Consider the following 72089-nt stretch of genomic DNA (forward strand, 5'->3'; position numbering starts at 1 on the left):
TGCGGCAGTAGTTAAACAGCCCCCTAGAGCAGTCAGTAAGACTGTTGTTTTTTCAGATCAGATTGGGTTAGGAATGGGCCCATTATTAAGCTACCAGTTAGAGCAACAAGTGACAAATTACTGTTATCAAAACATTACTTTGTCTCATTTATGTGACCTTATTTCAAAGGGATGTTATGATAGCAGTACTACATTAGTAATTTTATTAGGAAATAGTCTTAATGTAGATAAGCTTAGCATAGATAAATTGATGTCCACACTAAATGTTATTGAAAAATCTGGTGTGGGGAAAATTATATTATGTGCACTACCTTATGCAGAAAATGTATCATATGACTATAATTGTAAGATAGCTTACTATAATTCTTTAATGTACCATGCCATAGCTGTTAATAAAAAGTACCATTTCTTTGACTTAAATAAATTCATTGAGCGCTTCATGCTAGCTCCACGGAAGGTATTTTTGCCAAAGAAATTATTTGTATATTTAGTGGAGTTATTGGCCTTCAATATTGAGCCAAATAGATGTAATAGTGTTATATATAAGTCTCAGTCAGCTGACAAAGCCAAGGACCCCATGCCTCATTTAAACTAGATTGTAAGACAGCGGAAAAACACCTGAATATGAACGTTGTTCACCAGAATATTCAGGGTTTTTCCAGCAAAGAATTAGAAGTAGGATTATTTTTAGATAGTAATAATGTTGAAGTTATGTGTATTACTGAACATTGGTTGAAACAAGAACAGTTGATATTTGATTATGTTAATTTTAAATTAGCTAGTTTTTTTGCCAGAAAATCTGCTGCTCATGGTGGCTCCCTTATTATTGTTAAAAATTGTATGAAGTGTAAAGAGCGCAAAGATGTTGTAAAATATTCCATAGAAAGAACTATAGAAATTTCATGTGTTGAATTAGACAGATATATTATTGTATGTGTTTATAGACCACCATCAGCTGACTTCAGCATATTTGAATCTACAATGGAAAATGTTCTGAATTTAGTATGCAAGGGCCAAAAACATGTTATTGTATGTGGAGATTTTAATGTTAACTTGCTCGAGTCATCTAGTAATACTGTTAAAATGTTCTGTTTGTTTAAATCATTTAATTTATTTAATTTATTTCTTGAACCTACCCGGGTAGGTGTGACTAGTGCAACATGCCTAGATAATATTTTTTGTAACTGTGAATGTATAGATAAGAAATTATTTAACTGTTTTCATTCCGATCACAGCGGCCAAAGGGCAGCTTTCTTAAACGTTATTCATGATACTCCACAAACAATAACATATAGACCCATTACTGGATCTCGCTTGGAATCATTCAAAAATGAAATTCTACATAGTTTGTCTATAATACCATTTTCGCATTATGACTGTAATCATTTGTATCAAGATGTTTTCAATGTAATTCTTAATCAATTTAATAACAATTTCAAAGTGAAATCTATTAGTGGGTCAAAAGTTAAAACAAAGTTTAGTGAATGGGCTACTGTAGGTATTCACAAAAGTAGAAAAAGACTTTATGAACTTTATGGTGAGAGAGAGCTGAACAAGAATTCAGAATTCCTGGACTATGTAAGAAACTACTCAAGAATCTTCAAGAAAGTGTGTTTAACTGCCAAGAAAAACTTTATTAGTTCTAAATTGAAAGTGTCGGACAACAAAGTGAAAACAACTTGGAGTATTATAAATAAAGAAGCTGGTAAATGTAAATCACGCGATTGTCAAGTCAACATTGTATCAGATAATCAACAAATAGTGTCGAACAGCGATGTTGCCTCGGCATTCGAAGATTATTTCTCAAATATAGCCGTTAACACCACAAAATGTTTACATTCTTCTGCGGCTCAAGCCCATTCATTACTTTGTGCTAATGTTAAGAAATGTAATAATTCATTTGAATTTAGTCAAGTAGACTCTGTAAATATTGTTAAAACATTCAAGTCACTCAATTTAAAGAAAACGGAAGACTTATGGGGAACATCAGTTAAAGTAATTAGTCATGTCATAGATATAATAGCACCTTACTTGGCCGTAATATATAATATTTCAATTTCACAAGGCACCTTTCCAGATCTTATGAAATGTAGCAAAGTCATACCGCTTTTTAAATCGGGTGATTCGAGTGATATAACCAATTTCCGTCCCATATCAATACTTCCTGTACTAAGTAAAGTCTTTGAGAAGCTAATGTTAAATGATCTACTGGGACACTTCAACAGACATAGATTACTTACAAGCAAACAGTTCGGTTTCACAAGGGGCCGTTCCACGACCGATGCTGCTTCGGTACTCATTAAACATATATATAATTTTTGGGAAAATTCTTGTGATGCAATTGGCATATTTTGTGATCTTTCAAAAGCCTTTGATTGTGTGGATCATGGAACGCTCATTTTGAAATTAGAACACTATGGTTTGTCTATAAATGCCCTAAACTTTATGTCTTCTTACCTTAGCAATAGAACACAAACAGTAGTTGTTAACAAAACTCGCTCTAGCGGGACTGTAGTCCAATTAGGAGTGCCACAAGGCTCAATTTTAGGTCCATTCCTGTTTTTGGTTTATATAAATGATTTGCCATGTATAGTGAAAAACTTTTGTGAAATAGTACTTTTTGCTGATGATACATCACTGCTTTTTAATGTTGACCGAAAATCTACGGATTACAATGTAATTAATAGCACGTTAGCTGATGTACTGCAGTGGTTTACTGTCAACAATTTACTTCTTAATTCTAAGAAAACCAAATGTATTCGATTTTCTCTGCCGAATGTTAAACCAATCGATACAAAAATACTTTTGAATGATGAATGCTTAGAGATGGTAGATACAACACTGTTTCTTGGTTTAACATTGGACAAAAATCTACAATGGAGTCCTCATATAAAGAAACTAGCAAGCAAATTAAGTTCAGCCGCATACGCCGTTAGGAGAATCAGGCAACTGACTAATGTTGAGACAGCTCGCCTAGTGTATCATAGTTATTTTCACAGTGTAATGTCATACGGTATTCTGGTTTGGGGCAAAGCAGCTGACATACAGACTATCTTTGTATTACAAAAGAGAGCCATTCGTTCTATTTACAACTTAGGAACACGTGAATCAGTAAGAGAACTCTTCAAAGAAATTAATATCTTAACTGTAGCTTCCCAATACATTTATGATAGTATAATTTATGTTGTTAAGAATTTAGACTGTTTCACTAAGAATTCTGATATCCATAATTATAACACTAGAAACAAAAATAAGCTTGCCATAAAGAAGTTTCGTGTCCGTAAAGTACAGAAGTCATTTGTTGGGCAATGCATTCATTTTTATAATAAGTTACCTGACACTGCTTTGAGATTACCCCTCCCAGCTCTTAAGAACTACTTAAAAAAATCATTGATGTTAAAGGCTTATTACAGAGTCGAGGACTATTTGACAGACAAACATGCATGGCCCGAACCAGAAACTACAAAAAACGAATAGCAATTAAAATAATTGTATTATGTATAGAGGACACAGTTCAGATAAGAAAGCACATCAAATATTTTATGTTGTGTAGGTAAATTACATATTTAATGATATTGAGATTCATATTATCTTTTTCTTCTATGACAATTTGATATGTTTTCTCTGAAGAAGAACGACGTATTATTAAGCAATAATATAATTTATTGAAATTGATTTCCATAGAGTCCTAGTCTGTTCATATTCTTTGATGAATACTTTTGCATGTTAAATTGTATGTTGTTATTTAATGCATGTTAATTATAAGATGTAATGTTTTGAAAAGAAGTTGCCCGCCGAGTTTCTTGCCGGTCCCATAGTGGATACCCCCCTCCCAACTGAGGGGGGACTGAAATCTTCTCGAGGCTGAGGCGTAGGGTTAGAGCCGGCGTAGCTTTATTTGACGTTCATATGCGCATTGTAATATGCCTACTTGAAAAATAAATATTTCATTTTCATTTTCATTTTTCATATCATACAGACACGTGACAGGGATCGGAACAGGGCTCACCGATATTCATATCAAGTGTTTATTTTGGGTCTCCCAAAATGCGCGCGTGTTGAATCAAAGTTTTAAACTTTTATGTTATGTTAGATAGGTCGACATTTTGCGCGTCCCGCCCGTGTTGTCTTGGCTATAGAGACAACAAAGCGGCCCTGTCTCGAGGCGGACGTGGACAGCGACGGCGGCGACTAATGACCGAACTATCCGCGGACGAGGGTCGCGGTCGCGGTCGCGGGCGGCCGCTGTCGCGCCGCACTCACGCTTCTTTCATCTAATTATAATGTGAAAGGTTTACGGCAGGTCGGGATGGAGCCCTCATTTATTAGTAACGGCCGGAGGCCGGCTAGGGTTTCTGTTCGAGAGTCTCAAACTCGAGACTTCTCGAGAATTTCGGCTTCATTCGAGACGAGAAAAAAATGACAGGTACTCGAGACGTCTCGAGTCCCGAATGTAAAGTACGACCTGAAGTGAAATGCAACTTTTTACCTTCTGCCCGGTCTCATCGCGAGGCGGTGGAGACGGTGTCGAACGGCGGCCATAAATTATAACGAGATAAAGCGATCTCACCTCTCATTCCAACGTAAGCTGGCAGCAACTTTGGCTAGTTTTGACAGCCTCGTGTTATATAAAATCAATTCGTCATTACGAAAAAGTCAGCGCGTTTGTGTATCTTGGGTCATTGATAACCTGTGAAGAGTGCTATGGCTAACTTCGACAAAATTTGGAAGAACAGAGGAATCCGACGTCAAAATAAAGTGCGATTATTTCGATCTCTTGTCTTCTCGATAATCTCGATATTTATGTATGGTGCCGAAACTTGGACCCTGAAAAGTTTTGATGTGGCTAAGATTGACGCTATTGAGATGTGGTGCTGGCGAAGACTGCTACGAGTATAACTTGAAAAGCTAGAAGAACTAACAAACATCTCTATTTTGCAAGAACTGAATATCACCATACGCGCGGCTCTCCAAAATATGCCAAGAGCGACCCTCAGATTTTTCGGACACATTATGAGAGCACCAATGGCACCAATGAATAATATGGCGAATTAATGGTAAACATTCTTGGGGTGGGGCTCGTAAGAGATGGTCTGACTGTGTGAAGAAATCGTGTGGCGACAGCGTATACTGTGCAGTCCACATGGCTTATGACCGCGTTCAATGGAGACACGCTACTTGTGGTCGCGATCCTCGGCAATGAGGAAACGAGGAAGAAGAAGAAGAAGTTATTTTAAACGTTTAATTTCAATGACATTATGATTTAATACATGACATTTTAATTTACTTAACCCGTGCACAGGCGGGGAAGTTAAAGGATTAGGTATTCTTTTCAAGACTATAATTGTAGTTTTCTTGTTAAAATTTGATTTATGTTTATTTCAAAGAAGATTTTTATTGCTCTTACGCTTTTTTATAATAGTGTGGTGCAATAAAAACTACTAATCATATTGTTGTTTATTATTTTATCAAAATTTTACCATTTATAAAAAAAGACTCGAGACTCGAGAAGACTCGAGACTTTGGGCTCGAGATTTCTCGAAACTCGAGACTTCTAATAGGTCGAGAAATCAGAAACCCTAGGCCGGACACATGGCAGGAGACGGAGGTCGCAGGCGCTGCCGCCGGCCGCCCGGGCCGCCCGGGGCGTCCGGTAACAGCGCAAACCTACTCCTTTTCACTTATCGAACATAAGAAGTGTCCATTGCAAACAGTGAAATAGATTCTGTCAAATAAACCAGGTTGTTTTTAGGGTTCCGTAGTCAACTAGGAACCCTTATAGTTTCGCCATGTCCGTCCGTCCGTCCGCTGATAATCTCAGTGACCGTTAGCATTAGAAAGCTGAAATATGGTATCAATATGTATATCAATTACGCCGAAGAAGTGCAAAAATAAAAAGTGGAAAAAATGTTTTGTTAGGGGGAGTCCCCTACATGTAAAGTGGGGACTGATTTTTTTTTTCATTCCAACGTGTGATATATTTTTGCATATATATTTAAAAATTAATAAAGGTTTACTAAAATCGTTTTTTGATAATATTAATATTTTCGGAAATAATCGCTCCTAAAGGAAAAATAAGTGTGTCCCCCCCTCTAACTTTTGAACCATATGGCTTAAAAAATACAAAAAAATGGGTACGTAACCATCGATATATTTTTAGTCGTAATAACGATCATTTGATATAATTATTGAGTCATATAACAACAAATAATATACTAACTAATTGTATAATTCTTATTTAATATAATGATAAATTTTTTCGAATAACATGTATTATAACATACTTTGAGTATAATGCTTATTTCCGATAATAAATAGATTGTATAATACTAATTCCCTCTAAAGCAAAAGTGAGAATTAAATAAAAGTTACAATAAATTAGATCCATCATTTACCAGAGAAGTAGATTAGGTTATAACTGTGACCCCTACACACAACGAGCTGCTACCAGAAAAATTGGTTAGGTTAGGTTAGAACTGTTATCCCTTAAAAAAGAATTAAATTAATGCATGAAATGTTTTATACTGTTTGCTAGTTATATTATACTAGTAGTAACGTAGCGTAGTAAACATTTTAGTACCTACATATGCATTTGCACAGAAAGTGCGAGCATTGTTTCACCACAGTAACTTTTCATGCTTTTAACAAAAAAGATTTTTTAATACGGGCTGTTATACGTTTGACGTGTCTGTCTGTCTATTTGTGTTGTCACACACACATCGTAGACCCCGAACGGATGAACCGATTAAGATTTAGTTTTTTGTTTGAAAGCTGAATTAGTTTAGTTTTTTTCTAGGAAAATTATTTTGAACTTGATAGGTTCAGTAGTTTTTGAGAAAAATACGGAAAACTACGGAACCCTACACTGAGCGTGGCCCGACACGCTCTTGGCCGGTTTTTAATAGTGAAGGAGGTGTGCAAATGTTTCAGAATAATGTAATCACTCACTTGCATACACTTGCATGTCGACAAAAACAAACAATAAAATTGATTCACAGTGATGGACGGTGTTTGAAAAAGTGTAAAAGAAAAGGCACGCGGCCGTTGTTGCGTATGAAGTAAAGTTTGTCGATATTTCAGCCGGAGAGCCGATGACGGGTTGATCCCGCCGCACCGCGCTCATCCCGCCCATAAATAACGCGATAATATTAGCCAAGAAGGCTTTCTTCACCCCCCCCCCCCCTCATCATCCTGCAGCCGCCCGCGTTTTTCGTCCACAGAATTAGCCCCCTTCTCCGACTATCAAATTATTATTATATTAAATATAAATCCACTTTGCGCCATTATTAAGACAATAAAAAAGTAGTTTTCGTTGAACATAATTGGAACGTTTCGTGCAATGCGGAGTGCGGGGTGCGGGACGAACGCCAGCGGCAAAAGGAATGAAAAATTCCGAATACACGAACTACAATCTGTACAGAATAAATCTAATTACTACGTTTGTTACGAATACTGTCATAAAACTTCAAGGCATTTTATAGTTTTATATGCCTACAATTTGGATGTGAAAGATGTTCTGTTGAAATGGTGTCCCCGGCGGCGGCGGCGGCGGCGGCGGCGGCGGCGGCGGCGGCGGCGGCGGCGGCGGTGGCGGTGGCAGCACGAACCTATACTGACCTCGGCTCAGCTCGCTGCGCTTGCGCGGCCGTGCACTATTTCACGCGATACTACGCCGCGCCGCCACATTCCCATATTCCGCTACCTGCACTCTGCAGCGCTTTAATATTCCCCGGAATATCGGAAACTGTGTTTTCAACGACACTTATGCAAATTGGCGTTTACACAAGAACTCCATCCTCTCGCCGGAGAACTTTAATTGAATAAGTAATTGTAATCGAATGACAATAAACAAAATCGTTTACTTTTCCTCATAAGCTTTGTAAAATAAATCACACTTCTACCTATGTATTGTATATCGGAGGTATTCAATTAAAAATAAATTATATTCTCTTGCGATTATAAGAAATTAAACATCTAATATTCCTTCTATACAAACATGGCTATAGAAATACGTCCAGGTTTTTAAATAGCGATAAACAGATTTTAGTTAAGCCACTTCAGCATTGCATAGTAGCGCTTTGATCTCATGAAGCTTTTCGGCATTTTAAATAACTAAGGTAAGGTACTCCATAATATTAGGCCATAAAAAAATAAGATGAACCAAATCATCTGAAAATATTTTTCACAAAAAGCATTTTGTTTGTTTAGATATTTTATTTATGTACAGTACAGTCGACTACAAAAGCCTAGAGATGTATCGTTTTTCACCTTATTACAATGCAATAAGGTGAAAAAGTGGATACATCTCTTTGTAGTCGACTGTACCACAAGATTACCATCATTGGCCACAGCATCTATTGTAAACGAGATATAATTATGTCCAAACTCAAGTTAGCTGGGGGGTTACCATGAAGTGCTAAAGCCGTTCAGTTTAGGTTGAGAGAAAGGGACGAAGCTATAGCAGTTCCATAGCTCCGTCCCTCTCTCTCAACCTAAACTGAACGGCTTTAGCACTTCATGGTAGCCCCCCTGTTCTCTGCAGCTGTTCGACGATGCTCACAGGCGTTGTGTTGTTTGTCTTTGTTCTTGATTGTACTCTATGTCTATAACAAATACATATGGAAGCAATAAAGAATTGAATTGAATTGAATTGAATTGAATATTTTCCGCAATTTCAAGCTGCCTGAGAACTGAATTTCCTCGAAGCACAAATCGAAAACTTCTTCACAGCATTCGACTTGTGCGCTTCCACTCTGCATAACTGAGTACAGCCTCCGATACTTGGACAGTTCCACGATCGATCAGAAGTAAGGCTAAGTGAAGGTGGGCCGGTGTCCGACAGGCGGCTGCGGGCTGCGGGCGGAGTCGCCGCCGGTTGTTGCGGAACTGTTGTCGTGTAATTGAGGCGCCGCCGAAGTTGGCCCGCGGGGACCGGCGGCCGCGGGGCGGACCCCGGGGCTCCTCACATTGCCGATGCTGTCTCTAAATGATAATCTAACAATAATCAACATAACAATAGTGCAATAAGCAACGTGTAAAATCGTCGTCCTGTTTGGCTAATAGTTAGATAGAATACATAGTCTTGCTGTCACGTAAACCATTTAAATCTTCAGTTCCTTTGTCGATTTTTATATTCAACTAACTGCTATTCCAACATCATCATTTGCGTTTGTTTGCTAGCGCTTTAAAAGCAACCCGTCGTATTAGTAGCTATACATACCTGTTAGCCGTGTTAGCGTGTGAGAAGTTTATTACGAGCAAATGTTTGGGAAATATAATATAAGTAGGCACTAGTGGCTTAACTAGCAGTTCCCCAGCACACGGTGCCGCAGGTCCTCGCTCGTTTACGGCGGGTGGTGGAGGACTCCCTTTGTCGCCGCCGCCGCCGCCGCCGCTCGGGCGGTGAAGTGGTTACGACTGCGTCGCCACCTCGCGAGGGCGCCACATATCGCACAGCGAGCTCACGTTTCCTTTAATACTCGCACTTTGAGTCGTCTACAGACGAAAACGTTTTTATACACATATAAGAGGTTCTTGAGAGTATTTTTGTAAAAACCACAAATACATATTTAATAACCTAACCACAAAATTAAAATTTTGAAAAAACCCCCGACCGCGACATAGTGGACCGATTTTCATGAAACATGGCTGAGAACACTCCCGACTAACTCAGCTTTCAGACAAAAAAAAATGTTTTTGATACTTATTAATTTTGTTTTTACTCGTAGCAAGTGCAATTCCAACTGAGGACAGATGGGGGAACGATGTCAAAGGAAGTGAGATGTAGCGGTTAATAATTTGTTAAATTTTGATGCGGCGTACGGGTCGCAGCCGATATGATCGAGGAGAAAAGTTTCATTACCCCTTTTTGCCCGAGCGCCGACGCGCGGCGGGTCATTCCGAATTGACTTTGTTGCGCTTGCACAAAAAGCGGCAACATAACATTTTGGAGTGTTCTATACGTCGCAGTAAAGTTTTTGGGTAATTCTCAAAATAGTGGCATCGTACCCTGCCATCACGTTTTTGAATAGAAAGTATGCGAAATATATAATTTTCACATATAATTAAAATTTTCATAAGTAGGCATTAACGTGACACATCGAGGCCAACACATATTTTTTCTATAAATATAATACTTTTGTAAAAAAAAAATAAAGAAGACCGTTTTCTACTGTACCCTGCCTTGTCACAACGCGACACTGCTCAAGTTTTCGCTCTATACATTATTAAATTGCAGTTTTATGATAATAAAATATCGTTTTTTGTAGAGAATAGACTACTATATTCTTAAATATACGTTGCACGGGATGTTTCGATTACTTTTGAACACTAATTTTCACCTTCAAAGTTTGTCCAGCGATATTTTCTCCATATCCTGTGCGTCCGCGGTATTGCACCTCACTCACACACAGAAAGTCTTATTGAGGCCCTAATATACGTAAAACACGTAGCCAGTATGGTTCTAGCCGCCGGTGTAAAGGTTTGTGTGTGAGGTGCTGCGGTCTTGTGGTTAGAAGTTTTCAAAGTGTGACGTTCGGAGTTTGTAACAGGTATGTCCACTTTATTCTGGCATGATTATTTTAAAATATTAATACGGCAGTTTTTTTACCAATAACATTTTAATGTTGTATTGAAGTATAACTATGTATATTAAAATTATGACAGTTGTATTATCAACAGTTTCGGAGATAATATCTAGTTAATCGGATTTTCACTACACCCTGTGTAACTTTATCCTGCCATCACTCTGCAGGGTAAAGTGACTGTTGACAGGATAAAGAAACACAAGTAAAAAAAGCTATTTTGACATGGTTTTTACTAACTTGCAATGTATGTATGTATGTATGTTTGTATGTATGTTGAGGTCAAATCTTGCAACCCAATTTGAAGCAGAAATATTCAACCGACTGAGCTGAAATTTTGTATACACGCTGCGGATGACGTTCGCATATAAGCGCCGATATGGGGCATTGGGTCCTTCGATATTGGGCAATAGTCTGCTCAGCGCCGAAGCAGTCCCGACGAGGCTAGGAACCAATTTGATAAAATGTTCCTCGGAGTACCAATTTTGGTTTAAATTTAAGCCCAAGTACTTAATTTGGGGCGTAAGAGGGACCGCCTCACCACCAATAGGTAAGGCAACATCCCTATCGCTCTTGCATATAGGCATTACAGAACCAGATTGTATTTCGATCGGCGTATAGCGTCAACGATTATCATTTTGGCTAGGTCGGCAGCAATCACTTTCTTCGGGCAGAAGCCAATCTTTCCTTCGAAAACCACGTCATCGGTCGTGGCAAGTAACACCGCAAGCCCAAACAAATTAATGCGCCTATAACTGTGAGCTCAGTTGCCACTGTGGCTCTCCTTATTATCCTGGTACTTTCTTCCCCTCACGGCTACTATTGTGTCATCGGCATAACAAATGGTGATCATGCGGAGAAGTTGGACTACTCTGATAGCCAAGTCAAAGCCAATGCTCCAGAGCAGACGCCCAGTACCGACCCCTGTGGAAAACTGTGGGTAGGTTATGATTATTATGAATATGCATGTGGGTAAGAAGAAGAATAAAGAAGTCAGTCTTGATTTGAGCACGTAGTCTCATTGACCTGTCCCTATACGTTTATATGGCGCAGCCGGTAGGAAAACCACACTCCATTCGTCTTTCTAGGCATCTTCCTCCTGATTCATTTAGCAGTACTCTATCTGCAAGGTAATGCCCTATGGTGAATGATGATCTTCAAATAGAAAGGCGCATCGTGGAAGCAATGCGCCTATTTTATTACCACATAAGGAAGAAAGCCGAAGTAATTGGCAATGTCAAGAGATACTGCGATAGCTCCCTGCCTTTTCTCTGCTACCGGACCGCTGTATTTATGCATCAATTGCGTCTATCGCTCCTCCCAGAACCCGATCTCTGATGTTTGGGCACGTGTCTTTCAAAATGCGTGCACAGCAGTAGATGAGACTTACGATGATGCGCTCAACATCGTGCCAGTTTCATCTAGGAGGGCAATGGGACGGTATCCTAAGGGACAGTCAGCTGGACTACCCTTTTTTCGAAAGGCACAGTCTGCCCACCTTCCAACGAGAATTTATACCCTCTCGGAGGCAGTCGTCAATGTGGCCACGTAATCTACTTCCAAGATGCTTAAAGAGCCAAGGCACACCGTCCGGCCCTAGAGTGGCCCTCATTTTAAATACTGACCTCATTATCTCGACATCTGTTACCAAGGAGACATCAAGGAGACGAACCAACTCTTCCACTGGGGCAGCCATTGCAGGCATTACATGCACAAGTACAACTCACATTGTGAATCATGATATGTGCTTTGTTGTTTTACAAGACTGTGATTGTAGGTACTTATTTATTTATTCTTTATTGCACATAAAAAAGTACAAAATGGTGTACATAATGCCTTAAGGCATTCTCTACCAGTCAAACACTGCAGGCATCGTGACTGAAAATAATAATCAGATATCACTTACTGTACTTCAACTGTTTTGAATAAAAAATAATGGATATTGTTTAAAAAAATACTTTTTTTTGCTTTTGTTTCTACTTAAAGAAAAAAAAATTGAATCATAACGAAATCATAATAGTCGATATACGTTGAATTATTAGTGGTAAACTTGTTTTTTTATTCAAACTCTCTTTATCCTGCCACGTTTTCCCTGCTACCCTGTCTATTCACTTTCTCCTGTATGTCTAAAATTTCAACTCGCTATAAGTTCTACGTTTTTACGACTATTTCGTTCCCTCCTGCAAATTCCGTATCATTGATGCACTCAAAAACATATTTAAATCCGAAAAGGAACAAAAAACCATTTTCATTTTTTTTCATTCACTTTACCCTGACGGTGCCACTTTTTTGAGAACGAACCTTTTACGGTCCGCGCCGCACCCGTGTCCCGCGCCGCGTTCCGTTCGCACCGAGTCCTCGCTGTTTAAGTAAACCCTTCAGAGGAGAGTTTCCGGTAACGAGGGGGGGCGAGAGGGGGAAGGAACTCGATTGTAGTGAAAGTTGAACAGCTGGCAGGCGACATGAAAGCCGACGTTAATTGCGGGGGGGAGGAGAGCGGAGGGGTGACCTTCGGGCGCCCGAGCCGCCAGCAACGATGGGGTCATGCAGTCTGCGGCGCTTCGCGGAGTGATTGTGCGTGAGGGCAAAATACTAGAATATGGCGAACTTAACATAGAGTATAATTATGTACAGTAAGTTTTTATATTTTTTGACAAAATTTATTAAAATCTATTTCCGAAAAGGCACCATCTTTTGTAAAGTAGCAGTGGGTCGGGCTGAGTGGTGTGCGCCCGCGGCCGCGGTCGCTGCGCCATTCCGGCCGTGGTCGCCGCCGCGCGCCGCCACACTATTATTGTTTCCCATTTATTTCCAAACATACAATCATTGTATTTGACGTCCGCTCTACAGATACTACGGCGCCGCTCGGCTCGCCACTAAATCGAATCCCACGTAACAGCGAGTGTATCTCCCCGCTGATATATCGCCCGTCGCGCGCTTGATTACATAATTCCAGCTTGATTACAGTCACTACGCGAATCGGTGTTGTTTGATGAGCGTTAAACTATAAACGAGCGGAAGCCGAGTCGATGAGCGCTTAATGGGGTCGTTAATAGTTTAGAGGAGTCGACAAGTATGCGCGGCGTCTCCGCGGCGGCGCGCGACTAATGAACGCGAGCACTGCGCCCGGCGAGTTCTAATGTGTACGCGTACTCATTTGACGAAATCCCCGGCGAGTTCGTGAAAGCCGTAATTTAATTAGTTTACTAACTTGTTCGGGTTAGCTGCAGCAGGCCGCCGAAAACTTCCAATTAAAACTTAATAAGTATGAGCGGCGGTTAAAGCGCGCGGCGCTGCGGCGTTTAAGCGGCGCTCCATGCCGCCGCTGCCCGTGAATATTGTATGGAGCGGCGCGGCAAGGCGCGGCATGAACGACGTATTTTGAATGAATTTGGCCGTTAGCGTAACCGCCGCCATTAATCCCTACATAAATAATGCCGGCAGCGCCGCGACGCTAGCGCCGCATGAGGAGGAGGATTACTTGTAGGAATATCGCGGCGAATGATAACTGCAGACAAGAAACACGCCCTCAGATGAAAGCATCATTTTGATACTTATTGTTTAAAAATACATTCCTTTGCAGTCATATCTACTGTAGTATCCATGCAAAATTAGTAATGTCTTACGAAATGTTTTTTTTTTCAAAAGCTTGTAGGTTTCGAATCACTATATAGTCATTGTGTGTGTGAAGAAAATTATAATATGTACATATAGTATTTATGTACATATGTGATATTATATCACAATAAAAAAGGCTAACACAATAGAAAAAAAACTAAGATTTTCAAAGGCCGCCACTCCAGTGGGACATGGCTCAGCTAGTCACGCACGAGAGCTTACAATAAATATATATGTAACATTATGCCGTGAATTTCAGATGCAGATTAACTGAAGCTAGAAATGAGTCGCAACAAAATACGAAATAAAAACGTTAAGAAGAGATGAGGTAGAATATTTAACAAGAAACAGATCATGGAAGCAAAACCCCAGGTATTTTATGTATGTTTGAAGTACTTAAGCCGGATTGGAACGCTATAGTTCAACAGACGGCATGATTTCCCCTTTGACGCTGCATGTGGCAACTCTTTGTCCTTTTATAAGTATGAAATCCCGTTCCGAGTCCACACGCGCTAATGAAATAGCCAGATGAGTGAGTGGCTCGCGACGGCCGCCGCCCGAGTACGCATGCATATTCATGCGCATGAAAACTCTGTTACTTCGCATTCCCTGTATAGGTCCAATTTGATTTGTGCGATTCGCAGATAATACTCAATTAGTTTTGGCATTGGTTGGTCAAACGTAATCCCACGAACTAGAGATCGATCACCCCGGCGCGGCCGCGCAGGTCTATATCCACCGGCTTTAGGTTCAGTTCAAATTATAATCGTGCACGTATTTATGTATAAATTAGCATTCATTGAATTAATCACGTCGATATTTTTAGGAAAGAACTGTAAAGATACACGGCTTTACAAGAATAAACGAAGTGTTAACGTTTACTTATGTTTCATTGGGAAACATTACATGGCGCAGTCGGTAGGATTTATTGGGGTACGTAGGGTTGATGAAATTCATTTCCCCAAAATATGACCTATCTAGAATTAGGTTTACGAAAAGTTACCTACATGACCTTTTTACTGAATGCTTCCTGAAATACTCCTTTTATTTCACTGTCACGTCCAATTCAAGGCATACCTATTCGTTCGTTATATTTAATCACATAATTTGTAAGACTTGCCTTAATTTCGGCCATGACAATACATCTTGTTTAAAAGCGCATTAGTCCGACTGGGTACTTGGCATGTTGTCAGCCTCTAATGTCTTCCGATTCCTTTTGAGCCGGAGCTCGCGTCGCCAAACTCCGTCGGTTTACGCGGATTTAACAAATTTTCCTCATATTGTTGTTTCACGTTCATTCTTATTCCGCAAGCGTGGGTGGCGTTCGTTGTTGTAAGAGGCTCAATTTTCCCGATTGTCTTTTAATCTCATTATGAGATATTTGAAATCAAACCAACAGAGCGTACGGTTTGCGCTGGAAATGTGGTGCAAAGAAAATTATAGGTACATTTACATAGTATTTTATATAATCGTGATATAATACAAAGCTTTTCAGTCGAGTACCATGTTTAGTTTAATAGTACGGTACGAGAGTGAAAAGCTTAATTATGTCACTATTGTATACAATACTTTTTCTATGAGTCTGTCGGAAATAGGCAGGAAGTCATCGACCGTGAGGTATCTGATCCAGGATCAGGGATCAGTGATCCTGGATCGGCCTTCCTCGCCATCTAGCGTTGGATAGTTGTAATCTCGTAGTCCGTCATGGGCTTACGTGGATTAAAGTTGCCATTTTAGAAAAATAGAAGTAAAATAGTCATCGGTCTTTTCCTTTCCCTTTTATTCGTAATCAGACTCAATTATGGGTGTTTTTTTCATGTTCCGCGTTACCCGCGAAGTGATTTGTTTAAATTTCCTTTGTTGGCTCCATTTTCGTTGAACGTCCGGCATGTGCTGTTCGCGGACGAGCCAATTTAGGCTTGGCGACACTTGCCCTGTCGAAAATGGCGAAAGAGGTCTAAATTCTTGTTGGTTTGCTCCCGAAAGAATTGTCGTGGGATCTTTAGCCCAAGTCAAAATCGGGTGCAATCGCCCGTTTGACCCCAGAATGGGACTCTAAAAAAACATGTTTTGGTTGTGATGGGCGACGCCGAGCGTGCCCGAGTGTTCGGAGTGTTGAAATGGGTGCCAAATTATTCCCCGCACGCCCTTTGTCCACTAACGGGTTCCCGCGGTGTCGCCTAAAGCTCGCGCCTAAAGCTGACGCTGTCGCCATCCACACGACGCCCCATCCCTGAGGCGGCTGACGTGGCAGTCGTGGTGATTCCCGTTTGAGGTTAGATCTTTCCAATTTCCCTTATCTACATCATCGAACCGGCAGTCGGTTCTGGTGCCCTTCGTGTTACTGTACCTTTTATTTTAATATCCGCCGTACACCGTTTCTACCCGTAGTTTTAAATCAGAGTTCGCTGATCCACGTTTGTTCCCTTAAATAATTTAAAACCTAAGTCTCAAGTGTAGCTAGCCCTCGGCTCTGTAAACTTAGTCAATAATTTAGAGAGTAATTTCATAATATAAAGGCAAGGCTCAGTGGAGTCCTTTTGTAGTAGCATTAATTAATAGTCGAATAAATACCTTTTGTTGTGAGAAGTTGTTTCAATTTTAAATCTTGTTTGCTAGCCTAATAACCCCCCAATTAAAAATAACGTAACAAGTTTAAAGACTAGGTGGTGCGGGCTGCACCTGCACGGGCACTAGTGCGGCACGTGCAGTCGTGCGCCCCCGCTGCACCTGCACCGGCACTAGTGCGGCACGTGCAGTCGTGCGCCCCCGCTGCACGTGCACCTGCACCGGCGCTAGTGCGGCACGTGCAGTCGTGCGGCCCCGCTGCACCTGCACGGGCACTAGTGCGGCACGTGCAGTCGTGCGCCCCCGCTGCACCTGCACGGGCACTAGTGCGGCACGTACAGTCGTGCGCCCCCGCTTCACTTGCACCGGCGCTAGTGCGGCACGTGCAGTCGTGCGCCCCCGCTGCACCTGCACGGGCACTAGTGCGGCACGTGCAGTCGTGCGGCCCCGCTGCACCTGCACCGGCGCTAGTGCGGCACGTGCAGTCGTGCGCCCCCGCTGCACCTGCACGGGCACTAGTGCGGCACGTGCAGTCGTGCGGCCCCGCTGCACCTGCACCGGCGCTAGTGCGGCACGTGCAGTCGTGCGCCCCCGCTTCACCTGAAATGAAATGAAATGAAATGAAATGAAATGAAATGATTTATTGTCAGACCACAGGTAAAAAATATAAAAGATGTCAAAAATAATAATAATCGTATCTTTTCCGCAGTCTACCATTTCTGGTGAACAATATTTTGGGGCATGCAAAGCATGCAATAAAAACTATTTACAATATTTACACAGTCACAAAAAGCTAAGCAAACAATATGAAAAATAGGTACCTACTTCAGAATATGTCAAAGTTATTGTTATTATTATGTCAAATCGTAAATGTGCAATAATTACTTAAATATTTATTTATAATTGTCCATTATTATTTAAAAAGTCAAGTGGGGAATAGAACATTTTATCCAAAAGCCATTCGTGAAGCACTTTCTTAAATTTTGTATTGTCATGGTCCTTAAATACGTCTGGAATATTATTATAAATTTTGATTGACATGGAGAAAATGCTATTTTTGTAAAAACTTGACTTGGTTTGATGTGTATTTACCAATTTGTACACATTTCTCAAATTACGATGGAATCTATCATTCCTTTGATATAGGTTAAGGTTCTTTTTTACAAACATAGCCACTTCTTTAATGTACAAACAAGGCATCGGCAAAATCTTAAATTTGGTAAAAAGTGTTGGAAAAATCAGCATGCTTTGTAAACCAAAGAAAATGTTAGGTAACCACATAAACGCACTTAGAACATAATTTAAATGTTTGAATAAAAAGTCAGATGAATGTTCTGGTGCGTTGGGAATTCATTCTTGTTTCGATCCTACTACTATTAACATCCTAAATTGTATCAGTGTCTTCCGTTCTCCTTCATGTAATAAACCATCTTCATAACCAAGTCATCGTTTCCTTCCATCAGGTCATGGGCCTGCGCTCTTCCAGTAAAAATCAAGTTTTGAGCGATAAAAAGTGAATATAGTTAATACGGTTGCCGACGGCAATGGCGTCGTCCAGTATAAGTTCCTCAGCTCCACTCGTAATGGAAAAACTAAAGGGAATTGAAAACTATAGTTCTTGGAAATTTATGATGAAAATGGTGTTGATTCACGAAGATCTATGGAATTTGTGGAAAAAGAGGTTGACGAGAAAAAATCCGAAGATGTGAAGAAAAGCCAGAAAGCGCTCGCACGCATTGCATTATCCGTGCAATCGACGGCCTTCGTGCACATAAGGAACGTGACCTCGGCACACAAAGCATGGAAGAATCTTCAGAATGCTTATGAAGATAAGGGATTATGTCGGAGACTAGGCCTGTTGCGAACTTTGTTTAGCACAAAGTTGACGGAATGTCAAAGTATGGAAAAATATGTCAACAGAATCACGAACGTCGCACAACAATTACAAGATATCGATGCAAAGTTGGATGATGACTTTGTTGCGGTAATCATGCTGAGCGGACTTCCTGAGGACTACGACCCGCTGATCATGGCAATTGAGAACTCAGACCTCAAGTTGACTAGCGAAGTTGTATCGGCGAAGTTGCTGCAGGAGACGTTGCGACGTGAGGACAGCAAACGCGACGGAGATGGAGTTACAGCTCTGGCGGCTGCGAGGAAGCCTCCCAGGTGTTTTGCTTGTAAAAAGATGGGACATATCAAGAAAGATTGTCCGACGTTGAACAAAAAGAAAAGTAGCAAGGTGATGTCATCGTCAAAGGTTCTGCTCACGGCGCTGTCGGTGAACGTTGAAAGTGATCTTTGGTACGTGGACAGTGGGTCGGCGAGTCATCTTTGTCGAGATGTGAACATGATGAGTGACATGAAGTCAGATAAATCGTTGCAAGTGACTGTGGCTAACGGAGATAAACTATTTACGGCTGGTAGAGGCAATGTTAACGTGGAACAACGTGATGGCAATGTAAAGACTATAAGTGACGTGTATTATGTACCTAACTTAGCAGCTAACTTATTGTCAGTAAGCGCCATGGCTAAAAAAGGCTATAAGATAGTATTCGACTCCGATGGTTGTGAAATTTTAGATAATGGGGTTATTGCCGCGACGGCTACTTTGAAAAATGACGTGTATATCCTTGACACTGTTGAGGCTTGTTCGAAGGTTCCTTTACAGAATAAACAGGTGGCCAACGCAGCAGTGGAGGAGGAGCGTGCGGTTTCTAGCGACGAAACTGTCTCTGCAGCTTCAGAGAAAGTTTGGCATCGTCGTCTTTCGCATCTCAACAGGAGAAGCATGGAACTTTTAAGAAAAGGTATGGCTTCTGGTATATCGTATGATAGTGGAGATTTTGAAACGTGTATAGCGTGTGTCCAAGGCAAAGCGAGTAAGGTACCGTTTCCGAAGAAATCTCACAACAGGGCTAAAGAGGTCCTGGGTTTAGTGCATACAGACGTCTGTGGACCGCTACCATCGGCCTCATTCAGCGGTGCTAGATATTTCTTGCTCTTCATAGATGATTATTCTAGGAAGACGTTTGTGTACTTTTTAAATAAAAAAGGTGAAGTATTTGATAGGTTCAAAGAGTTTAAGGCTTTAGTGGAGAACCAGACAGGTAAAAAGATAAAATCGCTACGCAGCGACAACGGAGGGGAATACACCAGTTCTCCTTTTCAGGCATACCTCAGGAGCAATGGCATCGTGCATCAAACAACAGTTCCTGGCTGCGCTGCCCAGAACGGGGTCGCGGAGCGCGCGAACAGGACAGTGATGCAGGCGGCAAGGTGCATGCTACAAGATGCAGGCCTGAGCAACGAATTTTGGGCGGAAGCTGTCAACACGGCAGTCTACGTTAAGAACCGTTGTCCTACGAAAGCTGTACTGGGGAGCACTCCTGAAGAAAAGTGGAGTGGCAAGAAGGTATCACTGAGTCATTTACGTATCTTTGGTTCTGTGGCTTATGCTATGACTTCAAAGCGTTCAAAATTAGATCCGAAATGCAAAAAGTACATTTTTGTTGGGTATTGTGAGCATACAAAGGGTTACAGGCTCGTAGACCCGGAACAACCAACAAAATGCATCAAAGCCCAAGATGTAACCTTTTTAGAAAATACGTTCATTGAAAAAGCATCAAATGATGACATTGACAATGTCATTGTGTCAACTGAAATATTTACACAAACTAAAAGTGCAGATGTAAATAAAAATGTTGAGTTCAAATTGTCTGACCCATCTTCTGTACAAACAGAAACGTCTGTAGTGAGTGGTACGTCTGATGTTGCTAATTTGATAACAAATTCTCAAAGTACAAGCGATCGAACGAGTACGATCACAATTCATGATTCGTCTAGCTCTAGTGAATGTGATGATCCGGCCGATAAAACTTATATTCCAGAGGAGGAGAGTACGGAAACTTCGGAATATGACAGTTCATCGGGTTCGATACTTTCCGGATTATTGGCGGGTACGTGCGATCCAGATGCTCCACGAACTGTACGAGAGGCACTGAGTGGTTCAGATGCAGACAATTGGAAAGAAGCTATGTCTTGTGAGTACAACTCATTTATTAAGAATAAATGTTGGACATTGACAGATCGACGAGAGTCACAAAAACCTGTCAAATGCAAATGGGTGTTCAAAGTGAAACGTGGATTGAACGGTGAACTCCTAAAATATAGGGCACGCCTGGTAGCTAAAGGCTTCACTCAACAATATGGCATAGACTATGAGGAGACGTTTTCACCAGTTGTCAGATACTCCACAATACGTATTCTGCTAGCTTTAGCTGCTGAGTATGGTATGAAGATTGAACATCTTGACGTAAAAACAGCATTTCTCAACGGTGATTTGAAGGAGACTGTGTTCATGGAACAACCGGAAGGCTTTGTAGTTAAAGGTCAAGAAAGTAAGGTCTACAAATTAAATAAAGCTATTTACGGGTTGAAACAAGCTTTAAAGGCATGGTACGAGAAGATTGATCATGTTCTCTGTAATAAGTTGAAGTTCAAGAAGTCGTCATCTGAGCCTTGTGTCTACTTTCAGCGCCAGATGGGGTCGTTTATAATCATTGCTCTTTACGTTGACGACATCATATTGTTTTCAACAGGTAATGAACGTGATAAGCTAGATGTCAAAGTCAAGTTAATGAAAGAATTTGACATGACAGATCTAGGGCCAGCTCATCAAGTATTAGGTATGAGATTGTGTCGGGAAGAAAACCAAATTACTCTTGATCAATCGAACTATATCGGGATGGTGCTAAAGAAATATAAAATGGAAGAATGTAAGTGTTCGCCTACTCCTATGGAAACCGGACTTAAATTACCTAAGGGAAACCAAAGAGATGATTACCTATGATTATAGAGGTTTAGTAGGTTCACTAATGTATATTGCTATCTGTACCCGACCAGACATTGCGTACGCAGTCAGCTACTTAAGTCAATTTAATGAATCATTTACAGAGACCCACTGGAAAGCGGCGAAAAGAGTCCTGCGCTACTTGAAAGGTACCATGGATCTCCGTTTGACTTTTAAGAAAGGCAAGCAGCTGGACATCACTGGATTCGCAGATGCAGACTGGGGTGGAGACACCGTGGACAGGCGGTCGTACACGGGATATGTCTTCAAAGTAGGTGAGTCAATTGTTACTTGGGCAAGTTGTAAACAAAAAAACAGTTAGCCTTAGCTCAACCGAAGCCGAATACTATTCTTTGTCGAACTCCTGTAAAGAGGGTTTGTTTATTCGTACATTTCTAAAAGAAATTATTAACGAAGAAATTGTGCCGACAATTTTCAATGACAATCAGTCAGCACAGAAATTGTGTAGGAACTCTTTACATCATGCTAGGAGTAAGCATATAGATATTCGCCACCACTTTATTTGGCAACTTGTGAATAGTAATACGATTACTATTGAGTATCTTAATACAAATGATATGTTGGCAGATATACTGACAAAGGCGTTGTGTAAAGTTAAACACTATAAGTTTGTGAGACAGCTCATGTTACTTTCATGTAAGTAAATGCGTTAAAACTCTGTATTTATTTGATAGTTAAGAATGTGTTCTTAATGTAATTACCATCATGGTTATTTCAGTTACTTGTTAGTTTGCTTATACATGATAGTGATTACATGATATTTAAATGATTGCATATCAATATAATTACAATTCATAATGTGAATAACTGAACTTGGTTGATGCATTGTAGCGAAAGTTCAGTGCATATGTTTTTGTTAATTGATTTATTGTTACTGTGAAGTGTAGGTCACTTCTTTAGTTATGAATTTGTTTGTGTGTTGAAACAAGACTGTTTTTGGTTTAAGGGCCAGTGTTGGAAAAATCAGCATGCTTTGTAAACCAAAGAAAATGTTAGGTAACCACATAAACGCACTTAGAACATAGGTAATTTAAATGTTTGAATAAAAAGTCAGATGAATGTTCTGGTGCGTTGGGAATTCATTCTTGTTTCGATCCTACTACTATTAACATCCTAAATTGTATCAGTGTCTTCCGTTCTCCGTTCATATAATAAACCATCTTCATAACCAAGTCATCGTTTCCTTCCATCAGGCCTACAGGAATCTCTCTGGGATGCACCACAGAGCGCTCTTATACAACGTTTCTGCATCTTAAAAACTTTTAGCCAGTCCGTAGAATTTCCCCAGAATATTATACCGTATGTGAGGGTAGACTGAACATAACCAAAATACGACATTAGCCCCGCTTTTTCCGATGCATTATTTATCAATCTACGTATCGGGAACACAAACTTGGATAATTTCGTGCATAATTCGTCAATGTGAAATTGCCAATTACAATTGCTGTCGAGTATAAGACCCAAAAACTTTGTTGTCTCTGACTCCGTGATTGAGTCTGCTTTATGCGATATGTTGATTACCAATCCTGGTCTACGACTTGTATGAAATTGGACAAAGTGAGTTTTAGTTAGATTAATGCTTAATGAATTGTCGGTCATCCAAGTAATAATGTCATCGAGAGTATTATTAACTTCTCGTTCATATTCTTTTGTTGTGCCTGTACACCTTATCAAAGCACTACTATCGTCTGCAAATAATACTACTTGATTGTTCGTCTGTTGTGGGAGATCGTTTATATAAAACAGGAATAAGAGGGGGCCAAGAATACTTCCCTGAGGCACGCCTCTTGGATTAGGTCTGTACGAAGATCTTCTAGTCTCAATAGTATTACTTTTGGAACAATAATAATTAATTTCAGTACATTGGAATCTGTTTGAGAGATAACTTTTAATCCATTCGAGAGCTAGCCCCCGAATACCGTAATGATCTAGTTTATTAAGCAAATTTTCGTGATTAACACAGTTGAATGCTTTAGACATATCGGTGAATACAGATACCGGCGCTAGTGCGGCACGTGCAGTCGTGCGGCCCCGCTGCACCTGCACCGGCACTAGTGCGGCACGTGCAGTCGTGCGCCCCCGCTGCACCTGCACCGGCGCTAGTGCGGCACGTGCAGTCGTGCGGCCCCGCTTCACCTGCACGGGCGCTAGTGCGGCACGTGCAGTCGTGCGCCCCCGCTGCACCTGCACCGGCGCTAGTGCGGCACGTGCAGTCGTGCGCCCCCGCTGCACCTGCACCGGCGCTAGTGCGGCACGTGCAGTCGTGCGCCCCCGCTGCACCTGCACCGGCGCTAGTGCGGCACGTGCAGTCGTGCGCCCCCGCTGCACCTGCACCGGCACTAGTGCGGCACGTGCAGTCGTGCGCCCCCGCTGCACCTGCACCGGCGCTAGTGCGGCACGTGCAGTCGTGCGCCCCCGCTGCACCTGCACCGGCGCTAGTGCGGCACGTGCAGTCGTGCGCCCCCGCTGCACCTGCACCGGCGCTAGTGCGGCACGTGCAGTCGTGCGCCCCCGCTGCACCTGCACCGGCACTAGTGCGGCACGTGCAGTCGTGCGCCCCCGCTGCACCTGCACCGGCGCTAGTGCGGCACGTGCAGTCGTGCGCCCCCGCTGCACCTGCACCGGCGCTAGTGCGGCACGTGCAGTCGTGCGGCCCCGCTTCACCTGCACGGGCGCTAGTGCGGCACGTGCAGTCGTGCGCCCCCGCTGCACCTCTGTCTGTGCGGGCTGCGGGCTCTCAACTACCCTGTGACGAGTCACTGACTCCCAGTTCCGCATACCACAGGGCTGCCAGCTGCTACAATCACACGCTTAGCTCAAATCTTTTGTAACAGATTGAAATACTAAGAGTTTTGAATGATTCACGGTTATTTTCATTAGACTTATATTGACCGGGATATAGACCGTGATTACCTTTTTGATTTTTGTCGAGCTCCCGATATTTCGACGCAGTTTGAAATACTGTTCTGAAATTTGATAATAATAAATCCGTTTATTACAGACAACATAAGGTCCAAACAGTACAATAAAAATAAATAAATCAACGTTCAAAAATACATAATTTAACAGCAATTTCAAAAATTAAAATTATATTCGCGACAATACTCTCCTGTTTCTATCATATAGGATTCGTCCCCCTAAAGTGTCTCCCAAGATTCTTCTTCAGCGCAGTTTTGGTCGGATGAATGTTGAAAGGCTACGTGAAGATGCAGATTCAGTTAATTGGGATTCGATATTCGCGGCGGATACCGTAGATAATAAAGTGTCTCTTTTTAACTCTCTTCTTACTCACATCTACGATATACACGCGCCGATACGCCCGATTAAAATCAAACATGTTCCCGCTCCTTGGCTGACTGAAGATATTAAGTCACTCATAGTCAAGAAAAATCTGGCCAAAGCGAAATACAAAGGAAACCCGTCTGATAAAAACAAATGCAGGTATCATACATTGCGTAACAGGTGCAGTACTGTGTGCCGCGATGCCCAGAGGCGCCACATACACAGGGCTGTTGAGAATGGTGATCCTGCTAAAGTTTGGAGATTTCTTAGATCGATAGGAGTTGGCAAATCTGCACAAGATTCCAACAGCACCAATATTGATGTTGATCGCTTGAATCAGCACTTTTCTAATTCTACTACTTTTTCTGGACCAGCTAAATCAAACACTCTCAATTTTCTTTCTAACATTTCACTTCCAGATTATCCTTCTTTCTCTTTAACTCAATTCACAGAAAGCGATGTTAAAAAGAATATTCTAACTATTTCCTCCAATGCAGTTGGGGTTGACAACGTTAGCCGTAACATGATTCTTCCTCTTCTTGATCTCCTTTTACCTATTATAACTCACATCTTAAACTTCTCAATTCTTCATAATGTTTTCCCTGCACTATGGAAGGACGCTGATATCATTCCCCTTCCTAAGAAGTCTAATCCTTCCTCTTTCTGTGACTATCGCCCTATTTCTATCCTCCCTTTCCTTTCAAAAGTCCTTGAGCGCCTTGTACATCAACAATTAACGTCTTTCTTGAACAGGCACGAGCTCTTGAATCCTTTTCAGTCCGGTTTTCGTAAGGGTCATGGTACGGCTACCGCTCTGGTAAAAATTACGGACGATATCCGAGCCGGAATGGATAGCAGGAAAGTCACCGTGTTGACACTGTTAGACTTTAGCAACGCTTTTAACACGGTAGATTTTGACGTGCTGCTCGGAATGCTGCGATCCTTTAATATATCTCCCGGGGTTATTGATTGGTGTTGTTTGTAATAAGGTTGATTTTCGTATGTAGGGGTTTTTTGAAGATATAAGACGTGTGAACTGTTTGAAGATTTATTTGCGACTGGACTATGACACATACATGCATACATTGACAGGCGCACTCACACATACTTAAAACTCATCCAACATACCGCCCACCAAAAGGGCATCGCCCTTTTTTAACATTACATAGGTATAGATACAACTCATCTACAAAATTGTACATAGTATTTAACTATAACAAATTGTACGATTACCTACAATTACAGAAATGCATGCAATTGCATTGACAAACTATAACACTATGTATAGTAACGAAAAGCAAGTATGAGAGAGTATTAGGTACACAAATAGGTAGGTAGGTATAGGCATGTAAGGTAAAGTTGAGTTACTATAAGTTATACAATTACATAAGTACTTTAGTTACATAGACGCATTAAAAGAAAAGTGAAATTTAGTTGCATGCAAAATTAATTTAAATTGGAGTATTAAGAAATTTAAGATTCAAGTGCATAATCTTAATAAAACATATAAAATATCCATTTAAGATTCTGTATCAACGGACATAAGACACAATTTAGTAATTGTTCTTTCTTTTTATAACCGCCACTTTTAATTTAACACTGTTTACACTGGTTATGTTATCCGCGCCCTCGGCCCTTGGACATCAAAATATGAAACGGTCCGGCAATGTCAACACCGCTGTTCAGAAATGGTTTAGCCGGTGTTACTCCTTGTTTAGGCAAATCTCTCATCAGCTGATCGCTAGTAGTGGCGTTATGTCTTGCACATTTAAGACATTTTCTGAGGTAAGTTGTGAGTAAACTTTTCACTCTTAGTACCAGTAGGTACTTCGACATTATATAAGTCAGTGTCAGCTGATATCGCCCATGTAAGGTTCTTCGGTGAGCACCGTGCTGTAACGTAGCAGATTTTTTGATAGTCGTAATTAAATATTTTGGATAGATTTAATTTTTGAATGAAACACTTCCTTCTCGTTCATTGCATTATCTGTTGCACTTCAAATGCACATATTTATGTTTATCTGTTGTAGGGTTGCCATACAACAAGTATTATTCGAAATTGTAGGTATTTTGGCTGTCATTCCAGGAAAACTTTGTATAGTTTTGATATACTTTAAGTATTGATTTTTGGAAAATATAATATTTTAGAGACATGATAACAAATGTTATCATAGGTTTTTTAAGGCTGTTCTGGAATGATATTTGTTAGGTTTTGTTTACTTCAAGGTCTGATACAGAAACTGGAGTAATTTTCATTTAATGAATTAGAGTATTTTATTGTTTATTCGTTTGCCACCCGGCTTTTGTTTTGGGTCCTTTAAATTCGAGATCATTCAGTGCGCCGTTCTTTCTGTGACGAGATCCTCTTGTATAGTGATCGGACGGCCGTATAAGGGCCTGGAGCCCGGCATGCCACGTGCTGCCGTGGCGTTCCATATTTTGTGTGGTGCGTTCTGTCAGTCTGAGTAAGTAGATTTCTTTGTGAGCTTTTGATATTTCCATGGCGTGAAACGTGGAGAGATTCTTAACCATAAATTGGTTTATTTCCAGCTGGCAGAAACATGCTAAGGGTGGGAGTGCTCCTTGGAGATCCTCGGTCTGCAGTCTGCAGGTCTCCGGTGAGCTCGCTTACATTTTTTTGTTTAGTCTATCACAGTGTGTGAGGGCACTCGACTAATGTGACCAATTTATTTGTTTCATAGGAGTCGGGAAGAAGTAAAGAATTAGAGAATTGCAGAAGTAGATAATTAAACAAGAACCTTTACAATTTCGATGTGCAAGGAAACTTTCTTTGGCGTTACTGGCGCAAGGTGCCTTTGGACCTTGTTTTCGTATGGAAGGGTCAGCCCTGTCCACGTGGCGAGGGGGCGTCAGCACCGGAGTCCGGGGAGCAGCCGGCTCATCCCTGACAAGGTGTGTCTCCTGCCCGTTTCCTGCCGGTAGTGATGTGTAATTCAGGTTTTAATTTCTGTGTAAAGTAATTTCTGATTTCATTTATTTTGAGAATTCTGGTGCATAACTTTAGGTAAATTCATATTTAGTTTTTGTAGAATAAATGGTTGTAAGAAACCTTTTCCTGGACCCTCTTAAAGCGGCCCAGCTTTACCACTGAGCGTAGTTCTTATTTCATATGTGGTGTCAAATTTAGTATTTTGGAAACATTAACTTAAACCTATCTGTAAGGCAAGATTTTGGTATAATAAATATATAAAATGTGATATTGTTTAATTTGTTTCTCCTCTAGCTTTCCTCCAGCAAGTATAGAGACACCATTTAGCTTTTGTTTTATTATAAATTTTGTGCTAACGTGGGTGTATTTACTTTGAACTAGCCGGAGCTTTCCATTCCATTTAATTTACCCCCCACCAAATACACCTCCGTTACACTGGCGCCCTGGGAATTTTGATTTTTTAGTAATGACTTGCTGAAGGATAAGATATGTTGCGAACGCAACCTTTTATTTGTATACTTATCGCTCGGCTAGTTCCGTAAGATTTATAAAGAGCCAATAGGAGCGCACCACATACGATGTATCGCGGCCAATGAGGCACCTAAAACTTAACCAACGTTTTTAACAGCTTAAATCTTGCAAAATCACTCTTTCATCATCTTCGCTACCTTAAACACCACTTCCATACTTAACCGTTTAGTCAAATCACCCTTGTAAACCAGCACCTATTTGGAATATAATATTGTCTACTTATATTGAAGTTTTTATAAGTCGTCGGCTCCTGATCCTGCACGGCGGCTACATATGGTCCTTCGAAGCCTTTAAGACAAGGGCTGGTTTGACCATCTACGGGTTCATCGTGGAAGTGGCCTTTCATCATACTTCGCAACGCAGCCATCACCGTTGTCTTCAGTTTCTTCGGCATAGGAAGAACACGCAGCGGGCGTTGCAGTCAAGGGTCCCAGCGTCTACCGGCATAAGGCAGACGTTCGTCGGCATCCACCACATCAAGGACATCAGTTCCAGTACATCGCATCACCTGAATACGTAGGACTAGACAGAGTGAGTTCGTTCCAATATCCTTCATTTCCCTTCTATACCTACTTTTCTTGGAATTTAGAATAGCTCTTTACGTATCAGGCACAAATTACTCATATTTCATACAATCAATTGCTTATTACACTTAAATCATAATTCGTCAAAATAAAATAGCTTAGCTTCACAACATTGCATTCCCTATCATTCTTAATACATATTAAAAAGCCATATCCATAAATTATTATCATCGCCTCAGTAACGTATTTTAGCTAAATCATCATATTCCGCGCGCAGCTGCTTATCTTAATCCGCTTCCTTTGTTCGCATCAGTTGCATTTAAACTCATTTAGTGTTCACACCTCTTGTACGCATATTAGGTAAATTTCATTTTTAAAGTTACGTTTAAATCAAAATGGCTGACACATTAAAAGAGTTAGTTAAGAAACGTGGCAGTCTTAAGGCTAAATTAACTCTCTTTAATACTTATATTAACGTGGCTAAATCGTGTGAAAGATTAAGTGAGTTACAAATAACGGAGTTGCAGTATCGTTTAGATAAAATAGAATCGGTATATCCAGAGTTTGACGCTTTGCAGATGGAGATAGAAGCGTTATCTGAGAAGCCCGAGGAGGCGTACGCGGAGCGGGAGCAGTTTGAAAGCCAGTTCTTTGTGTTGGTCTCGACTGCTCGACTTCTTTTGAGTCCGACGGTGCAGGCGAGCGGCGACCGGGCCGGCTCCGGCTGCGGAGCGGCTTCCACGTCATGCTGCGCCGGCGCCGGCCGGCAGGACTTCGTTCGTCTGCCCAAGATCGACCTGCCTCACTTCGATGGGAACTATCAGCATTGGCTCGGATTTAGAGATACGTATATTTCCCTCAATAAACGACATTAGCAAATTTCATTATCTTCGTGCATCTTTAAAAGGCAGTGCCGCCCTTGTTATTCAAAGTCTTGATTTTAGCAGTGATAATTATCATAAAGCATGGCAATTAGTGTCGGAGCGGTTTGATAACCCGCGCCTCTTAATAAATAATCATATTCAGGCCCTGTTTAACCTTGAACCTATGCAACGTGAGTCGAGCTGTTTGTTACGTGGCATGGTGGACGTGACAAACAAAAACTTGCGTGCGCTCAGTACTTTAGGAGAACCTACCGATCATTGGGACACGTTAGTTATTTATATAATGTCTAAGAAGTTAGATGCAGTAACTAAGCGTGAATGGGAAGAGCACAGGAACCTGTTAACAGGTTCGCCGACGTTGCAACAATACGTAGCATTTTTAAATAACAGGGCCGACTTATTAGAGTCTCTTGGCACTGATAACTTTAATAAAGTTAGTGACAATTGTGACAAAACATCGAAACATAAATTGCAGTCTCATAACGAGCCGCAAAAAATACATACTTATCTTACAACTACTAACAAGTCTTATCGCAAACCTATTGTTTGCCCTTATTGTTCACAGGATCATTTCTTATTTACCTGTGAATCTTTTCGCAAATTAGATGTGGATAGCAGAATAAATAAAGTGAACGGTTACGCAGTATGTAAAAACTGTCTTCGGCCGGGACACTTAGAAAAACAATGTGTATTATCTCATTGTAAATACTGTAAACATAAACATAATACTCTTTTACATAAGGACATTGAAAAAGAGCCTTCTAGCACTGACGTTCCGATGCCAGCAGTTCATTTTAGCGGCCACATACAAACTAAACTGTTCAACCCTACTGAGACTTCCGGACTACTGTCCACAGCGTTGGTGCACGTGAGTGACGCGAATGGGGTGCTGCATGAGGCGCGTCTGCTCCTGGACAACGGTGCTTCCCCCAACTTTGTGACGCGTGATCTGTGCGGGCAGCTCGGCCTAGCGACACACTGCGCTGGAGCTACGATCACAGGTATCAATGAGCAGTCTTCACATTGTCCGGAGTCTTGTGATATTACTATTCATTCACTTCATAACAAATATAAGACGACCGTTAGCTGTTACGTTGCGGAGGTAATAAATAAATCACTGCCGCCGAGTCGCATAGATCTTAGAAATATACCTATTCCTGCCGGCATCACATTGGCAGACCCTTCATTTTACGAGCCTTCCGTTATCGATATATTGGTCGGGGCGGAAGTGTTTTGGGACGTCTTAGGTACTGCGCGTATTAAATTAGGTAAACATAAAACTCAACTACGTGAAACATCGTTAGGTTGGATCGTGTGCGGATCCATACCTGCCTATTGTAAAAATACGAACCCATCATATTTTTGTTCGTTCCTCAGGCATGATGAGGAGACAAATCCTACACGTTGCTTGGTGCAAGACTCCGGGCAAAGGTTATTTCATCGATGACCGTGAAGGTTGATCATAGTTACTTTGGTCTGACCCTATGATCCTGCTGGTCTTAAAGGCATATAAAAGCTGAACCCGGCAGATCTGGTGTCACAATCTTAATATACATACATCGTATAATACATATCTTATTCCTAACAAATCATATCTTCATAAATATCATATACCTACTGCCTAATATATTAACATACCTACCTATATTAATACATATTATACATAACTATAAAATAATAAAATCATAATTCATGTCTTACTTTATATACGTACATAAATATACAATCTAGTAAATGAAACCTTTAGAACTCGTAAAATACCTACAAAATTCCCCTAAAGAATCTTATCTTTTTCTTACCTATCTAATATCCTTTAATCTTATTGTGTGTTGTATTTAAACCTAACTGGTCTTTAATAATGCAACATATGTCGTTATTCACCATCCCACCTGTTATTACTTGTAAACATTTAGCAAACATACATTAATGCTTACTATCTATCGTTGGTAGGTAGAAACCCAGCTCGTTACTCACTTCACAAATTGTGCATTGCATTAGGTTCAAGGCTAAACGTCTTTAAATGTCTATGGGAAATATACCTACAAATAAAACACAATTAAAAATTATCGATTTTTACACATGTTATTTTTTGCCGGACCAATGCTTATCGCTCATCGAAGAGTAGGGTAGCAAAACCATTAAATCATATAATTTAACATTTGTTTGTCTTTCAGTCAAGGCATTTGCTCTCCACCACTTCATGAGTCGTCGTGGAAAGCCTCAAACTCTGTGTTGTGTCAACCATACTTCGTTTGTTAGGACATCAAACGAACTCCGTAACCTTTTAATTTTAATTTAACACGTTAGGCTGCAGTCAGATATGGCAGCTACCTATCTCAAAATTAGCCTCATTTTGTACATACCTACTCTTTAACGGATTTTAGAAAACAGTTATCTTAAACACATTTTATACCTACACTCAATGTACCTTTTAGAATTAAATTGTTGCCTGATTCAGATAGTAGCTATTTCGAATTCTAGGCCCCTTACACCCTTACCTTCTGATTCATTTGATCTTACCTAATGGATACCTATCACCTCTCATTTCCTTATTGAACGTTCTCTTCTGTCAGTCTTACAAAAAGTCGGACTGAAGAAAACATCTCAAGGCTTAAAAGTTTCCAGGGAGTACTGGAACCGCCTTTCTAATGAGTATGTTACTCTCCTCCAGCAGAAGACGCAATGGCACACCGCCCACTTTCGCCTCTCCTGTGACTGCTGGGACGCGTCACGAAGCTGCACCTGGGCGTGGACATCGTCACCAGAGTCGCCGACATCCGTCCGAAGAAAGAAGACATCCGTATTCTACTCTATTACGTCGCTTGTCGTTTTACTTCCTTGCTTGTTAATTTTCAACTTTAATTTCCATTTTTTCCTTGTTTATCTTGAGTCTCTCACTCAAAGCCCGGGAGTATGTTGCGAACGCAACCTTTTATTTGTATACTTATCGTTCGGCTAATTCCGTAAGATTTATAAAGAGCCAATAGGAGCGCACCACATACGATGTATCGCGGCCAATGAGGCACCTAAAACTTAACCAACGCTTTTAACAGCTTAAATCTTGCAAATCACTCTTTCATCATCTTCGCTACCTTAAACACCACTTCCATACTTAACCGTTTAGTCAAATCACCCTTGTAAACCAGCACCTATTTGAAATATAATATAGTCTACTTATATTGAAGTTTTTATAAGTCGTCGGCTCCTGATCCTGCACGGCGGCTACAGTATATTTTATTAGAGAACACAGCACTTAATTTCACAGCTTATTAGTTAATAAAGTTTATAGTAAATCACTGTTCTTCATAGGTTGTGATGTGGTGAAAGCGACACCACTATTTTGTTTTTCAGAATTCTTCGGGATAGCTGGCAGCAGTGTCCGGCAAGCTTCTTTTATGATGTCATTTAAATTTAGAAATGAAGATATTCTTCTCCAGCGTGTTTGCGCTGTTAGTTCCGATGACAGTTTACAGGATAAATTTTCAATTTTACACACTTCCTGTGATCCGGTGTCCAGTAGTGGGCATGGCTGGATCCTTTTGTTGGTTTTGTTTCGTGGTTTATGTATCCAAATTCAGCATTTAGTAGAAATCTGTAACAATTTCATTTTAATTTAGAAGTATGCAATACAGGTTAGTTTGGTTATGTAGGAACAGTATAGCTATGTCAGCTCATATTCAAGTACGTGCGCACCGCGATATGAGCTGACTAGCCAAAAGCAATATCCTTTCAATGTGAGAACGAGACGCCAGTCTCACTCCGACCATTGTAACGTTAACTGGTTATTTTAATATACGGAGTTAATTATAAAGTGCTTATTATTCCACACCAATATATCACCTCTTATAATATAGAAGTGCGGACAAATAACTTCTAAAGTGGTGACCTCCCGACGTGAATCAGTGGACGATCAGTGAATAATAAAAACAGTTAAAGTGATTAAAAATGAGTCCGGATCCCAATAAATTAACTTCGGGCAGTGAGACTCAACCGGGCGCGGACAATGTACCAGCAGCAGAAACGACCGATGTGGTAGCCATTTCAGTGTCGAGCCGGATACCAGATTTCTGGGTGGACCAGCCCAGAGTTTGGTTCATCCGGACGGAAGCAGTATTAACACCACAGCGGATAGGGGACGACGCCAAATTCGACATGGTGGTGTCAAAGCTACCAAAGGATGTAATACTGCGGCTGGCAGATTTTCTAACTAACCCGCCCGCCACCAACCGATATCAGGAGCTTAAGGCGAAGCTCTTGAAGATGTTGGAAGATTCCAAAAACAGGCAAGTAGAGAAGGTCCTCGGGGAAATGGACCTGGGCGATCAAAAACCATCCCAGCTATTGGCCAAGATGCGCAACCTGGCTAAGGACAGCTTCCCCGATGCCACACTGAGAATAATGTGGCAGAATCACCTACCTACGGCAGTGCGCGCAGTTTTGGTAGCATCCAGGGAGAGCGATCTTGACACACTGGCCAACATCGCCGATGACGTATCGGAAGCCACTAGAATCCCTAACGTGGCAGCAGCGGCAGTACCACAGAGTCAGGCGCACAGAGCCGCAGCGAACACCTCAGGAACCGCAGATACAGCAGTGATACTCGCTGAGATTGCCAAGTTAAGCGTCAGAATGATGGACTTGGAACGGGCAAGGCCAAGAGGTCGCAGTTACGGAAGGAGAGGACGCGGAGGTCGTTCAGCGTCCAGACCAAGGAGTACGTCACGCCACCGGAACCAAGCCGAGAGGAGACCAGATTGGCTTTGTTACTACCATTTCCGATTCGGTCCTGCCGCCACCAAATGTCGCCAACCCTGCGCATGGGTACTCAACCAACAGGAAAACTAGCGGAGATAGTACAGAGTGCGACTAGGACGGAGATCTGTACTATCAAACCAAGCCGTCGTTTATGCGTAACAGACTTAAACACTGGACTGCATTTTTTAGTGGACACAGGTGCTGACATTTCCTTATTACCAGTGCAGAACAAACAACGTGCGGGTGAGTGCTCTGATCTAAAACTGTTTGCAGCAAATGGCTCAGAAATCAAAACATACGGTGTTAAAGTTTTAACGTTAGATTTAAGGTTACGTAGACCGTACAAATGGGAATTTGTTATAGCCGACGTTAAACAGCCAATACTGGGAGCCGATTTTTTGAGTCATCACAAGTTAGTAGTAAATTTAACTGATCGCAAATTGCATGATCTGGTGACTTTTCTTAATATAACCGCACCGACCGTACGTAGCAACCAACCAACTATTAATACTGTCAATGGTAACCACCCGTATCATGATTTGTTATTGCAGTTTCCTAGCATAACAAAGCCACCGACATACAAGGAAACACCCACACACAATGTGGTACACCATATCGAAACGACGGGTGCACCAACATTCGCGCGGGCTAGACCATTACCACCTGACAGGTATAAAAAAGTTAAGGAGGAATTTCGTCGTATGCAGGAATTAGGCATTTGTAGGCCTAGCAAAAGTCAATGGGCCAGTCCTTTAACGGTTGTAACAAAAAAGAACGGCGAAATTCGCCCTTGCGGTGATTATCGTGCCTTAAATGCACAAACTAAGCCTGATAGATACCCAATACCGAGATTACATGATTTTACGTTCATATTGGCAGGTAAAAAGATATTTTCCAAGTTAGACATAAATAGGGCGTATCATTGCATTCCAGTAGCTAAACAGGATGTTGAAAAAACCGCCATAATTACCCCTTTTGGGTTATTTGAATTTCCAGTAATGTCATTCGGGCTTCGGTGTGCTGCTCAAACGTTTCAGCGTTTTATGAACAGTTCAGTTCTGGAAGGTCTCGACTTCTTGTTCAATTACTTAGATGATGTTCTTATCGCGAGCGATAATGAGGCGCAGCATAGGGACCATCTTAGACTGGTTTTCGAGCGTTTCGACAAGTACGGCATAACGATCAATTTAGCCAAGTGTAGCTTTGGACAATCGAAGCTGGAGTTCCTAGGACATGAGGTAACTACCACGGGCATTAGGCCGTTAGAGGAGAAAGTGCAAGCCATAGTCGACTACCCAAAACCACAGAACGTAGAACAATTACGTAGATTTTTAGGAATGCTAAACTTTTATCGCTCTCACGTCCCTGGAGCAGCGAACATGCAGGCTAAACTCGACCGATATTTAGTTAACGCGAAAAAGCGAGACAAGACCCCTATAATTTGGACGAGCGAGACCGAAGAGGCGTTCGAGCAATGTAAAATGGGCCTTAAAAAAGCCGTTACGTTGTCCCACCCTCGGTCCGACGCAGTCTTAGCCTTAATGTCTGACGCGTCAACTACGTCAGTAGGATCAGCTTTGAATCAATTGATTGACGGTAAATGGGAACCCTTAGGTTTCTTTTCAAAAAAATTGACTAAAGCTCAAAAAAGTTATTCTGCATATGATCTCGAACTATCAGCTATTTACATGTCACTGAAACATTTTCGTAAATCATTCGAAGGTAGGCCGCTGATAATTTACACGGACCATAAACCCTTATGTAGAGCATTCGAAAATATAGGCAAGAATAATAACGAAACACCAAGACGAACAAGGCAACTGTTTAGATTAGATTAGATTATATTTATTTCTTGATGAAAATTACATGTTATTTTAACTTAAAAATAGCACCAATTCACAAAAAGATCGTCACAACATAATAATAAGAAAATAATTGATACAAACAATAATAATCATCAAATTAAAAAGTAAACCAATAATAATATGTCATAATAAAGCAATTAAATTAAAAATAAAATTACATTAGTAATGTCCAAAAAACAAATGTTTGTATATAGTACTAGGGCTTTCTAGTGAATATAATGTCAAACGTCATAAGTGCTAAAAACAATGTCAAAAATCAAAGATAATAATAATAATATAAAAAAAGCAATTTTATCAATGTCCATTAATATTTGTACATTTCAGTGTACTCTTTAACTGAGTACAGTGGTGTCCGACCAGACTTACGACAGACCAAGGACGCCAGTTTGAAAGTAACTTGTTCCGCGAGCTTATGAAACTGTTAGGCATAGATAGAATTAGGACCACACCGTTCCATCCCCAGAGCAATGCTAAGGTGGAAAGATTCCATCGCACCCTTAAAGCAGCCCTTATGGCTAGAATGGACAACGGCTCTTGGGAAAACGAATTGTCTACTGTGATGCTTGGCCTGCGTGCCGCAGGACGTAGCGATAACGGCGTAAGCGCCGCAGAAATGATGTTCGGACGGGCACTACGGTTGCCCGGAGACTTTTTCAGCACACAGTCAAACGAACCTAGCGATCCTTGTAGTTTAGTTGACAACATTCGCGATACAATAGCTCAATACAAACCGATAACTATTGGTTCTCGCAATAACCGTACTCTATTTGTTCACAAAGAGTTGCAAACTTGTGAATATGTTTTCGTACGAGACGATACCGTGAGGAAATCTTTACAACCACCGTATATGGGACCATTTAAAGTTTTAGAAAGAGACGATAAAGTATTTCTCATCCAATTTCAAAATAGGCAAGCTCGCATTTCAATTGATAGGTTGAAGCCAGCTCACGTTTGGAATGATGACGTCAACGATAGCGTGAACCTACGTAAGGTAAGCGACTCCACTACAACGCAGAGCGAAAGCGAAGCTAACTCGAAACCGCGGACCACTAAAAGTGGTAGGGTTATAAATAAACCTGTAAGGTTTTTAGTCGATGAATAAGAGAACGTGACATTCGGGTCCGCTACTGTGTTGAATTTAGCATCTCCTGGATGGAGCCTGGACCCCGGGAGCAGGAAGTTTTTTCCTGTTTTCCGAAAAGTAGCATCGGTAGTTTATCTCTCGAGAGGGAAGACTACGTTCAAACTCATTACACCGGTATAATCAGCTTCAAGTCGGACTCTGCAACATGATGTTCCGCACCCTAGTTAGGAAATCAGATACTTTAAGTTTTAAGTTGAACTTTACGTCAGTAACGGGACTTATATTACATACGAACGGTCAAAACAGACATTATCCGTCTTATTTATCATAGTAAGGCAATGATGTGATGTTGTTTTATAGCAAAGCATAGCGGTTACAGTACTGGCTGGGTAGCGTTAGTCATGATGTCGTAAGTGTTTACGTTATGTATAACAGCATAAAATGCTGAAGAGATTGTATTGTGAAAGTATGAACTTTGATCACAGAATTATTTTTGTACTAATTTAAATGAATTTTGCAATGTATGTGTTACTAATATATTGTCTTATAAATATGTATTTGTGTCAACTATAAGCAATTGTCGTAAAATATTGGTACTAACAACACACAACGTGTGTCATATATTTATCGTGTAATAAAAGTAAATTTTGAATATAATTAAAATGGGCTATGCACAGAGCAAAGAGGATGGTTCACATAACAGTATTGCAATTGCTGAAGTCCATAGTGTTACTGGACAAGTAGACACGAAATTGAATTATTTTGGAATAATCCTCATAATTATCTCAGTAACATTGGCACTGTTTCTCTTGTATTTCATACAGTCCAAATGCAGACAATGTATAAGAAGTTGGTTACTAAAAGCAGTAGCTAGAGTTCAGCCAACAGCAGTCGTAGTGCACAGGGAACCAGCCCAACCCCAACCGAAACAACAACCTGTGATTTACTAAGTGAAGTGTTATAAATAAAACAAATAATTCAGTGCTATCAAATGATCAAGTGTATTCAGTATATAAATGAACATGTTTGTAAAAAAAAAAAAAAATCAAACATTTTTGTAATAAACTTAGTTCTAATATCTAATTATAGTTGTGTAACGTAATCATATAATACAACCTCCATTGTGTAACATTGTACTCATATCGCACAGCTGCGCGTCACGCTATGTCAGCGAAACGCGCACCTGTCCGATAGCTGAATAGCCACAACATACGAAACATACAGGGTGTAACAAATATCAGATACTATTCAATTGTATGTAATTTTTTATGTAATTTTTTTTTTTTCTTCCCTAAGGGGGAAGTAATGTAGGAACAGTATAGCTATGTCAGCTCATATTCAAGTACGTGCGCACCGCGATATGAGCTGACTAGCCAAAAGCAATATCCTTTCAATGTGAGAACGAGACGCCAGTCTCACTCCGACCATTGTAACGTTAACTGGTTATTTTAATATACGGAGTTAATTATAAAGTGCTTATTATTCCACACCAATATATCACCTCTTATAATATAGAAGTGCGGACAAATAACTTCTAAAGTTATTTTGTTACAACTTGCAACAACATTTAGCGTTTATTTTGTTATGAGAGAGGAGCCATAGCGTAAAGTATGCCTCCTTTGCTCATTTTTTTAGTACTTACCTGAATTTTTTTAGTTTTGTTTCACTTTGTTTCGTGTTGTTGATCAACATAGAAATTGTTGCCTTTTTATTTAGATTTTCGTTGAATTTCATTTCGGTTGCAACAATAAATGTTTCCTTGCATATTTTAAAGTATTTTAGTCTATTTTCGGAACGAAGTGCTACGATATTTAATTTTTTTTGCTCATTTAGCACCGTAGCACGGTAGTTTTTCAAACTTATTTTGGTTGACGTTGACACTTGACAGACAAGTTTTTTTAGGGTGCGTTCGGAAACGCGCATATATTTTGGTTGCGACTCAGATTGTGCAACAAATTGTAACAATTTTATTGGTAATTGTACAATTCTTTTCGGTTTTTTTAGTATTGTAATTACTTAAATTCAATACAGTAATAAGGTTTTTTTGGCACTCAACCCTGGGTATTTCAAAACATTTTTTGAATTATTTTTGTAACTTAAACTCGTTTAAGAAAAATATTCGTTCGGTTTTAGTTTTGGTTGGCAATTTTAAATTGTTTCTTTTTTGGTTATTTCGGTTTTTGTTATGGCATGTTTTGGTTGTGAACATAAGTTTTTGGTAGGTTTTTTTAATGAGGTTAAGCCCTCCCCTACTCAATTACGTTTCGTTTCGCGGTTGTTCGTGAAGAGTGTTGGATATTAATGGTAAAATATCCAATCACGACTCATGTTCGGAAAGTGGTGGACAGAATGTGACTGCTTCCACTACGATTTTTTTTGGTATGAGAGAGGCATGGAAGGTATGAATGCGTGAGGTATGGTAAACACGGAAGATATGATGTATGGATACTTTATATGCGTGATGTATGTTAGGGGCGACACAACCTGGCTCACTTTTAGGTTTGAGCGGTCCTTAACATGGCCAAATTGGGTGTTCTGTAGTAGGTGGGTATCGGGTGCTTACCACATCCGAGCACGGTTTTGTGCATTTTTGCGTTTTGTGGCTACGCAGTTTGGTCGGTTTGGTGTGGAGAGCCAGCAGTTACCCATTTTCAGTTGCTGTTTTTTTGTTTCGGGCTCTCATTTTTTTGGGCCATATCGACCGCGGTACACCGATTTGGTGGTACCTTTTTGTGATTATCGTGCTGGCGGGTCCAACGGCCATTTTTCGGCGTTGGAACGACACACGGAGTTTGTTGCCACGTCTTTACCCGACTTCGTAGGAAGAAGGGTAATGTTTTATTTAGCCTACTACAGACATGCAATTGTTTTGTGTTTTTTTTTTGAGTTTAGCTACAGCCAATTGGTTGTATTGGTTTTGATTTATTTTTTTGCCAGGGTTAGGTGAGAACCACACCTGCGAGGGGTTGAGTGCAACTTTGATTTTTTTATAGATTTTGGGGTCTCGTCGTCAACGTATTAGATTTTGGGGTCTCGTCGTCAACGTATTTGGTTTTTTTGGTATTTTGAGGGAGAGTTGGCACAGATTGGTGTGTCCAATTCAACCATACATAGTTTTTTTTGGTTTGGTTTTTTTTTTAGTTTGTTCACCTGAAGGGTTGAGACAAGTAGGTGTCGTCAACCTGTAGGGCTGTAACAATGATTTTGGTTTGGTTTTGGAAGTTATAGTCGGAAGCCTATAACTTTGGTTTCGCCCGGTCTAGCTGAGTTTTTTTCTTGGAATGCTGAACATCGGTCCTGGCGGTTGGTTTTTTGGCTTTCTCAGCACAACAAGCTTTATTGCAAGTTGCACTGAGAAGGCCAACGGTTGGTTTACTGTTTTGGAAATTAGCGGAGGTTTTTTTCTATATGCAGCGCAGTTGGCCGCATAGTTTTTTTCACCCTCCGAGGGTTGACGCGGGTTCGAGATTTTTTTTTAATATTTTTTTTTGTGGTCAAACAGTAGTTTGCTTGTTTTTAAATACCTTTTGGTATAATTTTGTAGATATTGGGGGATTTTTTTTTGAGATTTTACAGTCTCGAACTTGCGTCAGGTTTTTTTGATTCTGATATTTTTTTGGTAGGTTTAGTTTTCTTGCCTTCAGATTTTGTTTTTTTTTATGAAAGTCGCTGAGGACAGCGAGCGGTTCACCTACGTTGAACCTTAAATCGGGAAGGGGGGTATTGTAACGTAGCAGATTTTTTGATAGTCGTAATTAAATATTTTGGATAGATTTAATTTTTGAATGAAACACTTCCTTCTCGTTCATTGCATTATCTGTTGCACTTCAAATGCACATATTTATGTTTATCTGTTGTAGGGTTGCCATACAACAAGTATTATTCGAAATTGTAGGTATTTTGGCTGTCATTCCAGGAAAACTTTGTATAGTTTTGATATACTTTAAGTATTGATTTTTGGAAAATATAATATTTTAGAGACATGATAACAAATGTTATCATAGGTTTTTTAAGGCTGTTCTGGAATGATATTTGTTAGGTTTTGTTTACTTCAAGGTCTGATACAGAAACTGGAGTAATTTTCATTTAATGAATTAGAGTATTTTATTGTTTATTCGTTTGCCACCCGGCTTTTGTTTTGGGTCCTTTAAATTCGAGATCATTCAGTGCGCCGTTCTTTCTGTGACGAGATCCTCTTGTATAGTGATCGGACGGCCGTATAAGGGCCTGGAGCCCGGCATGCCACGTGCTGCCGTGGCGTTCCATATTTTGTGTGGTGCGTTCTGTCAGTCTGAGTAAGTAGATTTCTTTGTGAGCTTTTGATATTTCCATGGCGTGAAACGTGGAGAGATTCTTAACCATAAATTGGTTTATTTCCAGCTGGCAGAAACATGCTAAGGGTGGGAGTGCTCCTTGGAGATCCTCGGTCTGCAGTCTGCAGGTCTCCGGTGAGCTCGCTTACATTTTTTTGTTTAGTCTATCACAGTGTGTGAGGGCACTCGACTAATGTGACCAATTTATTTGTTTCATAGGAGTCGGGAAGAAGTAAAGAATTAGAGAATTGCAGAAGTAGATAATTAAACAAGAACCTTTACAATTTCGATGTGCAAGGAAACTTTCTTTGGCGTTACTGGCGCAAGGTGCCTTTGGACCTTGTTTTCGTATGGAAGGGTCAGCCCTGTCCACGTGGCGAGGGGGCGTCAGCACCGGAGTCCGGGGAGCAGCCGGCTCATCCCTGACAAGGTGTGTCTCCTGCCCGTTTCCTGCCGGTAGTGATGTGTAATTCAGGTTTTAATTTCTGTGTAAAGTAATTTCTGATTTCATTTATTTTGAGAATTCTGGTGCATAACTTTAGGTAAATTCATATTTAGTTTTTGTAGAATAAATGGTTGTAAGAAACCTTTTCCTGGACCCTCTTAAAGCGGCCCAGCTTTACCACTGAGCGTAGTTCTTATTTCATATGTGGTGTCAAATTTAGTATTTTGGAAACATTAACTTAAACCTACCTGTAAGGCAAGATTTTGGTATAATAAATATATAAAATGTGATATTGTTTAATTTGTTTCTCCTCTAGCTTTCCTCCAGCAAGTATAGAGACACCATTTAGCTTTTGTTTTATTATAAATTTTGTGCTAACGTGGGTGTATTTACTTTGAACTAGCCGGAGCTTTCCATTCCATTTAATTTACCCCCCACCAAATACACCTCCGTTACACTGGCGCCCTGGGAATTTTGATTTTTTAGTAATGACTTGCTGAAGGATAAGCCTAGATTTTGTTATGCACCAGAAATTACTTTAATTTTTTTTGTCTCACCTTTTGTGAAACTTTTAGTAACTATTTTGAAGTTAAATGTTTGTTGCATTGTATTTTTTGGTATTAGCATACATTTTGTGTTTTTATTTTATGTTCATTTGACATATAATTTTTAGAAAAAGAGTTACATTTTGTGTGATACATTTTGAGGTTAACAAATTTTGCTGACTTAACTAATATCAAAGCACATGTTTGTTTTGAATAATTTCAATTGGATACTATTTTGGACTTATTTAGTCTGGTTTTTCGTATGCTTTAGCATTTTAGTATTTCTTTTTGGAAAAATAGTGTGTAGTCAACATTTCAATTAGAAAATAGTTTATGAAATTGATATTTGTTTGAATTTTGTTCGGTAACTTTTTAGTTTTATAATTTTGACCAACTGCTTATTGGAACTGCAATTTTAGTAATGATTTTTTTTTTAGTATTTGTTACTTTTGACTATTTTACACTGCAATGAAATTGTTTTGATGGATTAAGCTAGTAAACATGATAGTTTATTACGGATTAAGTTTTATTAAGGAAAACAACTGTATTTGTTAGTATACTTTTAAATTTTTCACTTTCAAACACCAGAATTTTCAACACAGTATATTTTATTAGAGAACACAGCACTTAATTTCACAGCTAATTAGTTAATAAAGTTTATAGTAAATCACTGTTCTTCATAGGTTGTGATGTGGTGAAAGCGACACCACTATTTTGTTTTTCAGAATTCTTCGGGATAGCTGGCAGCAGTGTCCGGCAAGCTTCTTTTATGATGTCATTTAAATTTAGAAATGAAGATATTCTTCTCCAGCGTGTTTGCGCTGTTAGTTCCGATGACAGTTTACAGGATAAATTTTCAATTTTACACACTTCCTGTGATCCGGTGTCCAGTAGTGGGCATGGCTGGATCCTTTTGTTGGTTTTGTTTCGTGGTTTATGTATCCAAATTCAGCATTTAGTAGAAATCTGTAACAATTTCATTTTAATTTAGAAGTATGCAATACAGGTTAGTTTGGTTATGTAGGAACAGTATAGCTATGTCAGCTCATATTCAAGTACGTGCGCACCGCGATATGAGCTGACTAGCCAAAAGCAATATCCTTTCAATGTGAGAACGAGACGCCAGTCTCACTCCGACCATTGTAACGTTAACTGGTTATTTTAATATACGGAGTTAATTATAAAGTGCTTATTATTCCACACCAATATATCACCTCTTATAATATAGAAGTGCGGACAAATAACTTCTAAAGTGGTGACCTCCCGACGTGAATCAGTGGACGATCAGTGAATAATAAAAACAGTTAAAGTGATTAAAAATGAGTCCGGATCCCAATAAATTAACTTCGGGCAGTGAGACTCAACCGGGCGCGGACAATGTACCAGCAGCAGAAACGACCGATGTGGTAGCCATTTCAGTGTCGAGCCGGATACCAGATTTCTGGGTGGACCAGCCCAGAGTTTGGTTCATCCGGACGGAAGCAGTATTAACACCACAGCGGATAGGGGACGACGCCAAATTCGACATGGTGGTGTCAAAGCTACCAAAGGATGTAATACTGCGGCTGGCAGATTTTCTAACTAACCCGCCCGCCACCAACCGATATCAGGAGCTTAAGGCGAAGCTCTTGAAGATGTTGGAAGATTCCAAAAACAGGCAAGTAGAGAAGGTCCTCGGGGAAATGGACCTGGGCGATCAAAAACCATCCCAGCTATTGGCCAAGATGCGCAACCTGGCTAAGGACAGCTTCCCCGATGCCACACTGAGAATAATGTGGCAGAATCACCTACCTACGGCAGTGCGCGCAGTTTTGGTAGCATCCAGGGAGAGCGATCTTGACACACTGGCCAACATCGCCGATGACGTATCGGAAGCCACTAGAATCCCTAACGTGGCAGCAGCGGCAGTACCACAGAGTCAGGCGCACAGAGCCGCAGCGAACACCTCAGGAACCGCAGATACAGCAGTGATACTCGCTGAGATTGCCAAGTTAAGCGTCAGAATGATGGACTTGGAACGGGCAAGGCCAAGAGGTCGCAGTTACGGAAGGAGAGGACGCGGAGGTCGTTCAGCGTCCAGACCAAGGAGTACGTCACGCCACCGGAACCAAGCCGAGAGGAGACCAGATTGGCTTTGTTACTACCATTTCCGATTCGGTCCTGCCGCCACCAAATGTCGCCAACCCTGCGCATGGGTACTCAACCAACAGGAAAACTAGCGGAGATAGTACAGAGTGCGACTAGGACGGAGATCTGTACTATCAAACCAAGCCGTCGTTTATGCGTAACAGACTTAAACACTGGACTGCATTTTTTAGTGGACACAGGTGCTGACATTTCCTTATTACCAGTGCAGAACAAACAACGTGCGGGTGAGTGCTCTGATCTAAAACTGTTTGCAGCAAATGGCTCAGAAATCAAAACATACGGTGTTAAAGTTTTAACGTTAGATTTAAGGTTACGTAGACCGTACAAATGGGAATTTGTTATAGCCGACGTTAAACAGCCAATACTGGGAGCCGATTTTTTGAGTCATCACAAGTTAGTAGTAAATTTAACTGATCGCAAATTGCATGATCTGGTGACTTTTCTTAATATAACCGCACCGACCGTACGTAGCAACCAACCAACTATTAATACTGTCAATGGTAACCCGTATCATGATTTGTTATTGCAGTTTCCTAGCATAACAAAGCCACCGACATACAAGGAAACACCCACACACAATGTGGTACACCATATCGAAACGACGGGTGCACCAACATTCGCGCGGGCTAGACCATTACCACCTGACAGGTATAAAAAAGTTAAGGAGGAATTTCGTCGTATGCAGGAATTAGGCATTTGTAGGCCTAGCAAAAGTCAATGGGCCAGTCCTTTAACGGTTGTAACAAAAAAGAACGGCGAAATTCGCCCTTGCGGTGATTATCGTGCCTTAAATGCACAAACTAAGCCTGATAGATACCCAATACCGAGATTACATGATTTTACGTTCATATTGGCAGGTAAAAAGATATTTTCCAAGTTAGACATAAATAGGGCGTATCATTGCATTCCAGTAGCTAAACAGGATGTTGAAAAAACCGCCATAATTACCCCTTTTGGGTTATTTGAATTTCCAGTAATGTCATTCGGGCTTCGGTGTGCTGCTCAAACGTTTCAGCGTTTTATGAACAGTTCAGTTCTGGAAGGTCTCGACTTCTTGTTCAATTACTTAGATGATGTTCTTATCGCGAGCGATAATGAGGCGCAGCATAGGGACCATCTTAGACTGGTTTTCGAGCGTTTCGACAAGTACGGCATAACGATCAATTTAGCCAAGTGTAGCTTTGGACAATCGAAGCTGGAGTTCCTAGGACATGAGGTAACTACCACGGGCATTAGGCCGTTAGAGGAGAAAGTGCAAGCCATAGTCGACTACCCAAAACCACAGAACGTAGAACAATTACGTAGATTTTTAGGAATGCTAAACTTTTATCGCTCTCACGTCCCTGGAGCAGCGAACATGCAGGCTAAACTCGACCGATATTTAGTTAACGCGAAAAAGCGAGACAAGACCCCTATAATTTGGACGAGCGAGACCGAAGAGGCGTTCGAGCAATGTAAAATGGGCCTTAAAAAAGCCGTTACGTTGTCCCACCCTCGGTCCGACGCAGTCTTAGCCTTAATGTCTGACGCGTCAACTACGTCAGTAGGATCAGCTTTGAATCAATTGATTGACGGTAAATGGGAACCCTTAGGTTTCTTTTCAAAAAAATTGACTAAAGCTCAAAAAAGTTATTCTGCATATGATCTCGAACTATCAGCTATTTACATGTCACTGAAACATTTTCGTAAATCATTCGAAGGTAGGCCGCTGATAATTTACACGGACCATAAACCCTTATGTAGAGCATTCGAAAATATAGGCAAGAATAATAACGAAACACCAAGACGAACAAGGCAACTGTTGTTCATTAGCGAATTCAGCACTGACATCCGGCACATAAGTGGGAAAGAGAACGTTGTTGCTGACACACTCTCTCGCATAGAGACCATTGTTTGCCCCACATCACTTGACTACGCAGAACTCGCCGACGAGCAAGCAAAAGATGAATGGTTAAAAAACATGACGCAATCGGATCAGCACGACGGAAATAGCAATATAAAATTAAAACTAATAGCGATACCTACATGTAGTAAATCTGTCTATTGTGAAATTTCTTTAGAAGAAGCAAGACCGTATTTACCACAAAAGTTTAGACGTACAGCATTCGAAAGTGTGCACAACTTAAGTCATCCTGGAACGCGTGTTACTCGTAAGCTAGTTACAAAGAAATTCTTTTGGCCTAGCATGAACAAAGACGTAGTTAATTGGGCAAGATGTTGCATCGCTTGTCAGAAATCAAAAATTAATCGTCACACGATGTCTAAATTAGGAACGTTTGAAGATGCCGACCGTATGACACATATCCATGTAGACCTAGTCGGACCCCTTCCGACATCTCCACATGGAAACCGTTACCTAGTTACAATAATAGATAGGCGTACATGTTGGCCGGAAGCATTTCCCATACAGGATATGACAGCAGAGGTTGTAGCCAAAACTATATTCGACGGTTGGATCGCACGTTACGGTTGTCCGACCAGACTTACGACAGACCAAGGACGCCAGTTTGAAAGTAACTTGTTCCGCGAGCTTATGAAACTGTTAGGCATAGATAGAATTAGGACCACACCGTTCCATCCCCAGAGCAATGCTAAGGTGGAAAGATTCCATCGCACCCTTAAAGCAGCCCTTATGGCTAGAATGGACAACGGCTCTTGGGAAAACGAATTGTCTACTGTGATGCTTGGCCTGCGTGCCGCAGGACGTAGCGATAACGGCGTAAGCGCCGCAGAAATGATGTTCGGACGGGCACTACGGTTGCCCGGAGACTTTTTCAGCACACAGTCAAACGAACCTAGCGATCCTTGTAGTTTAGTTGACAACATTCGCGATACAATAGCTCAATACAAACCGATAACTATTGGTTCTCGCAATAACCGTACTCTATTTGTTCACAAAGAGTTGCAAACTTGTGAATATGTTTTCGTACGAGACGATACCGTGAGGAAATCTTTACAACCACCGTATATGGGACCATTTAAAGTTTTAGAAAGAGACGATAAAGTATTTCTCATCCAATTTCAAAATAGGCAAGCTCGCATTTCAATTGATAGGTTGAAGCCAGCTCACGTTTGGAATGATGACGTCAACGATAGCGTGAACCTACGTAAGGTAAGCGACTCCACTACAACGCAGAGCGAAAGCGAAGCTAACTCGAAACCGCGGACCACTAAAAGTGGTAGGGTTATAAATAAACCTGTAAGGTTTTTAGTCGATGAATAAGAGAACGTGACATTCGGGTCCGCTACTGTGTTGAATTTAGCATCTCCTGGATGGAGCCTGGACCCCGGGAGCAGGAAGTTTTTTCCTGTTTTCCGAAAAGTAGCATCGGTAGTTTATCTCTCGAGAGGGAAGACTACGTTCAAACTCATTACACCGGTATAATCAGCTTCAAGTCGGACTCTGCAACATGATGTTCCGCACCCTAGTTAGGAAATCAGATACTTTAAGTTTTAAGTTGAACTTTACGTCAGTAACGGGACTTATATTACATACGAACGGTCAAAACAGACATTATCCGTCTTATTTATCATAGTAAGGCAATGATGTGATGTTGTTTTATAGCAAAGCATAGCGGTTACAGTACTGGCTGGGTAGCGTTAGTCATGATGTCGTAAGTGTTTACGTTATGTATAACAGCATAAAATGCTGAAGAGATTGTATTGTGAAAGTATGAACTTTGATCACAGAATTATTTTTGTACTAATTTAAATGAATTTTGCAATGTATGTGTTACTAATATATTGTCTTATAAATATGTATTTGTGTCAACTATAAGCAATTGTCGTAAAATATTGGTACTAACAACACACAACGTGTGTCATATATTTATCGTGTAATAAAAGTAAATTTTGAATATAATTAAAATGGGCTATGCACAGAGCAAAGAGGATGGTTCACATAACAGTATTGCAATTGCTGAAGTCCATAGTGTTACTGGACAAGTAGACACGAAATTGAATTATTTTGGAATAATCCTCATAATTATCTCAGTAACATTGGCACTGTTTCTCTTGTATTTCATACAGTCCAAATGCAGACAATGTATAAGAAGTTGGTTACTAAAAGCAGTAGCTAGAGTTCAGCCAACAGCAGTCGTAGTGCACAGGGAACCAGCCCAACCCCAACCGAAACAACAACCTGTGATTTACTAAGTGAAGTGTTATAAATAAAACAAATAATTCAGTGCTATCAAATGATCAAGTGTATTCAGTATATAAATGAACATGTTTGTAAAAAAAAAAAAAATCAAACATTTTTGTAATAAACTTAGTTCTAATATCTAATTATAGTTGTGTAACGTAATCATATAATACAACCTCCATTGTGTAACATTGTACTCATATCGCACAGCTGCGCGTCACGCTATGTCAGCGAAACGCGCACCTGTCCGATAGCGGAATAGCCACAACATACGAAACATACAGGGTGTAACAAATATCAGATACTATTCAATTGTATGTAATTTTTTATGTAATTTTTTTTTCTTCCCTAAGGGGGAAGTAATGTAGGAACAGTATAGCTATGTCAGCTCATATTCAAGTACGTGCGCACCGCGATATGAGCTGACTAGCCAAAAGCAATATCCTTTCAATGTGAGAACGAGACGCCAGTCTCACTCCGACCATTGTAACGTTAACTGGTTATTTTAATATACGGAGTTAATTATAAAGTGCTTATTATTCCACACCAATATATCACCTCTTATAATATAGAAGTGCGGACAAATAACTTCTAAAGTTATTTTGTTACAACTTGCAACAACATTTAGCGTTTATTTTGTTATGAGAGAGGAGCCATAGCGTAAAGTATGCCTCCTTTGCTCATTTTTTTTAGTACTTACCTGAATTTTTTTAGTTTTGTTTCACTTTGTTTCGTGTTGTTGATCAACATAGAAATTGTTGCCTTTTTATTTAGATTTTCGTTGAATTTCATTTCGGTTGCAACAATAAATGTTTCCTTGCATATTTTAAAGTATTTTAGTCTATTTTCGGAACGAAGTGCTACGATATTTAATTTTTTTTTGCTCATTTAGCACCGTAGCACGGTAGTTTTTCAAACTTATTTTGGTTGACGTTGACACTTGACAGACAAGTTTTTTTAGGGTGCGTTCGGAAACGCGCATATATTTTGGTTGCGACTCAGATTGTGCAACAAATTGTAACAATTTTATTGGTAATTGTACAATTCTTTTCGGTTTTTTTAGTATTGTAATTACTTAAATTCAATACAGTAATAAGGTTTTTTTTGGCACTCAACCCTGGGTATTTCAAAACATTTTTTGAATTATTTTTGTAACTTAAACTCGTTTAAGAAAAATATTCGTTCGGTTTTAGTTTTGGTTGGCAATTTTAAATTGTTTCTTTTTTGGTTATTTCGGTTTTTGTTATGGCATGTTTTGGTTGTGAACATAAGTTTTTGGTAGGTTTTTTTTAATGAGGTTAAGCCCTCCCCTACTCAATTACGTTTCGTTTCGCGGTTGTTCGTGAAGAGTGTTGGATATTAATGGTAAAATATCCAATCACGACTCATGTTCGGAAAGTGGTGGACAGAATGTGACTGCTTCCACTACGATTTTTTTGTTATGAGAGAGGCATGGAAGGTATGAATGCGTGAGGTATGGTAAACACGGAAGATATGATGTATGGATACTTTATATGCGTGATGTATGTTAGGGGCGACACAACCTGGCTCACTTTTAGGTTTGAGCGGTCCTTAACATGGCCAAATTGGGTGTTCTGTAGTAGGTGGGTATCGGGTGCTTACCACATCCGAGCACGGTTTTGTGCATTTTTGCGTTTTGTGGCTACGCAGTTTGGTCGGTTTGGTGTGGAGAGCCAGCAGTTACCCATTTTCAGTTGCTGTTTTTTTGTTTCGGGCTCTCATTTTTTTGGGCCATATCGACCGCGGTACACCGATTTGGTGGTACCTTTTTGTGATTATCGTGCTGGCGGGTCCAACGGCCATTTTTCGGCGTTGGAACGACACACGGAGTTTGTTGCCACGTCTTTACCCGACTTCGTAGGAAGAAGGGTAATGTTTTGTTTAGCCTACTACAGACATGCAATTGTTTTGTGTTTTTTTTTTGAGTTTAGCTACAGCCAATTGGTTGTATTGGTTTTGATTTATTTTTTTGCCAGGGTTAGGTGAGAACCACACCTGCGAGGGGTTGAGTGCAACTTTGATTTTTTTATAGATTTTGGGGTCTCGTCGTCAACGTATTAGATTTTGGGGTCTCGTCGTCAACGTATTTAGTTTTTTTGGTATTTTGAGGGAGAGTTGGCACAGATTGGTGTGTCCAATTCAACCATACATAGTTTTTTTTGGTTTGGTTTTTTTTTTAGTTTGTTCACCTGAAGGGTTGAGACAAGTAGGTGTCGTCAACCTGTAGGGCTGTAACAATGATTTTGGTTTGGTTTTGGAAGTTATAGTCGGAAGCCTATAACTTTGGTTTCGCCCGGTCTAGCTGAGTTTTTTTCTTGGAATGCTGAACATCGGTCCTGGCGGTTGGTTTTTTGGCTTTCTCAGCACAACAAGCTTGCAAGTTGCACTGAGAAGGCCAACGGTTGGTTTACTGTTTTGGAAATTAGCGGAGGTTTTTTTCTATATGCAGCGCAGTTGGCCGCATAGTTTTTTTCACCCTCCGAGGGTTGACGCGGGTTCGAGATTTTTTTTTAATATTTTTTTTTGTGGTCAAACAGTAGTTTGCTTGTTTTTAAATACCTTTTGGTATAATTTTGTAGATATTGGGGGATTTTTTTTTGAGATTTTACAGTCTCGAACTTGCGTCAGGTTTTTTTGATTCTGATATTTTTTTGGTAGGTTTAGTTTTCTTGCCTTCAGATTTTGTTTTTTTTTATGAAAGTCGCTGAGGACAGCGAGCGGTTCACCTACGTTGAACCTTAAATCGGGAAGGGGGGTATTGTAACGTAGCAGATTTTTTGATAGTCGTAATTAAATATTTTGGATAGATTTAATTTTTGAATGAAACACTTCCTTCTCGTTCATTGCATTATCTGTTGCACTTCAAATGCACATATTTATGTTTATCTGTTGTAGGGTTGCCATACAACAAGTATTATTCGAAATTGTAGGTATTTTGGCTGTCATTCCAGGAAAACTTTGTATAGTTTTGATATACTTTAAGTATTGATTTTTGGAAAATATAATATTTTAGAGACATGATAACAAATGTTATCATAGGTTTTTTAAGGCTGTTCTGGAATGATATTTGTTAGGTTTTGTTTACTTCAAGGTCTGATACAGAAACTGGAGTAATTTTCATTTAATGAATTAGAGTATTTTATTGTTTATTCGTTTGCCACCCGGCTTTTGTTTTGGGTCCTTTAAATTCGAGATCATTCAGTGCGCCGTTCTTTCTGTGACGAGATCCTCTTGTATAGTGATCGGACGGCCGTATAAGGGCCTGGAGCCCGGCATGCCACGTGCTGCCGTGGCGTTCCATATTTTGTGTGGTGCGTTCTGTCAGTCTGAGTAAGTAGATTTCTTTGTGAGCTTTTGATATTTCCATGGCGTGAAACGTGGAGAGATTCTTAACCATAAATTGGTTTATTTCCAGCTGGCAGAAACATGCTAAGGGTGGGAGTGCTCCTTGGAGATCCTCGGTCTGCAGTCTGCAGGTCTCCGGTGAGCTCGCTTACATTTTTTTGTTTAGTCTATCACAGTGTGTGAGGGCACTCGACTAATGTGACCAATTTATTTGTTTCATAGGAGTCGGGAAGAAGTAAAGAATTAGAGAATTGCAGAAGTAGATAATTAAACAAGAACCTTTACAATTTCGATGTGCAAGGAAACTTTCTTTGGCGTTACTGGCGCAAGGTGCCTTTGGACCTTGTTTTCGTATGGAAGGGTCAGCCCTGTCCACGTGGCGAGGGGGCGTCAGCACCGGAGTCCGGGGAGCAGCCGGCTCATCCCTGACAAGGTGTGTCTCCTGCCCGTTTCCTGCCGGTAGTGATGTGTAATTCAGGTTTTAATTTCTGTGTAAAGTAATTTCTGATTTCATTTATTTTGAGAATTCTGGTGCATAACTTTAGGTAAATTCATATTTAGTTTTTGTAGAATAAATGGTTGTAAGAAACCTTTTCCTGGACCCTCTTAAAGCGGCCCAGCTTTACCACTGAGCGTAGTTCTTATTTCATATATGGTGTCAAATTTAGTATTTTGGAAACATTAACTTAAACCTATCTGTAAGGCAAGATTTTGGTATAATAAATATATAAAATGTGATATTGTTTAATTTGTTTCTCCTCTAGCTTTCCTCCAGCAAGTATAGAGACACCATTTAGCTTTTGTTTTATTATAAATTTTGTGCTAACGTGGGTGTATTTACTTTGAACTAGCCGGAGCTTTCCATTCCATTTAATTTACCCCCCACCAAATACACCTCCGTTACAGTGCATGATGAAGTAAGTAAAGTGACATTTGCCTAAAATAATACGATGCTTTCGTTCTTCATCTAACTCGGAGTGGCACAATCCACCGCCCACCCTGAGGATCTCGGTTGCGTCAAGGTAAGGGTTTAAAGTTCCTAACTTGTTCTTAGTGCTCACTCTTTTTCTTGCCTTTTCTGTGTTTGTGTTTTTCTCTTTCAGGTACGTCAAGAATCTTCTGGTGTATACTATGGACTTCAGCAAGTCAGGTAAAGTATCATGTTCATCAAACTTCTCAGGTAAGGCTTCTATATTTTCATATATATTTAGATTAACTTGCATTGTAACCTCTCTCATTTCCAGGACTGTCTCTTCTATTGTTCGATGTTCTAACTGTGTATTCTTATGTTTCAGCCACTGCGGCCCTTGACAACAGAAGGAGCAGCTCTTCAGTTCACTTAGCGGTATCCCTCTGGATACAATATCAGGAAGGTTCTCCGTAGTGCACGCGTGATACCATTGGTTTGAGGTTATTCCTTGTATAGCTATAACTCTATTTCGTTTGAATGGTTGCCATCTTGCAGGATCTTCATACAGCCAGGACAACACAAGTATAGCGTCCATCCACGCGTGCATCTTACTGGTAGGTAAGCAGGTTGCTTCGCTTATTTGTTCCAGCCATTTCATGACAAGGTTTCGCATGTCGTCCTGTAGATGTGGGCCAACTAAGAGCCCGTTGTTCAAGGATACAACATTAGAGCCCTTAGAAGCATTGAAAGCGTTTCTCGTTTTTCTAGTTTCCTTTTCTTCTTTTATTACCTCGTGAAATGGTAAGTATACTGCCTCTTTGTTAACTTTTTCTTCTTCTTCAATGTAGTTTAGTTTCGGATATTCTTCTATAGCCTTAACATTTGCATTTTTTAGATTAGCATCTCTTTTGAATCTTCTTTCATGTTGTTTCAGTCTCAGCCTAGCGATGTCTCTTGTTTGTCTCTTTGGAGATAGTAGTTCTTCATTTTTGAATAGTGACGAGCCTATGTGTCTTCCTTCTTCGTCTCTTGTATGCGTCTCCTTGTAAATCGTTTCATCCTTTTCTTCTTCGCTTGTGAGACTCTTCTTTGTATCTGTAGTATCTATCTCCCAAAATGCCTTTACCATGTCATCCACGTTGACGTGATGATGCATCACAACTATGTTTTCTTGTAAAGTGTCTGCTGTATCTTCTACATCTCCGAATATTATCCAACCTAGGCTTGTTTCTTGGGCGCATGGAGTGCCAGGTGGACCCTTTTTGACTCTTCCTTCTAGTATTTGTGCATACACTTTTACACCAAGTAACATGTCTACTCGCCCTGGCTGATGGAACTTAGGATCAGCCAGAGTGAGCCCTTGTAAGTGTGACCAGACTTGTGGGTCATACTTAATCTTCCTTGATGGTAGTTGTGATGTTAGCTTCGAGGGCATTATATAAGCTTTGACATCTAGCTGAAAACTGTCATCTTGATTTGACAATACTTGTACATGTGTTACGCTGTTGATCTTCACTTGGAGGTCGCCGACCCCAGTGACAATTCCTTTGACAGGTGACCTCTTGACTCGCAGCGCTTGTGCTACGCGTTCGCTTAAAAAGCTTGATTCAGACCCCGGATCGATTAAGCAGCGAAGTGGAGTCACGTGACCTTCATCACAGTATAATAAAGAGTACTATCGTACAGTATGGCCACTTCCGCTCCCCGCTGAAAGCGCCGCCCACCCCCTCTCGGTTACCTCGCAGTTACCGCCTGTCAAAAACGCGACCAGTCGATCTGTCATATTTCACTCATACAAGCATAGTACGCTTTCACCTACTCGAGCTTAGAATGTGTGCTAGGAACGCGCCCCTTTCATATATTTGATCGCCAGTGTCCGAGGTGTGCCTTCATCATCCTTTATTGATATCATTGCCGTCGCTAGCAGGCCTTTAGATTTATTGCAGGTAAAGTTACATGAAATTTCTACCTCTTCCACTTCTTCATTATTCTGCGGGTCTTCTTCTTCGTGTGTCAGGTGACTGTGGTGAGCTTGGGTTTTGACTGACTCCGTATTCTGCGCTTGGTGTATCATGGTGTGATGTCTCTTTTTGCATATACGACATGTGAAGGAAAGACGACATCGTGATGCAGAATGTCCTGGTAGGAGACAGTTGAAACATAAGTTTGTTTTCTTCACATAGTCTATTCTCTCCACAGGTGACATTTTTGTAAAATCTTCACAGTGACATAAGGTGTGTTCACCCCTACATAAAACACAGCTTTTCGTTGACGTTGACACGTGGTAAGACTTTTCCTTAATTGATTTAGTTTCTTTAGGTATGGTAGCAGTGACAGGGTTAACCAGTTCTAACGTGCGAAACTTCGACTCGAGGTACTTTTTTAAATCATTCCATTTGGGTAACTGGTCAGCATTTAAATTGTAGGCGTGCTCCTCCCAATCCTTGTGTGTTTCGTTGTCGAGCCTGTTCACTACTAGGTATATTATGAACGGATCCCACTCATTCACCTTAACTTGTAGATTTTGTAAATCATTCAAACATTGCGTCGTAGTGTCCAATACATTTTTGATTTGACTAGATGTTTGAGTGGTACTCTTCTTCTGATTAAACAATCTCTTTAATAGGGAGTTCACAATTAACCTTTTATTACCATACCTTTGTTTTAAAGTCTCCCATGCTAACTCATAATTTTGTTCCGTAATTGTAACATGCTTCAATAAGGCAGCGGCCTCACCAGCGATGCTTGACTTTAAATAGTGCAATTTCTGAACCTTACTGAGACTCGTGTTGTTATGTACTAACGATGTAAACAAATCATGGAACGTCGGCCACTCTTCATAGTTATTAGAAAACACCGGTAAAACAATAGCAGGTAACTTGACGTGGTGCTGCACAGCTTCGAACATCGAGACATCCAGCGAACTTGTTCCTTGCACATGTGTGGGAGCGGCAGCAGCGAGCGCGTCCTTGATATCGCCTTGTAAACATAGGTATAACTCCTCCACGATATAATATTCTTCCTTAAGAAAGTACTGCATCTCGCCGCGCTCTTGTATCGTAGTATTCTGTACCAGCTGTGTATGCGTCGATGTAAATGTTTTCCAATAAGTTTCGATACACTGTAGACGCGATTCTAAGTAGCCTTTAGTTAAACGTTGTTTTGGACATTTCTTCAAATTAGATTCAGTTTTCCTTAATAATTTCGCTGTTTCTTCCAAAACACGAATTAACTGTTCGTTAGTACACATATTGCAGTATTTACTTGTCCATTCACGTAAACAACACGATTTGCACTTATAACATAACTTATTTATCTTCACTTTATTTAATTTGTCTTAATTTCGTACTAGTTAGCAACTGCAGCTGATAAGTAGGCTCAGGAATGCGGTCCTCTTTTGTTCTCGCTGGCCGCCGGACTTTGCTTATCTGGTTTCTCCTCCGGTTCGATGTCGACCAAATGTTGTTTGTAATAAGGTTGATTTTCGTATGTAGGGGTTTTTTGAAGATATAAGACGTGTGAACTGTTTGAAGATTTATTTGCGACTGGACTATGACACATACATGCATACATTGACAGGCGCACTCACACATACTTAAAACTCATCCAACAATTGGTTTGGCAGCTATTTGCAAGGTCGTCGGCAACGTGTTAAAGTTGATTCTATCCTTTCTTCGTGGTGCAACACGTTGGCTGGCGTTCCGCAGGGTGGCGTGTTGTCTCCTCTTCTTTTTTCTATTTTTATAAATTCTATTACAAGTAATATTTCTTCCTCTTACCACCTTTATGCCGACGACCTTCAAATTTATTCCCAAGGCACAGTTGGCGATCTCTCTTTGATTATCGACACCGTAAATCGTGACTTGGACTGCATTTCTGATTGGAGTAGGCGTTACGGACTTGTAGTCAACCCTGCAAAAACCCAAACGATTATTGTAGGTAGCTCCAAACTAATTCCTAGGATAGATTTCTCTGCGCTGCCTGCCATAACGTTTGATGATGTCGTGATTCCTTTTTCTAAACAGGTAAAGAATCTTGGGGTTTTAATAGACTGTCATTTATCTTGGGTTCCTCAGATTAACGAGGTAAGCAGGAAGGTGTTTGCGTCAATGGGTTCACTTCGCCGATTACGAAACTTCTTGCCTATCGCGACCAAAATTGCGCTATCACAATCGCTTCTTATGCCAATTTTAGACTATGCAGACACTTGTTATCCAGATCTTAACGAGGACCAGCTTAATAAACTCGAACGCCTTCAAAACCTTTGTATTAGATTCATATTTGGACTGCGCAAATTTGACCACATTTCCAACTTTCGCGCCCAGCTCAAGTGGCTCCCTATTCGTCTCCGCCGTAATTCTCATATTTTAGCTCTTCTCTATAATATTCTTTTCAACCCCTCTACTCCTTCCTATCTTAAAGAGCGTTTTAATTATCTGTCCTCCGTCAGACCTTCACGGAAATATCAACTTGCTCCTCCTCCTTCCTCTACAAAGTTTTACAATGACTCCTTCACGTTTCGAGCGGTTCGGCTGTGGAACGGCCTGCCGTTAGAGATTAGGTGTGCTAAATCACTTGAAAGCTTCAAAACTCTACTAAAAAATCATTACCTATCTCTGCCTTAATTTGCTGCTGTGTATGTTATGTTATGTATGTATGTATGTGTGTATGCATTTGTGTATGTATTAATACTTATATGTGTATGTTTGTGTACATGATATTTTATTTTTATTTATTTATTTTTATATTTTATTTTTAATATTGGTGTATATAATTATTTAACTTAGTGTATGTGTAATTTTCCTATTCCTTTAATTATTTCTTGCACTACCATTTTCAAAATGTCTATTCTTTATTTCCTGCTACCCTAAGGTTGTCTGGTAGAGATCGCTTACAGCGATAAGACCGCCTGTTGCTACCTATGTTTAATGTCTGTTATTTGTAATCTGTTATCCTTGTGGTGCAATAAAGAATATTTACTTACTTACTTACTTACTTAAATACTGACACAATATATGAATATTTGCAGTTTGTTCACTGTTCGTGTTTTCAAGTAAGTAAAACATCGACATAAAGACTTAGGGCCCATTTAGACGATACGAGAACTCGTATACGAGTTTTACTACATTGCGGTATTTGATGGCTGTGCTGAATGTATTTATGACAAGAAATTTAGTCACATTGATATATTCCATGAAAATGTATGCAGTTTTAAACGCTTATCATTGCAATGTATCACAGTGTTATAGATATTTGTAATTTTGGTTTGCTTAATACGGTTTTCCTCTTCTGTTTTTGATTGTTTTCTTTTTATTTAGTTTGTTTTTTTTTCTTTTCTAGTTCATTCGAGTTTGCACTTCACATATTGAAAATGTATCGAGCTAGATCTACTTATAGCATGTTATGGTTTGTAAGTAATATTCTCTTTAAGGAAACTGTAAGTCTGCAATTTAAGTGCTTTAATCTATGTCAATGTACATATATACGACTGTTTGTTTCTTATTAAATAAAAAAAAAAAAAAAAAATATTAATCTCCACAGCCCGCAATGTAACTAAAATCACATGCGAGTTCGCACGCCGTCTAAATCAAGCCTAAATTCAGCACGAAAATAGGAGTTTACGGCGGTTGAATACCTCCTGTGACGCGCGTGTCACCCGACACACCCGCGCATTCCGAGACTAATAAACTTAAGAGTCGGAATTCGCGGCAGCGGCAGCGGCAGCGTCATACATTTTGCAAAGCTCGCCAAGTATTCGGCCGCCGCCGCAACTTCCGCCGCGGATAAAATATGCAGGGTTAATGTGGCCGAGACAATGGATGCAGACGAGACGCGATAGACTCTCCGATTCACTTAAGTGGATTTGTGATGAATGAGCCCGTTTCGGCGCTGATTGGCCGGCGCGGCGCGGACGTGCTGCTGATGTACCTCTCGAAGGTTTCCTCGATCCGCGGCGGCGACGGCGCTTGAATATGCATTACGTCGGCCATGAATGAGAGGTAAATTAAATAAAGTATTCCCGCCGCGCGCTGACTCATTCTCCTCGAAGACGCTCGCGGCGACTTATATTTTACTGAATAATTGAATTTTTCGCTGTCATCATCCGTCCCTCGGCTGGAGGCTAAAACAAACCGTCCGAGATTATACACAAATTGTATAGGCCTCTGCCAAATAAGATATGAAGCCGAGCCGTATCGCCGCAAGTCGAGGAAATGAAATGTTATTACGCTTAGCGGAGCGCGAGCGGGCGCGGGAGACGCGGGGCAGGTATTTGTCCTGTGTCGGGCTCGCTCGGAGGCGCGCGCCCCTTTCAGAAATGACAGTAACTCACTACTGACTGTCTTCGTGCAATTATCGTTCTGACTTTTATATTGCACATTAGGAGCAATAAGGAAGTCCGGCTGATTGAGCTATTGTACCTACTACTTGTGCAAGAATATTTTTATGAAAATCAGGTTATAATTCAGCTGACGTCGAATGTCCGAGAAATTGATGCCTATAGGTAGGAGAGGGCATTTGAAGCAATTTTATTATAAATGAGAATGACTTTATACAATTACTGTTCTGATTTGAGCTCTAGTTTGAAAAGGTTAGGGAAACCAGGGCGCACGTAGGTACGCGGGCACGTAGGTCTTGGGTAGCGGGGCGAGGTCGCCGCGACGGCACGTTAGACTGTCTTCATATATCAGCGGAAAGAGTTATTCGGCAGGATGTGTGAAGGGGAGTGTCAACAGCGCCGCTAATGTGATAGTCGTGTCACTACCCGCACTACCCGCCCCGTGCCCCGCCCCGCGACCGCTCCGCCGCGACCGACAAGCCGCGAAAAACTCGGGCTGACACTAAACGCACCGCGACACAGGCCGTCGTGGGCCCCTATACTCCGCTCCTCTAATCTGAACCTTAGCATTAAATTTCCACAGTCCATATTAGACTAACGTGGCGCTCACTAGCTCACTAAGCCACTTCCCGCCGGACACGGCCGCGCTCGTACGACGGACACGGCCCGCAGATAGCGCGCGATGTCGCCGAATTACCGCTTCGCTCGGGATAAAGTGCCGCGGTTACAATAGTATTTTATATAATCGTGATATAATACAAAGCTTTTCAGTCGAGTACCATGTTTAGGCCACGAAGCTTGCTGAGTGGCCTAATAGTACGGTACGAGAGTGAAAAACTTAATTATATCACTATTGTATACAATACTTTTTCTACGAGTCATTATCTTCATCATCAATGAACGGAAATATCATCATTCATGCAAGTTAAAATTAATGTTAATAGAGTCGTTCACCGTTGTATCAACATCGAATTACCTAGCAACCAATTGTTTGTAATAACCGTCTCTGATTGGCCGATAACGCGACAGATAAAATAAAATGTGTTTCAGATGCAGGCAAATTTGCCAGGTATCGCAAATTAGTATAGAAATTGTATGAAGTTCTATTTTTGAAATTATTACAGTTAACTAAAGTCAACTATAATGAGCTTATTATAATTGAGTCGGAACTGCCATAGAGTATCCAACACTGAAAAGTTAGCACTTATAGTTTAGTCTGTGGTGGCCTAATTGACAGATTACAGTCGACAAGTAGAAAAAATAATATATGTTATACCTAATAGTTAGGAACGTTCGCTCAAGTTTTACAGCTACGTCGTACTATCTACTGCATTGTTTGTTTTGGCCCTTTGCCGCATGTGAAACGTATGACAAACAAAAGTGATTCAGCTGCTGCACAAAAAATATATCTAAGTATATCGATTGTACCTATAAAGTGTATAGCCCGGTTCACTTCTTTAATGTGCCATTTGTTAATATAATTATTATAGTCTCTGAGAATAATGAGGTAGGTATTACAGGAACTTGGGCAAAGTAGAGTAGAATAAATTGTAATAAGGTGCTGCATCAATTGAGTACTGAAACAGTATATGTTAATTAAGTTTGGTGTGATGTGTGTTGGCCCTAAATCTCTTCCTTCATTGGGCGGTGTGTGTGACACGCTACATGGCGCTAATCGCGAGGAGGCGCTTATCTCCCGCGGCTTTTACGACGCGGCTCATAAAATTAAATCGGCCACATTAAAGACGTGCGCCGCTATTAGGCGCGCATTTACATATCGGAGCGACCCCTACCCCGGGGCGCAAGAATAAGCAATCAGACAACGTTAGGCTGGAACACATTTTGTACATCGAAAAGGTTTTATCAGGCTATTCCCCTGCTAGGTTGAAGCTTCCTTGTCAGGACTACTTTTGGTGAGGATGCCAAAAGGAATATGTAAGTATATCAAAAAGAAGGGAATTTCTTTTGAATATTGGAATAAGGGTCAATTGTCTTAGCCATAACTGGAGGACTGTGGATCAAACATTTTGGAGCAGCAGTCCCCGACTCAAATTAGGTCCCTATTTTGAATCGAGGACTGCTCGCACAATTACTACTAATTAACAGTCATGTCAGTCGTATATTATGAAGACAGAAATACATAGATATCATAAACTAGAACATTCCTTTGCTAATCCGCGAATAGATAACGTGCAAGTCAATCAGTGCCACAGACCAACCCCTATAGACATCTATTACAAGACGACTCGCGGTCGCCAGCCTTCCTAGTATTTGCACTGATATAAGCGCGGGCGCTCGCCGTGCCCGATCAGTATCGACCAAGTAACAGACCCTTTCGGGCAGCGCGTGTTTTTCGCACAAAAAAATTGGAAAAGGGTATTTTGATGCCTTAAAGATGTCCACCTGTAGTGTGAAATGGTGTGGAAAGGTAACAAGAAGCTCAAATTTAAAAACAGACGGCATTACATTCCACAAATAAGTCATATTTATAATTTATTCAGAGCCGGCATAGGTCAACTTACATTGGCCACTTACGCGTCAGTAGAGGGACAGTCATACTTCTGTCCCTTTTCATCGTGCGCGACTGCCCGCCGTCCTTGAAACGGCCAATCACAGCGCGCTTAACACATTCCCCGCCCGCTCCTCGCACCCCAAACACTGGTGACTCGTATCGCGAACCAAATATACAAGACTGCCACTCTATAGGAGGTTCTCTGTGATCAGTGCTAACCTGTTATACTTACTTGCGTATTTTTTACATGCAATTAATTTTCCCACCCTCCCACCGCCAAAATAAAAATTAATAAGCAAATAAATATAACAACCCACCACCAAAAATACAAAACTCGACACAGTTCGTAGAGAGGCGAAACACGTGTCGAATTTTGTATCATGCAAGTCAATGCACGTTATAACGTTGCGGATAAGCAAAGGAATGTTCTAGTTTATGATTAACATGGATTTCCGCAAAGTAACGCCTGATTACATCGATTAGACATAGATATTTTAGTTGTAAGGTACCTTTACTCGAGACTTGCACACACCCGCTGCGCCAAGAGAGCCTTGAGACGGATTTACTTGAAAAATTGCTCTCAGCGTTCAGTGGAGCGTTTAGATTGTAGAACAAATTCAGTTCCTCTTTCTTACTCGTATCTCAAACCTAATATTCTGGACGGTTTTTTAGTTGGACGTCGCACACAGCATAGGATAACAAAGCTATCGCTTATGAATATTTCACAGGGGCCCGGGCGCTGGGCCGGGGCGCCGGGCGCCGGGCGCTGGGCGGCACACGCGGACCTTTGATGCATGCGCTGGCTGCTGCACTTCCTTTTCTTAATACACCTTTGTTTGATGTGTACTTTTGAAAATGAAAATGAAAAATGCTTTATTTAGGTATCAAAAAGTCAGCTTATTACATGAAATGTATGTTATTGCTAAAAGTACATATGCATAATGGAGTTAATGTAAATATAGCCTTGGAATAGTGTCCTGAGCCCTAAACTAGGTTAACCTGTCATATAGGGGTCAGGGAATAAACCACCGCTATTATTATAAATGTTACAAAGGTTGATTGTTTCTAAACATGTTCGAATCGCTTACTAAAGTATCATATTATTAGGACATCGCTTTGAATTTTATATACTTACTATGAAAATTTATTTAAATAACAAAACAGCTGCAGAAAGATATATGGACAATTACATGAAATAGTAATTAACGAGTAAATTAAACATTTTATTTTATCAGTATTAAGTATATACCTATACTTCTAAACAAAGTGTTAGATCGGCTTTAAACAGATTCCCTTTATATTGCTTCTTCGTCGGTGAATTCTGCGTTCTAGGTCTATCTGGGACTCAAAAATAAGTAGGTATTTGTTTTTATAGCTTCTTGAAACGGTTGTCAATTCAATCTAGTAGTACCTACATATAATATAAATTTTGAAATTAATACCTACTGTCTTGGGAGTGCACATAAATTATTATTAGGTACTGTTACTTCTTTGGTGGATTATTTTCAGAAATATAAATTCTTCTCTCAGTAAAACGGTCGTGTTCGTATTTGACAAATATTATACAGATATGATTGTTCAGAAGTATAAACGAAAAGTGGTGTTATTTTTGCAAAAGAATCTCATTTTTAGGGTTCCGTAGTCAACTAGGAACCCTTATAGTTTCGCCATGTCTGTCTGTCCGTCCGTCCGTCCGTCCGTCCGTCCGTCCGTCCGTCCGTCCGTCCGTCCGTCCGTCCGTCCGTCCGTCCGTCCGCGGATAATCTCAGTAACCGTTAGCACTAGAAAGCTGAAATTTGGTACCAATATGTATATCAATCACGCCGACAAAGTGCAAAAATAAAAATGGAAAAAAAAATGTTTTATTAGGGTACCCCCCCTACATGTAAAGTGGGGGCTGATATTTTTTTTCATTTCAAACCCAACGTGTGATATATTATTGGATAGGTATTCAAAAATGAATAAGGGTTTACTAAGATCGTTTTTTGATAATATTAATATTTTCGGAAATAATCGCTCCTAAAGGAAAAAAAAGTGCGTCCCCCCCCCCCCTCTAACTTTTGAACCATATGTTTAAAAAATATGAAAAAAATCACAAAAGTAGAACTTTATAAAGACTTTCTAGGAAAATTGTTTTGATCTTGATAGGTTCAGTAGTTTTTGAGAAAAATACGGAAAACTACGGAACCCTACACTGAGCGTGGCCCGACACGCTCTTGGCCGGTTTTTTTATTAAAAGTTATGTCCGTCGTGCTGGTCCGTTCTAAGAGACACTTTGGACTGACAAGAAATCAAAGATCTTTTAAGAATTTACTCATAAGTGCTACAGTTAAGTCGCGGTTCAGTGCTACGGCGTAGCGACCAGTATAACTGTGCTGCCATAACATCGGACTATCAACTGTTATTAACGCGTATACAGATTATAAAATTAACAATTCTGATTTTTATCTTGAACTTAGGAATTGCCAGAAGGACGCAATGAGACTAAGATCAAATTGGTGCCACATTTTAAAATCGGAATACGCCAGCGGCTCCGTAATTTCCGTAATATAAACGGCACTGAGACTGTCTTTTGAATATTCCGCGCTGTTTACTGTTGCGTCAAAGGAACGATAAATCACTGATGATAATAAAAGTCCCAATAAATTACAAAGTTGAAATTAAATGACTAAGCCTGCAGGCGGCGTGACAAGCGGGGAGGAGGGGAGGGGGGGTTACCTAATGACCGACCGGCAGGTGCCTGGATACAAAGCACATCGGTCAACAACATATTTCGTGAACTGTAACTGTTCCGCGAAGTTTGGCCCACTTTGAACCGTGCTCCCATTGCGACAATAAAGGGTACCTATAGCAGGATAAGCTAACAAAAATTGCTTCCAGCGACCCAAAAGGGTCGAAACTATAATCACATGATGCGTTTTGAAGAGGTAATACCCTGCACAAAGTTTCATCCTGTTATACCCTGGGGGTGAAAAACACCCGATTAACCCCAAAACTGTTTTATTTCTTTTTTCCTAAACTATGAAAGTGACGATTTTCAAATTTTGTACAAACATTCATGGCACTAAAAATTATATGAAAAAATAATATGACCCTCCTAACCATTTAAACTCATGAAAAAATAATTAAACAAATATTTAATCACCCTGTATAACAAGTTCGGCTCTTGGTACAAACACCATACTTTTTTTAAAATATTAACAAATTTATATTCTACATCATACAAAAGTTTCATCGACCTAGTCCAGAAGGAAACATTACGAAAATAATATGAATTGACTCTTTGGTGCCTACCATTCTCTGGCCCTACAGTATAACAAAAGCAAAAAATTAAACTGTAGAATTACTTCTTAAAGTGACCAACATTTGTTCCTCTACCTCTTCAAAAGACATCATTTGATTTTAGTTTCGACCCAAAAACGCTGGGGGCAATTTTTCTAAGCTTATCCTGCTATACTCTTACCAACTACAATTGGTCTGGTATTGGCTTCGATTATTTATAGTTACAAACATTATTCAGATTGAATTACTTGTAAAAATTATGGCTTTTTTGATGGTCGTGCTTGGCTGCCAAGGGCATAACGATACAGGTTTATAATTGAGGTAGAATCTAGTTTGATGACTACTTCTTAGTTTACGGTACTTACTGGTTCTTACATAATACATACATGTGTATGTTTACTCTTTTCCTAAACAACAAGCTCCGCAAAATTGCGGAAAGTGTCAGGGGAATTACTCGACACGAGTATTTTGTAAAGCTGCTCAAGGACTAAGTGTGAGAGAGATATTTCTAGAAACCTGTGAAAGCTTCCATTCTCACCGCAGGTGATGTGAAGTAAATTCCCAAATGTTGCAAAATATTGTAAGGATTGCCATTTCTAGGTATGTAGGTTTTGTTGATAAAATAAGGCATCATAATATTACGCATTTCTAACCCTCTTATCTGGCTTGAACCAATGAGTTTTTCAGAACTTACGTACGAAATATTTTGTGTGTACTAGCTTTTCGGTGAAGGAAAACATCCTGAGAAAACCTAAACTTAAAGATGTATGTGATGTCCCCAATCAGCATTGGGCTAACATGGTGACTAAAGTATATTCTGAGCTCTCTCACAGAAGAAAAAAGGCCTATGTCCAGTAGCGGTACAAATATGTATAGTATAGTATAGGCTCAATTATTTAAACCCTCTTAACAAAATTATTTTTCTACGTTCCCGGAGTAGAGCTGCACGGGTAGCATTGTCGCGCGATAGACGATAAAATATCAGGCCGTCCCTATCGCACTATTAGTAAGTGCGATAGGGACGGCCAGATGTTTTATCATTTATCGCGCGACCATAATTACCTGCCTGGGCAGTTAAGTTATTAAACATACATACATACATACAATCACGCCTGTATCCCATAAAGGGGTAGGCAGAGCACATGAAACTACTAAAGCTTCAGGGCCACTCTTGGCAAATAAGGGGTTAAAAGAAAACGAAACTGTGGCATTGCAGTGACAGGTTGCCAGCCTCTCGCCTACACCACAATTTAACCCATATCCCATAGTCGCCCATAGTCGTAAGTTATTAAAGTTTTCAATAAACGTAACGGTATTGTATCCAATCTGTGGTGCACATTTGGCCTGCGTTGGGCGCCATTGTTTGCAGTACTTCTTATACGTATCCGGGGTATGTGTGTATTTCTAATGACGTGTAGGTACTATCTACTCTACTTTTAATTTAGTGATTTTATTACGTATCTAAGAAATATAAGTACAGTGGTCTGTAATATGTTTTCAGGCCCCACGTTGGGCGCCATTGTTTGCAGTACTTCTTATGCGTATCCGGGGTATGTGTGTATTGCTAATTACGTGTAGGTACTATCTACTCTACTTTTAATTTAGTGATTTTATTATCTAATAAATAAGTGGTCAGTAATATGTTTTCAGGTCCCACGTTGGGCGCCATTGTTTGCAGTACTTCTTATATTTCCGGAGTATGTGAGTATTGCTAATGACGTGTAGGTACTATATAGTCTACTTTTACTTAAGTGATCTTATTATCTAATAAATACAGTGGTCTGTTTTATGTTTTCAGGTCCCACGTTGGGCGCCATTGTTATCTAGTCTTATATGTGTTAGCTTTATATAATTTACAACGTAATATTTGCATTAATTTCTACATTACCGATAATAGTTTTAAAATATTAAATGTTCTGTTTGGACCGAACCTGACAAATCAATCAGCTCCCACGTCGACCAATCCGGTCGCATTGCGCGACACACTGATTGGCCGAGCGGCACTGCTTGACGGCTTTTTGACAGTTTTGTTATATAGACTGGTTTGCCAAGGAATTCACATATTCACACATTCAAATTCAAATATTGAAATAAACTTCGAATTATATAAATTGCCGAAAACCATAACTTTAATGTTTGTAATTGGTGAGTTAAGTGTTTAGAAAACACTGTGATAATAAATAATAAGTATTTGATTCAATTATGATCTTTTATTTACTCCAATTCCACACTTGATACGAATGGCCGCCAAGAACAGTAAAATCAACATCATGCACCAACATATGTATCTAGGGTATATGTGTATGTTACTAATGACGTTTAAGTACTATCTACCCTACTTTTAATGTATTGATTCTGTTGTAATAAATACAGTGGCCTGTTTCGTTTTCAGGTCCCACGTTGGGCGCCATAGCAATTTTAAGTTTAATTTAAGAACGTTAACAATCCTTCTCGTTTTTAACATTTATCCTGGTACTTCTTCTTGCCAACTACTTTACTAGCCAAATGGAAAGCGGAGTAGAATCGTACCAGTGGCGTGGGAGCGTCCCTTGGCCGCCGCGCGTGAAATGGGGCGCGCGCGATAATCGGGCCGCGTCGTGCTGGACGCAATAAGCTGTATCAATAAATCCCGTCGTCATTCATCACCCCTCCCCCCGCCCCGCCGCTCGCCCCGCGCCCGCTACAGTAATCCGCGACATGCGAACAACGGCCTGCGACGACTACCAGGGTGGCTAGCCGAATGGCACAATCGCTCACGAAACGCTCACGAAACGAAGCGCTAGTAGATATCTATCTCTATCGCGCTTGCGTATTGGCGCGACAGAGCCAGCGGCGTATCGCTTTCGTTTGGCGTCGGAGAAATGCCATTCGGCTACGGGGCCTGGACAGATATGAGACATTTGAAGCGTTTAAGTATGAAGCTGCAAAATGATGAAGACGGTGTAAATGATAGTCATTTATGATACATCGTTTTCAGGATTGTAAACATTTGACTGGTTGAGATTTCTAAAATCATAACATACAGAAACATTAATATTGTCTTCGGTTACCACGATAGTTACTCATGAAATAAAACTACGTTATTCGGATGAATTGTAAATTCATTATACGCGATATAATCCGTTTCCATAGTTTTATTTTATACAGAAACATTTTCAAAATAATAGTTAAATAGGTGTTGGATTTAACTCCAAAAGCTAATTTCACAGTGTAGCTGTGTTCATGTGCAATACATACACGCGCCGCAAATAGTGCAATCGATGCGCCGCCGCCGCCGCGCCAGGAATAGCCGCGGACGCCGCCGCCGCGGGGCCCGCGGGAGGAGCTCGTCGACCCAGCGCCCGGCTAACTATCACCAACATAATATATCTACCTACTATGTACAAGCTACCACCTCGGCTGACATTAATGTATAATTACATATTTTGAAATCCCCCCGATTTGCCCCATGTGGTGACGGGTTAAGAATTTCACCACCCCCTTTCTTCCCGTGGGTGTCGTAGAAGGCGACTGTGTGTGGATATGGGTTAAATTGTGGCGTAGGCGAGAGGCTGGCAACCTGTCACTGCAATGTCACAGTTTCGTTTTCTGTCAACCCTTTATTTGCCAAGAGTGGCACTGAAACTTGAGTAGTTTCATGTGCTCTGCCTACCCCTTCATGGGATACAGGCGTGATTGTATGTATGTATACATATTTTGAAACAGTAAAAATTGTAACAATTCTCTTCAGAATCTTGAAATTTGTATTTTTTGTACTTACTTTAGAATCCAACGTTAGGCTTTAATTCTATATATACGGTTGAATTCGTGTAGTGAAGCGTGAGGGCGCCCAGCGCCGAGTGCCGCCGAAAGAAACTTTTTGATAGCCTTTAAGCGGCCGGCGGGAGATTGCTTTCAGCGCCGCGGTATTTATTGCATTTATTCATTGGTGGATACGATACTGCTAAGTATTCCTTGCGGGTCGGAGCGAGAGAGCCGCATTCTAAATTCATTGTTTGTTATTGGTTTGACATTGATATGATAGCTTCCATCCGAAAGGCGATAGCCTGTAGAAGTCGTTAAACATTCTTATGGTGGCCATAGGCCGGCCAATAACTTGCAGTCGCATTAGACAATCGGACATCTCTAAACGATACATTTTTTGTCTTATTGAAGCCTAACAATGTTTGATAATGTATAACAAACTCGCTAAATACATCTCGCTCGTGAGTGTGATGTGATACACAGAGAGTAACATATCAATATCAAATGACCAATGTGAATGGCGCTCCAGCGCCGCCACTCACTGAAACAAACTGCTCGGACTGATTCACGACGGCTGCCGCTCGGAACTCCGTTGCTGCGATGGTGAATAACTGTTTCTTTTGTTTACAAAGTTCTTTACAAACCGATTCAATAGCTTCATCGACCAATAGTTTTAAGTTCCCTCTGCAAACATGACCTCTGCTGGCCCAATCAGTTATTTACGTTATAAATACCGCTAAGAGGGGCTTGACCCAACTAATACAAGTCTAGAATGGTTTTGGTCAGCATGTCGTCTCACTCCCATCTTAACAAGCTTTAACTAGTCAACCCAAGTTTCATTACCTGACACACTAAGCAATGTAATTTGGAACGGGATAGTAAGTATGGAAAGTATAATAATGATATGTTTGGTGTTGTGGAAAATTAGAACTGTACTATAGTTTGGTTGAGTGTTGACTAATGATATCGCAGTGGCCACTTGCAGGAGCCTAAACAAAGCCTGCAGGAGGCACCGGTGACTCCGGTGTTGCTTTTAATTCCCGCAGCACCAACACTGGAAACAAAGAAAGTAATTCAGGTTCCGGGTTTAATTACCAGCGGGACAGCCGCCTTAATTTGCTCGCGGGGAAAGGAGCCGCGGGCAATTACGCCGGTGTGGCTGCGAGTGTGTGTGTTTGTCTACCACTAGCTATGTGTGTCTTGAGCCTGGAGTGCCCTTCCAATAGCTTGCCGAATGGAAACTCTATTATAAATGACAGCCAGCATAAGTCATAAGGAGAAACAATTGCTAAAGTCGCTCAACATGTGGCGTGTGACTAATGTATAATTTCATAGGTTTCAAAAACAAAACAACTTTGTTTTCATATGCAGTCAATTACTTGCAGAGTCAAGGGTCTTAAGATCACGACTCACGAGAACATAGTTCGCAAGAGAGGTGGACCATCCCTTCACAACAGGAACCCCGCTGGGCTGCCATTATGCAATCACAACTTGACATGACGCCCAACAACATAAGCAAGTTCTTACCGCGCGCCTTTTATTGAGATCACGAGCCTCTAGTTGAGTAGAAAACTGGACTAATAACCACTCGACTGGTAGGAACCCGCTGCGGCCGCGTGCGGTCATTATGCAGACAATTACACGCGCAATCACGAGGCCCTCCGGGACCCATGAACCAGCGACCGACGCCGAGCCAGCGGGTTTTCACCGCGGGTCCCTTTAGGCCTTTCACACCAATGGCACTACGGGAAGGTAAAAGTTAATAATGAACAGAAGCACCAAGTCCTGAGTAGCCATTTACTTTTCACAAATATGGGTGGCAGTGGGTACTTGCTAAAACGATCGAAATGCTCAGATGTCTTCACTATATTTGTTCATAATCAGCCAGGTACGTGTTGTTGACAAATTTGGCTAACATAGTCAAATCGTAGGTAGGTACCTATACCTACTCGTAATACTCATATTCCACATTCAAAATACAGAACACAGTTAAAACTTCTGAGTGCTCTAATTGAGCCCCGTCACTGAATATTTTTCACCAGCAAAAGTGTACAGTCAAATTAATTTGAAAATTGACACCATTCGGCAAACGTGCTTATACTTATAGTTTACACGTGTTGGATAGTGTGGTTTAAGCTATCAAGCTGGATTTAACAGTATGTAACTGATAGGACTTTAGTCCGAACTCGACAACCTTTTCGCTATTAATCAATAGAGAGGTAAACACAACGTGTTTTGATGTTGACAGTAACTCTCTGTTTCCCTGCAGATTACACATCTACTGACTGAAGGCACGTATTTGCTCCTGCGACACGAGCCATCAGTTTTGGATTATTATCTGCACGAGACCTCCATCAATATTCGAGCTCGCCCCAGCACGCCAGGATTGCTGGGACCGTCTTGAATTTTAAGTTTATTACATGTGCACTGTCCGCACCGAGAACAACATTTCGAAATATATATGGACAAGTCAACATGTAGGTACACACAAATGCTGCAACTGTAAACGCACACACTTGCCATCGCCTCCACGGTAACAGTCAATTTTGATTTCAGCAAAATAAAAGGGAGTAATGTGACGTAAACAATACTTATTCAGAAATAATTTTAACTGATGGCAGACTGGGTTCTGCTGCAGTTGATATCCGGATACCACATTGAATCGATAGTCGATCGCCACTACTAATGATAACTACAGTGGGTAATATGTAATCGTTTGCGACAGATTAAAAAAAAGTGATGAACGAGATTAAAAGGTGTTTGATTTAGATTGGATTCCCTGCAGAGGAGTCGACACAAGCATTCGTGTCGGCAATAATCGCGCGA

At 40.6% G+C, this 72089-nt stretch overlaps 3 protein-coding genes and 3 long non-coding RNA genes across 9 annotated transcripts; 5 read left to right on the forward strand and 1 right to left on the reverse strand.

The window, feature by feature from the left end:
• The first annotated feature begins 23251 nt into the window (after window positions 1-23251).
• On the forward strand, window positions 23252-24473 carry LOC125242759 (predicted GPI-anchored protein 58). Its single transcript, XM_048151691.1, has 2 exons — window positions 23252-23263; window positions 23637-24473. The coding sequence occupies exons 1-2, from the start codon at window positions 23252-23254 to the stop codon at window positions 24471-24473; spliced, it is 849 nt and encodes a 282-aa protein (XP_048007648.1).
• A 2352-nt stretch (window positions 24474-26825) lies between these two features.
• LOC125242721 lies at window positions 26826-28313 on the forward strand. 2 transcript variants are annotated; one of them, XR_007178912.1, is made up of 3 exons: window positions 26826-27389; window positions 27475-27542; window positions 27627-28313. It is a non-coding gene; the product is annotated as an uncharacterized LOC125242721 (long non-coding RNA). The 2 variants fall into 2 exon arrangements; XR_007178911.1 differs by having other exon boundaries at window positions 27475-27639.
• Window positions 28314-40625: 12312 nt separating this feature from the next.
• On the forward strand, window positions 40626-42495 carry LOC125242719. Of its 2 annotated transcripts, XR_007178908.1 has the most exons (3): window positions 40643-41812; window positions 41898-41965; window positions 42050-42495. It is a non-coding gene; the product is annotated as an uncharacterized LOC125242719 (long non-coding RNA). The 2 variants fall into 2 exon arrangements; XR_007178907.1 differs by having other exon boundaries at window positions 40626-41812; window positions 41898-42062.
• Window positions 42496-44139: 1644 nt separating this feature from the next.
• On the forward strand, window positions 44140-45505 carry LOC125242761. Its single transcript, XM_048151694.1, has 2 exons — window positions 44140-44908; window positions 45498-45505. The coding sequence occupies exons 1-2, from the start codon at window positions 44140-44142 to the stop codon at window positions 45503-45505; spliced, it is 777 nt and encodes a 258-aa protein (XP_048007651.1).
• Window positions 45506-51513: 6008 nt separating this feature from the next.
• Window positions 51514-53216, forward strand: LOC125242720. Of its 2 annotated transcripts, XR_007178910.1 has the most exons (3): window positions 51514-52463; window positions 52549-52616; window positions 52701-53216. It is a non-coding gene; the product is annotated as an uncharacterized LOC125242720 (long non-coding RNA). The 2 variants fall into 2 exon arrangements; XR_007178909.1 differs by having other exon boundaries at window positions 52549-53216.
• A 137-nt stretch (window positions 53217-53353) lies between these two features.
• On the reverse strand, window positions 53354-56965 carry LOC125242762. Its single transcript, XM_048151695.1, has 2 exons — window positions 55276-56965; window positions 53354-55038 (listed from the first exon to the last, which is right to left on the reverse strand). Exons 1-2 carry the CDS (start codon window positions 56636-56638, stop codon window positions 53354-53356), a joined length of 3048 nt encoding a protein of 1015 aa, XP_048007652.1. The 5' UTR covers window positions 56639-56965.
• Between the last annotated feature and the right edge of the window lie 15124 nt (window positions 56966-72089).

Source organism: Leguminivora glycinivorella, chromosome 3, assembly GCF_023078275.1.
Source record: "Leguminivora glycinivorella isolate SPB_JAAS2020 chromosome 3, LegGlyc_1.1, whole genome shotgun sequence".
In the NCBI taxonomy this organism is placed as follows: Eukaryota; Metazoa; Arthropoda; class Insecta; order Lepidoptera; family Tortricidae; genus Leguminivora; species Leguminivora glycinivorella.

Coding starts and splice junctions, on each gene's coding strand:
- LOC125242762 (XM_048151695.1), bottom strand. CDS start 56,638: ATGTGTACTAACGAACAGTTAATTCGTGTTTTGGAAGAAACAGCGAAA. Junction 55,039..55,275: donor ATCAATAAAGGATGATGAAG/GCACACCTCGGA, acceptor ACTGTGATGAAG/GTCACGTGACTCCACTTCGC.
- LOC125242761 (XM_048151694.1), top strand. CDS start 44,140: ATGAGTCCGGATCCCAATAAATTAACTTCGGGCAGTGAGACTCAACCG.